This window comes from Loxodonta africana, chromosome 11, assembly GCF_030014295.1.
Source record: "Loxodonta africana isolate mLoxAfr1 chromosome 11, mLoxAfr1.hap2, whole genome shotgun sequence".
NCBI lineage: Eukaryota > Metazoa > Chordata > Mammalia > Proboscidea > Elephantidae > Loxodonta > Loxodonta africana.
In genome coordinates, this window is record NC_087352.1 from 45506319 (window position 1) to 45565090 (window position 58772).

Genomic DNA, 58772 nt, shown 5'->3' on the forward strand with positions numbered 1-58772 from the left:
TTCTGGTTTAGGTGAGAGTTTACAGCTCAAGTTAGTCTCTCATACAAAAATTTATACACACATTGTTATGTGACTCTACTTGCTATCCCTATACTGTGACCACACATTCCTCCTTTCTACCTGGATTTCCTGTGTCCATTGTTTGCAGACAATTTTTTAAAATTACATTTTAAAATTTTACATCTTTGTGTTTTAGAACACCCTTTATATTCAATAATAAAAAAAAATAAATTTTATTTATTTTTTTTATATTCAAAGGAGCCCTGGTGGTACAGTGGTTAAGAGCTCAGCTGTTAACCAAAAGATTAGCAGTTTGATCCACCAGCCACTCCTTGGAAACCCTATTGAGCAGTTCTGCTGTGTCCTATAGAGTCACTATGAGTTGGAATTGACTCAACAGCAATGGGTTTAGGTTTCGGGTTATATTCGAAAGACAGAAATGTTTCCAGTAAACATTGGCTTGAAAGACAGAAATGTTTCTAATACTTATGTTTTCCATTAAATGTTGACAACTCCCTAATTATCAAATGACTCATTCTTTTTAAAATCCTTATCATCAGATCTTGTGTCTGATTGTGTCTTTCAGAATGGAAACTGGAGAACTGGAAGAGGCTCGATGTCAATCAGGTATCCATGTCCAATTTAATCTCATTCAAATTTAATTCTGTCTTCCAAAGGGAAGTTAGAAAAGGTGTCTGTGAAAATAGGTGTAAAAATAATAATAGTGAAGAATACAACATTTCAGTTGCTAAGGGGAATACTTTAACACAAAAATTTAGGCCAAGTAATTTTTCTTGTGGCGTAATAAAATAGCCTCAAGTGAAATTAAAAGCAGAAGACTGGCTCCAAGGAATAGAGAATAATTACAGAACTGTTATGTAAATTTAAATTAGCATGACTATTATATTTCTGTGATTATTTTTGTCTTGGTTGCTTTGTGTGGGTACTTTAAACACAGATCTAATAAAACTCTGTTATGAATTTCTTCCTTGTAGTATGTCAGTTACTTTTGTTCTTTTTATTAATACTTTTTGTACCTTTAATTCCAATCTTGCCTTGTAAGTACAATGGGAAATAAGTGACCAGAGTATAGATTGCTCAGGTAGAAACCTTCTAATACAGAAAAATGCGTTGTCAGCCTAATGAAGTTAGACTGGTAGTATTATCTTAAAATGAAGCACAAAATTGTCATTGTTGAAGATATACTACTTAACCAAAAATAATCTTCACATTTGTAGAAGGCACGGTATCATTGGGATGTGGCCTCCAAAAGTGGCAGGAATATCCTGCCTTCTTCAGGTCATCTCATCAGCTGACATTCCATACTCTGGTGTTTAAACTAAGGTCTAGGGTCTTACCTTCAGGCCTGCAGTTGCAGAAAGCTGATTTTTCTCAGAACAACAAGAACAAATTCTTCTCCCAGGATAGAAGCATATTGGCCAAGAGAAAGAAAATATATAAAAATCAGAATACCAATTCAATTTGTTAATTTAAAATAAATCATTATCAATTTGTTAACTTAAAACAAATCATTATCAAAGGATAGGAATAAATGAAGTCTACATCACAAGAACATCTCTTACTCATCGACAGACTGGATCATAATCAGATAGTTGTTTGTTGTTAGGTACCCGTGAGTTGGTTACCACTCATAGCGACGCAATGTACCACAGAACAAAAGACTGCCTGGTCCTGCGCCATCCTTACAATCATTGTTATACTTGAGCCCATTGTTACAGCCACTGTGTCAATCTATCTCATTGAGGGCCTTCCTCTTTTTCACTGACCCTCTGCTTTACCAATCACGATGCCCTTCTCCAGAGACTGGTCCTTCCTGATAACTTGTCCAAAGTATGTGAGACGAAATCTCTCCATCCTTGCTTCTAATGGGCACCCTGGCTACACTTCCTCCAAGACAAGTTTGTTCATTCCTCTGGCAGTCCATGGTATATTCAGTATTCTTCGCCAACACCATAATTCAAAGGCATCAATTATTCTTTGGTCTTCCTTATTCATTGTCCAGCTTTCACATTCTTATGAGGTGATTGAAAGCACCATGGGTCAGGTGCACGTTAGTCCTTGAAGTGACATCTTTGCTTTTTAACACTTTAAAGAGGTCTTTTGCTGCAGATTTGCCCAGTGCAATACGTCGCTTGATTTCTTGACTGCTCCTTCCGTGGAAGTTGATTGTGGATCCAGGTAAAATGAAATTCTTGACAACTTCAATCTTTTCTCCAGTTATCATAATGTTGTTTATTGGTCCAGTTGTGAAGATTTTTGTTTTCTTTATGTTGAGGTGTAATCCATACTGAAGGCTGTAGTCTTTGATCTTCATCAGTTAAGTGCTTTAAGTCCTTTTCACTTTCAGCAAGAAAGATTGTGTCATATGCATACTGCAGGTTGTTAATGAGTCTTCTTCCGGTCCTCCAATCCAGCTTCTCAGATTAATATGCTCAGCCTATGGACTGAATAAGTGTGGTAAAAGTATACAACCCTGATGCGTACCTTTCTTGACTTCAAATCATGCAATATCACCTTGGTCTGTTCAAACGACTGCCTCTTGGTCTATGTGCAGGTTCCTCATAAGCACAATTAACTGTTCTGGAATTCACATTCTTCACAATGTTAACCATAATTTGTCATGATCCACACAGTTGCATGCCTTTGCATAGTCAGTAAAACATAGGTAAACATCTTTCTGGTGCTCTCTGCTTCCAGCCATGATCCATCTGACATCAGCAATGATATTCCTGGGTCCACATCATTTTCTGAATCTGGCTTGAATTTCTGGCAGTTCCGTGTCGATGTACTGCTGTAACTGCTTTTGAATTATCTTTCAAAATTTTACTTGCCTGTGATATTAATGATATTGCTCAATAATTTTCACATTCTGTTGGATCACCTTTCTTTATAATTGGCACAAATATGGATCTCTTCCAGTTGGTTGGCCAGGCAGCTATACCCCAAATTTCTTGGGATAGATGAGTGAGCACCTCCAGTGATGCATCCATTTGTTGAAACATCTCAATTGGTATTCCATCAATTCCTGGAGCCTTGTTTTTCACCAATGCCTTCAATGAAGCTTGGACCTCTTCTTTCAGTACCATTGGTTCTTGATCATATGGTACCTCCTAAAATGGTTGACCATTGACCAATTCTTTTTGGTACAGTGACTGTATATTACTTCCATCTTCTTTTGGTACTTCCTATGTCATTCAATATTTTGCCCATAGAATCATTCAGAATTGCAACTAGATGCTTGAATTTTTTATTCAGTTCTTTCAGCTTAAGAAATGCCAAGTGTGGTCTTCTGTTTTGGTTTTCTAACTCCAGGTCTTTGAACATTTCATTAAAATACTTTACTTCTCAAGCCGCCCTTTGAGATCTTCTCTTCAGCTCTTTTAAGTCATCATTTTTACCCTTCGCTTTAGATACCCTGTGTTCAAGAGCAAGTTTCAGAGACTCTTACATCCTTTTTGGGCTTTTCTTTTGTTCCTGTCTTTTTAATGACCTCTTACTGTCTTCATGTATGATGTCCTTCCACAATTTGTCTGGTCTTTGGTCATTAGTATTCAGTGCTTCAAATCTATTCTTGAAATGGTCTCTAAATTCAGGAGGGATATACTCAAGGTCATACTTTGACTCTTGTGGACTTATTCTAATTTTCTTCAACTTGAACTTGAACTTGCATATGAGCAGGCCCCAGGCCTTGTTCTGACTGATGATATTGACCTTTTCCGTCAACTCTTTCTGCAGATGTAGTCCATTTGATTCCTGTGTATTCTATCCAGTGAGGTCCACATGTATAGTCGCTGTTCATGCTACTGAAAAAAGGTATTTGCAATGAAGAAGTCATTGGTCTTATGAAAAATCTATCATGTGATCTGTGGTATTGCTTCTATCACCAAGGCAATATTTTCCAACTATCAGTTCTTCTTTTTTGTTTCCAGCTTTCACATTCCAATCACCAGTAATTATCAATGCATCCTGATTGAATGTTCAGTTAATTTCAGGCTGCAGAAATTGTAACAATCTTCAGTTTGTTCATCTTTGGCCTTAGCGATTGGTGTGTAAATTTGAATAGTAGTTGTATTAACTGGTCTTTCTCGTAGGCATATGGATGTTATCTGATCACTGACCGTGTTATACTTCAGGATAGATCTCAAAATGTTCTTTTTGATGATGACTGTGATGCCATTCCTCTTCAAGTTGTCATTCCCGGCGTAGTAGACCATATGATTGTCTGATTCAGAATGACCAATAGCGGTTCATTTCAGCTCAGTAATGCCTAGGCTATCGATGTTTATGCATTCCATTCTATCTCGGATGATTTCCAATTTTCCTAGATTCATACGTCATACATTCCATGTTTCTGTTATTAATGGATATTTGCAGCTGTTTTTTCTCATTTTGAGTTGTGCCACATCAACAAATGAAGGTCCTGAAACTATTACTACATCCACTCCTTTCAGGAGGCAGCTCTTCCCCAGTTATCTTTTGAGTGTCTTCCAACCAGAGGGGCTCATCTTACAGCACTATATCAGACGATGTTCCCCTGTTGTTCATAAGGTTTTCATTGGCTAATTCTTTTCAGAAGTAGACTGCTGCATCCTCCTTCCTAGCCTGTCTTAGTCTGGAAGCTCCTCTGAAATCTGTCTGCCTTTGGTGACCCTGCTGGTATTTAAATACCAGTGACATAGCTTCCAGCATCACAGCAACACACAAGCCCCCATAGGAAGACAAACTGACAGATGTGTGGGTTTTTTTTTTGTTGTTGTTGTTGTTATAGCATCTTTTACATTTAGGACTCTTAATTCTTTCAAAATTATTTTTTTTAAGTTTATATACCTCTAGCATGACACATTTTTAGAGTTCAGTATCTACTGTGTGTTAAATAAATGTTTTGAAGGTAATGGATTATAAGAAATATCATGGTTATGTTCCAAAATACAGTTAGATTAATTATTCAATTTCCTTATTCAAGTCGGTAGACTTCTTAGAATTGAACTTTTTCTGTTTGTAGGTTGACATTGCACCACTGATGACTTCCCTTATTGGAGTTCCCTTTCCCCTTAATTCAGTGGTAAGGATTAAAATTTTATTATCACAAACAGTATTACACAGTAAAAGTTACACTTTAATATGTATTTATTTGTGTAATCTTTTTTACATACAGAACTATATTTTCCCATATATTCGTTTCAATGTGTAAACTTCGTAATTGTAAATGTATCATAATCTAAGACATGGAATGCAAGCCTAATAATATTTCTTGGCAATGTTTTATTTTCTAAAATAGGATATAGATTTATATCTTTGTATTCTAATTTATAAAAAACCATTTTATTCTAATTATAGGTGATAAAAATGTATAATAATTTTTTGACTGCAAGCAGCAGAAACTGAGACCATTTAAGGGGAATTTATTGAAAAGATATTGGTAATTTGCTAAATCAAAGAGGCACTCGAAAAATAGGCTTGGAAATAGGCAGGAACCAAGAGAACCCTGGAGGCTCTGAACCAAAAACCAAACCCACTGCGGTCAAGTCGATTCCAACTTATAGAGACCGTATAGGACCACCTGGTTCAGTTTCTATTTCTTGATTTGCAGGAGTCAAATGCTGGGCTGTGGCCATTTGAGAGGCCTCATCTGGCTCATTTATCTGCTCTTCAATAAGGGAAGGTAGAGTTCCTCATTACAGACCCACCATGCTATATCCAGCGGGGAAGATTTCTCAACAGGAAATGTTAAGAATGGGAACTGTATGCTGAAAAGCCAGAAAAGAAACAAACAAAAAATATCCATCCCAATCAGCCTCTTTTATTAGCTCAATCCAATTTACTAACTCTAATCATCTAATTCAGAAACTCCAAGTAAACATGAGCTGTTATAGTCATGTGCGTGTGTAAAACTGAAGCAAACGTTTCTTAGAACAGTCCTTACTCTTACTATGTGTAGTACACTTTTTCATATTTCGCCTTTTTTTTTTTAAGTACACTGGTTGTAATCCACCTCAGTGATTTCTCCACCCACTGATACGCTGCCTTGTTCTGGTTTAGTGATTCCATGATGACCTCCTGGCTTTGACCATCACTTTGGCTTTTGACTTTTTGAATATTATTTGTTATCTCCATTTCTTGACTATGATTATCCATTTTTTTTTCCTGGACTAATTACTAATTACACTTTAGATTTCTACTTTCTCTTTCTTATCTCATTACTTGCCAGTGTGTTAGCTTCTTTCCTTCATTCTATTAACGTGTTGTATTACATTGACTTTCTTATAGTTGAATTTTTGGGATTAAATCCCTCTTGGTTGTGGCATATAATCCTTTTAATTTGCTAATGGATTTGGTTTGCTACTATTTTTTTGAGGATTTTTGCATCTGTATCTGCAGCAGCAACGTTCATAAGGGATATTGGTCTGTAGTTTTCTTGTGGTATCTTTACCAGGTTTTGGTATTAGGGTAATGCTGGCCTTATAGAATGAGTTAGGAAGTCTTCCTTCCTCTTTTGTTTTTTCAAAGAGTTTGAGAAGGATTGATGTTAATTTTTCTTTAGATGTCACTAAAAGAATTGGACAATAAAGACACTAAAAAAATACAGAGTAGAAAGAATGTCTGTTCATATCCCAGCTCCACTATTTACTACAATGTGGCCTCTGGTAAATTAATGTTTCATGTTTGAGTTCTGTCATCTTAAATGAGAATATAATCGTCTTATTTCATGTGGTTGTGAGAATTAAATGAGGTAACGTGTAAGACACTTAGTTCAGTGCCTACCACATAGTAGTCTTTCAATAATGTTAGTTTTTATTGAACTAAGTTCATCTTTTTTGCTTTATTTACTGTACTACATCTAGTTTGTGAGAAAAATAATAGAACATTTAAAAAGGCTTATGGCTTTAAAGAGGATTTTTCCTTAAATATTCTAGTAATTTATTTTTCTATATTTCTCATCTTTATTGCTTCCTTATGAGTCTATGTTGTTTTCTATGACTAGCCTGAGCTTTTTTAACGGTAAGATTAAGCCAATGTTTATTATTTGCAGGGGACCCTTCCTGTGGATTATCTTAACAACACTGATCTTTTCAAAGCAGAGAGCATGTTTACAAATACAGTCCAGATTCTTGAACAGTTCAAGGTATAAGAAAGTCTCTCACAAATGGAAAACTACTGCAATTTAAAAAAAATCAACTATGTTAAGTGGAAATAATTTATGTTTTAATAAATTATTATTTTTAATGATTTACCTCTCAGTTTTGTCTATAAAGTTTCACATTTCTGAGGTGCAGATTCTATGAGTCAGTTTCTGGGTATAGAATTACCTTTGAGGAGTGTCCCTGATTGTAAGATTACCACATATGTTTATGAAAATTAGCAGCCATATCAGTGTGAAATATGCCCTATAGAAGTAGAATTGGAGATTGCAACATTTCTTGTCATTCCATGTACAGTAGTATATGCATTGAGAACTTAAAGAGGTGGACCTTTAACTGAAAACTCTTGTTATTCTTGAAACTGCTGTTTGGCTTATTTCATTTTTCAAGAGTTATAAGAAGTACAATTTAATCACATTACAGTGTGTTATTTTGCAAGCTTGACATGCTTAATTCTCAGCTTATTGTGATAATAAGATAATGTTAAATTTGTTCTTTAAATATTTATGAAATAATATAGTAACCCAAAATTCAATTTATTTTCAAAGTGCTTAACCATCTCTGAAGAGCCATTTTAACAGATGTTTATATTTTAAAAATAATTTTTTTCTGACTTATAATAAGATATTTTCATACTTGGTTCCCAGGTGAAAATGACTCAGAAAAAAGAAGTTACTTTGCCATTTTTGTTTATACCATTTAAGTAAGTCTCTTATATTTTTAAGAATTTAGCTTTTAAAAAGAATTTCTCACCGAGTTCTATGCTGATAGGTTTGTTTACTTAGAAACTTTGTCTCTCTGTGTACACATTAGTGGCAGCTCCAAACTATTGTTTTTGTTAAATAATGAGCCAGATGCTAGCTAGATACCTTTGAATAGCTGGTTGAGGGGATGGAGAGATTGAGAGGGGTATGAGAGACCTTAAGGAAATGGATTCAACAGGGCTTGATGGCTTGGCTCCGAAGATGTGGGGCAGTATTTTATTTACTTACTGGGTCATCTGTCCCTGTCACAAACTGTAAATTTAAAAAGAGGCTTTAATTCTGTAGGAAGGTGCTGTGGGATTGGGAAGAGAGATAGATGGCCAGCCATACCTAGAAGCAGAATCTTTGATGTGGTGAAAAAAGGTAAAATTGTTTATTACAAATGATCTGGTAAGCAAGGTAAGTACGTGCTTACCTTGCCTGTTCAAGAATCCGCCCCTAGATGCAGTACTCTGGGAAACACAATAAAAGGACTAAAGGATCACACAGTAATAATGATGATTATTATTTTAGTCTTTTCTAAAAAGATTGGAAATAATTGGTGAATGATGAAATAATTTTAAGGATGATGAAATAGTAAATTATTTTAACCTGTAGAAAAAAATACGATCGGTAAATTTCCTCTTTGATATTTTGAAGACCTCTCAAGAAAATAATGATTATCCATTTTGACAAATACTTAAAACTTGTTGCTGCTGAGTCAATAACTACTCATAGTGACCCTATAGGACCGAGTAGAACTGCCTCAGAATTTCCAAGGCTGTAAATCTTCACAGAAGCAGGCTGTGACAAATACTTACGCAAAACTAAAATTGGGTCCAACCTAATGGTGTTCCATGAGAAGACCAGCAGGAGGTGCTGCATGACTAGGCCAAACAAAATATTTGCCTACAAGTAAATAACCTTTAAAAGGAGGAAAACCACTTCATATTGGAAAAAACCTGTACTATAGAGGTCAAAGTGGGGTGATAGAACATTTTTAAGAAAAAAAAAAAGCCATGTAATGGGAGAAAATAAAGTAGGGTTCTTAGGAAGAGGCATATTTTAGGAAAAAAAGAAATGGGAAGGAGATTGCCATTAGAAGCAAAAACATGTATTCAAACTTTGGGTTGCTAAAGCCGAATTAAACTACAAGTTGTTCCTTGGAAGTGTTAAGATAACCAACAACAGTACAATTGAGCTCAAGGTTTGCTTGTTTATTTTAATTTTTAATTATCTTTTCAATTAAAAAAAATGTATAATTGGAATGAAGAAACGTTTTAAGCATGTCTTTTTTCTGTTATAGGTTACTTTCTACTTCTGAACAGCTCAACAATTTAAGGAAAGCAAGATCTTATATAAAGCAAGGAAAGCATGCAGAAGTAGTAAGTACAAAATCATTGTGCATGTAAATTACTGATCATTTCCATAATGGAGAGAGGTGAGGTATGTAGATGAAAAGAAAAGTGGGCAGCCAGGGAGCTTTCCTTAGCTCCCAAGAAAGGGTTGAATTTCTTGACTACAAGTAGCTATGTACCACATACAATAATACAATATGTAAATTTTTGTAGGTTAGCATTGGAATTTAAGTCCATTATGCCATTTTTTGTGATGACAAAATACATTCTATATTAAAGTCACCCTACTTACATATATTCGTTTAGAATAAGATATATTTGTACATTTGGAGTTACTATCAGAAGTTTGGAAACCCTGGAGCCGTAGTGGTAAAGTGCTACAGCTGCGAACCAAGGGGACGGCAGTTCGAATCCACCAGGCGCTCCTTGGAAACTCTATGGGGCAGTTCTACTCTGTCCTATAGGGTCACTATGAGTCGGAATTGACTTGATAGCAGTGGGATTGGTTTTTGGTTTTATCAGAAGTTTAACAATTCATATTGGAGATTTAAGTGTTCCCACTCCCAACCTCAATATGTTTTCTTTATTTTTACTATTAATTGTTTTCTCTTTGTTAAATAGTCTTATAACTCTGTAGGAAAGAATTCTATTTTTAGCTTCCAAAATTGCCTAAATAATACCATGTGTTTTAATGATAAGTTTTATCATTTATCAACTGGTAAGCCACTTTCTCTTCTAAAACATTAAGATATATGTACATACATACATATACTTATCACTGTTGTTTTTAGGTGCCGTTGAGTCAGTTCCGAATCATAGCAACCCTATGTACAACAGAATGAACTTCCCAGTCCTGTGCCATCCTTACAATTGTTGTCATGCTTGAGCCCATTGTTGCAGCCACTATGTCAATCCATCTCATTGAGGATCTTCCTCTTTTTCACTCACCCTCTACTTTACCACTCATAATGTCCTTCAGAGACTGATCCATCCTGATAACATGTTCAAAGTATGTGAGATGAAGTCTTGCCATCCTTGCTTCTAATGAGCATTCTTGTACATCTTCTAAGACAAATTTGTTCATTCTTCTGAATATATTCAATATTCTTCGCCAGCACCATAATTCAAAGACATCAATTCTTTGGTCTTCCTTATTTATTGTCCAGCTTTTGTGTGCATATGAGGTGATTGAAAACATCATGGCTTGAGTCAGACACATCTTAATCCTTAAATATGCATATTTAGTGATAGTTTATAATTGATTTGGGTAATCTGATATGAGAAAGTCAAGAATTATAGAAATGTTGGCCTCTCAGTTGAGACTTTCTTTCTTTTATATGTGATATGGAGATCACTTTCACAAGAGTGAGGAATTCTGAAACACTACATATTTTTAAACCTATCATGGATAGTTTACATTTAAAATGCTCTTTCCTACCAATATTGAAAAATAAGTTCACTTTATTCATTACTTTTTAATTGTACTCTTCAAGAAATCTACAAACAAAATCTACGTAGGTGCATCACCTATAATTACTTGCTATAACTTTAATAAAATGGTTTGGTTATTAGGAACTTAAAAATTTTTCTTTTCTTTGAAATTTATTTTTTATTTCCATGTGACAAGTTATATTTTCTTTCTCCATAGGTCTCCCTTTGCAAGGAGCTGATTCATCTTGCATTGAAAGGATTGTCTTATTATCATACTTATGACAGATTCTTTTTGATAATCAATGTTGTTATTGGTTTTGTGGGATGGACATCTTATGTTTCTTTGTTGCTCATCAAATCTCATTCCAACCTTACAAGAGGTGTTAGTAAAGAAGTTAAGGTAGGTCCAGAGAATATAAAAAACATTCAAGTAGTAGTATGAAATACTAGGACTTAGGAAAGAGATTTAATCAAATTAACTGTAATGTTTCTATAATGTGTAAGGCATTGTATCATACTCTTATTTATCCCTCATCTGGTTTTATTGTGGATCGTCATTTTTTTCCTCAGTTACCTTTATTTCTTCAGCTGGAGAAAAAAAAAAGGACATATTAAAAATATTGGTCCTATGACTTCACAAGGCTATAAAGATTGCTTTATAAATAATCTAATTTTTCTGTGGTATCAACTCTGTTGACTCTTGTTTTTTCTTACAACTGTTTAACATGCTGTAAGTATTCTGTGTCTTTCTGGGACAAGTGGTTTAGAAAATTAATTTTGAACAATACATTTACTTCAACTGAGTTAAAAATTTAGCAGCTGGAAGGGGCTAAAACTCACTTGCTTCTCCTCCTGTTGTTCCTGCTGTGGTAGCTTGTTTTGTTTTGTTTTTTAACTTCACTATTTTTATTATTCTTACTACATTGTAGGTGAGGGCAGAGGAAAACAGAACCAAACTTAGATTGGTTTAGGAGTTGCTGAGTCATAAGAAACATGTAAGCCCTGGTGACACAGTGGCTGAGAGCTTGGCTGTTACCCAAGAATCCACCAGCTGCTCCTTGGAAACCCTATGGGACAGTTCTACTCTGTCTTACAGGGTCATTATGAATTGGAATCAACTCGATGGCAACGAGTTTGGTTTGACTTTGGAAGAAACTTGTATTCTTAACTTTATCACACATTGCCAAATTACTCTTCAATGATGTGTACTAGAGTCTAGGCCAGTTTGTCTCGGTCCTCTTCCTGGATTTGTTGATTGTTTTCTCATTATGAGATTCAAGTTAAACATTTTTTATAAGACCACTACATTGGTGATGATGTGTACTTTCTATTGCATTATGTCAGGGTATCAATTCATCCTACTCTTGGCGATGCTAACTTTGATCACCATGGATAATAAAAGCCACAACTCTCCTTTATAATATTAATTTTCCCCTTTGATTAATAAGTAATCCTTTAGATGATACTTCCAGACCATGAAAATATTCTTTTCCCCAACAACCTGTCACTAGTGACTTTAGCATCAATTATTATTGAAAGTAATAGAATCTTTGATTACTCATCTGGTTGTAGTTCTACTGGAAGAAAGTAATATATTTTCTTCACTTTACAAAATCTCTTAAAAAAACTGTCAATTAGCAAGAGTTTGGAATGGTATCAATGTTTTGTTTGATTTTCAGAAACCAAGCTGTCTTCTGCAATGTAGTTTTGTAGCTGTTGGCATTTTAGTAGCATTTTTCCTGCTGATTCAAGCCTGTCCCTGGACTTACTACATATATTGTTTGTTGCCGGTGCCCATATGGTATGCAGTTCTAAGAGAGTAAGGAACACATCTTGCTTCCTTTTTTCTTGGCATCGTTTAAAATTAAGTGTGTATTTAAAGTAGATTTGTTTTCTGTAACATAGTCATCAAAGACATATTTATAATATTGTTTAATTGTGAAGTCCTCTTAATTCATTTATAGATGTGCAAATATGGTACATAAACATCTTTTTTTCTTTATCTTTCCCCTTTTTGAATACAATTAATATATCAGTGTCACCCTGTGTTGCGTTTAGTAAAGGTTGTTTAGATTGTGGAAGAGCTATAACTAAGATTTCCCCTTCCCAAATTAAATAAATTCTGAATAAATAATGGATCAAAGAAAAAAATCATAAATTAGAAAATATTTTAAGATTAATCAAAATGATAAATTGTGGTATATTCACACAATGGAATACTACGCATCCATAAAGAACAGTGACGAATCTGTGAAACATTTCATAACATGGAGGAACCTGGAAGGCATTATGCTGAGCGAAATGAGTCAGAGGCAAAAGGACAAATATTGTATAAGACCACTATTATAAGATCTTGAGAAATAGTATAAACTGAGAAGACCACATACTTTTGTGGTTATGAGGCAGGGAGGGAGGGAGGGAGGGGAGGGTTTTTTATTGATTAATTAGTAGATAAGAACTGCTTTAGGTGAAGGGAAGGACAACACTCAATACATGGAAGGTCAGCTCAATTGGACTGGACCAAAAGCAAAGAAGTTTCCAGGATAAAATGAATGCTTCAAAGATCAGCAGAGCAAGGGCGGGGGTCTGGGGACCATGGTTTGAGGGGACTTCTAAGTCAATTGGCAAAATAATTCTATTATGAAAACATTCTGCATCCCACTTTGAAATGTGGCGTCTGGGGTCCTAAATGCTAACAAGCGGCCATCTAAGATGCATCAATTGGTCTCAACCCACCTGGAGCAAAGGAAAATGAAGAACACCAAGGTCACACGACAACTAAGAGCCCAAGAGACAGAAAGGGCCACATGAACGAGAGACCTACATCATCCTGAGACCAGAAGAACTAGCTGGTGCCCGGCCACAATTGATGACTGCCCTGACAGGGAGCACAACAGAGAACTCCTGAGGGAGCAGGAGATCAGTGGGATACAGACCCCAAATTCTCATAAAAAGACCATACTTAATGGTCTGACTGAGACTAGAGGAATCCCGGCGGCCATGGTCCCCAGACCTTCTGTTGGCACAGGACAGGAACCATCCCCGAAGACAACTCATCAGACATGAAAGGGACTGGTCAGTGGGTGGGAGAGAGATGCTGATGAAGAGTGAGCTAATTATATCAGGTGGACACTTGAGACTGTGTTGGCATCTCTTGTCTGGAGGGGGGATGGGAGGATAGAGAGAGAGGGAAGCTGGCAAAATTGTCACGAAAGGAGAGACTGAAAGGGCTGACTCATTAGGGGGAGAGCAAGTGGGAGTACGGAGTAAGATGTATGTAAACTTATATGTGACAGACTGATTGGATTTGTAAACGCTCACTTGAAGCTCAATAAAAGTTAATAAAAAAAAAAAAGATTAATCAAAATGAAAACACAGCATACCAAAACTTTTAATACATAGCTGAAGCAGTGCTTAGAGGGAATTTTATAGCTATATATCCTGATTTAGAAAAAAAAGAAAGATCTCACATCAATAACCTTACCTCTTATCTTAGAAAGCTAGAGTAAGAGAGGCAAACTAAACCCAAAACATGAAGCAGAAAGAAGGATATTTTAGAGATTAGAGTGGAAGTAAACAGATAAAAGAGAAAAATCAATTAAACCAACAGTTTGTTGTTTGAAAAGTTCAACAATACTGGCAAACCTTTAGCTAGACTGACGAAAAAAGAAAAGAGAGTTGAATTACTAAAATTAGGAGTGAAAGTGGGACCATTATACAGCATTACAGAAATAAAAAAGGATTACAAAGGAATCCTGTATGCCAACAAATGAGAAAACTTAGATGAAGTGGATGAATTCCTAAAAAGACATAAATTATCAAAACTGATTCAAGAAGAAATAGAAGAACTGAATATACCTAAAGCAGTAAACAGAATAAATTAATAATTTAAAAATAATTTTAAAACATCCCACAAATAAATAAAATTTTGTTTATTATGTTTTATTTCTAGTACTGTCTGTGTACTAATTCCATATAAATGTTTTTAAACTAAGTCCAAGCAAGACTCATTTGTTGTCATTGGTATTTATATTCCCAAAGCCAACCTTCTCTTCCGTTACCAAATTTATTTGTAATTACATTCTTTCTAAACACATCCAAATTTACAAAAAGAGTTGGATGGGACCATTGGAACAACTCTGTTAGATTTTATTCTGCTTTTTTTTTTTTTAAATAATCCATAAGTTGCAAATTACCTGATTTCTGACTTTGTTCAAAAATCGCTATATATGACTTGAGTTTTTTTCTGTATGGAGTTTAAGTAGTCTCTTTCTGTAATCTTTTAAACAGATTTCAAGTTATTCAAGACCTTGTTGCATCACTGTTGACCTTTCCTCTGAGTCATTTTGTTGGCTATCTGTTAGCCTTTATCTTGGGAATTGAAGTATTAGTGAGTAATTTACCAGATTACTACCTTTTCAGATTTCTCTCGTATTTATGTAACTAGTATTAAATGCCATTGTTTTTCATTTCTCCTTTGCAATGCATGACTAGGTTCTCAGTTTTTTCTACCGCTATATGCTTACAGCTGGACTTGTTGCATTTGCGGGTTGGCCATTTTTCACCCGGCTGTGGACTCAAGCAAAGGTATAAGTACTATGTTTTTCATAGGACAGACTAGCAGCTACTTTGTTTGGATGCATGTTTAACTCAAGGAAATGTTCCTTTCTTTACCCAAGGGGGTAGAATGTGTCCTTATGTAAAGAGCCTGGTCCTTTTGACAGGAGGACTGAGGCTGTCTTTAAAGTTTCAACGATTCATAGTCTTTCATATCAGAATGAGCCAGTGATGTGATGATTGAAATACTATAGAAGCAGAGCTGATATTTTGTTCTCTGAAGCAGTTCCTGAATCCCTTGAACTTCAAATATCTAGATGATCAAGCAGCTGAGGAACTGCCCAGAGAAGCCTTGAGAAGTACAGTCACTTAGACAGCCATGCGGTGTACTCGAGGCAGAGGTGGCACCTCCCTCCTGGCCCAGTGCCACTTCCCCATCTCTTTAACAATTCAGCTTTTTTCTTTTTTTCCTCCTGAGAAGTATATATTCATGATAGACTATTTAAAAATATTTTTACTCCTGATTTTCTTCCCTTAGCTGCTAGGGATTTCCAGTATGCTCCCACTAAGAATATTCTCATGTTTCCACTTTTTGATGGAGGTAGCAGGGAGGTAGAAATAGCTTCTTTCTATGTTAGAAGAATTTAAAAAGATCTCTAAATAATGGGATTACTGATCATTTTTAGCCTTGATCTAATTTAAAACGTATTTTTACTTAATTTCCATCTGTGCTCAAGTGTTTGATTACTTTTGCAGACCAGTTTTCTTAGAGATGCAGTCAATGTGCAGCATAACATAAGCTGAATAAAACACTTGCTTTGAAATATCAGACCTAGGTTTAAATCCTGATGTTTCATTTACTAATCATAGGCCCAGTACTCATACTTTAACTTCTCTGAGCTCAGAAATATTGTAAATAATAAACGTATCTCTTAAAGTTGTTGTGAGAATTAAATGAGCTAATGCTGTCATATATCTGATATAAGATATGCAAGTATCCTAGTATATGACCCAAAGAAACCAAACTTGTTGCTATCGAGTCAATTCGACTCACGGCAACCCTATAGAAGAGAGTAGAACTGCCCCATAGGGTTTCCAAGGAGCACCTGGTGGATTTGAACTGCCAGCCTTTTGGTTAGCAGCCATAGCTCTTAACCACTACACTACTAGGGTTTCCAGTATGTGACAGCCATCCATAAATAATAACTATATTACTTTTTCAAGTAAACAGTTATAAAGTTTTGAATTGTCCCTTTGGTTTTACAGCCATGTAGTCAGTGAAACCCTGATATTTTCTGATAGTATGTTTATCTAAAGATGACTTATTTCTGTATTTTAGATCACCTCACTGAGTTGGACATTCTTCTCTTTGCTTCTGGCGGTGTTTCCACTGATGCCTCTTGTGGGACAAAAACCAGATATCTCTCTCGTGTATGAACAGTATTTTAACTTTTTTTTATCTTTAAATACAATTGTTTTTCTTGATGCTATGGCACATGAACCTAATTTTGGTCATAAATATAAGATCACTTGAATCAACGTGAAATTAAAATACTAATATCAAATCAATAATCATGAAAGATCATTTACCCTACTGGTTTTTGACATAAGGTCTGAGTGGCATCAAGGCTACCTACAGATGCTTCCAGGTGTGCACAAACAAGGGAATTATGCAGAAAAGTGATAATATTCCACCCCCCCAAAACTTTTTGTTTCTTATGAAAAAAATTTCTGTTGTGATTAAAAAGGTGTAAAAGCTATTGATGTAGTCTATATCTGCCTTTGAGCATGACCATACTTACATCTTAGAAGAATGAATTTCCCTACTTTCATCTGAAGGTAAAAATCTCCATGGGAGGAAACTCTGCTATTTTCCTGAGAACTTTCCCATGTGTAATCACTCAAACTAAGAATATTATTCTTTATAACTTACTTAATTCCTCTTGCTGCTGTTGTATTTATTTCTCTTCATTCTGACTGAAAAAAATCTGTAAAATAGTTGATTACCTTTCTTTCTGAGGAATTTTACCTTTAAATTATTATCATGTAACTGATAGTTTTTCTTTTTTGCAAGCTAAATGATCATTCTCATTTAACATTTCTTCTCTTGTTTCTAATCATGTTATCACCTTTGTTATTTTCTTCCAAACTTTTTGTAAGCAATGAATTGTTAAACATTTCATCCTAATCTCCCATAAGTGAGAGATTAATTGAAGGAATACTAGCGAAACAATAATTTTTTAAAATATGTGCTAATTTCATAAGATTGTGCACATTTTATCATACTTGCATAATACCAGTATGGAATGGATCAAGAATTATTTCATGAAGTTAGTTTACTAACAGAGGGAAAAAAAATTTTTTTTTAATTTTGAATATTAACTATCAAAACCATACTTTTGCTATATAGTAAATACTTTGCAGGTATTATAAACTATAAATAGTATGTGAATAAACCAAATTCAGATTTTTTCCATTTGTTTTCACCTTGGATTGCTCCGTGAGCTCTTATTAATTGTCCTTTTTCATTGTTTGTACGTGACCACTTTCTTTTGTTTCATCAGTTTCTGTGTCTGTTTGTCCTACTCAAGCAATATTGACATACTTGAATAGGATTTTGTTCTTAGGTGCCGTCGAGCAGGTTCCAACTCATAGCGACCCCATGTACGACACAATGAAAAGTTGCTTGGTCCTGTGCCAGCCTCACAATCGTTGCTCTGTTTGAGCCCATCGTTGCAGCTGCTGTGTCAATCCGTCTTCTTGAGGGTCTTCATCTTTTTTGCTGACCCTCTACTTTACTAAACATGATGTCCTTCTCCAGGGACTGGTCAGGATTTATCATATGCTAAAAGGAAATCCCCCACATGTCTGTCAGTTTGTCATACTGCAGGGTCTTGAGTATTCCTGGAAGCTATGCCACTGGTATTCAAATACCAGCAGGGTCACCCGTGGCTGGCAGGTTTCAGAGGAGCTTCCACGTTAAGACAGACTAGGAAGAAGGATGCAGCAGTCTACTTTTGAGAAGAATTAGCCAATGAAAATCTTATGAATAGCACTGGAACGTTGTCTGATACAGTGCTGGAAAATGAGCCCTCCAGCTTGGAAGGCACTCAGAAGATGACTGGGGAAGAGCTGCCTCCTCAAAGTAGAGTCAACCTTAATGACATGGATAGACTCGAGCTTTCAGAACCTTCATTTGCTAATGTGGCACGACTCAAAATGAGAAGAAACTGCTGCAAATATCCATTAATAGTCAGAACATGGAATATATGAAATATGAATCTTGGAAAATTAGAAATTGTCAAAAATGAAATGGAACACATAAACATCAATATCCTAGGCATTGTGAGCTGAAATGGGCTGGTATTGGCCATTTTGAATTGGGCAATCATATGGTCTACTATGCTGGGAATGATAACTTGAAGAAGAATGGTGTTGCATTTATCATCGAAAAGAATGTTTCAAAATCTATCCTGAAGTACAATGCTGTCAGTCATAGGATAATATCCATATGCCTACAAGGAAGATCAGTTAATACGACTATTATTCAAATTCATGCACCAACCACTGAGGCCAAAGATGAAGAAATTGAAGATTTTTACCAACTTCTGCAGTCTGAAATTGATCAAACATGTAATCAGGATGCATTGATAATTACTGGTGATTGGAATGCAAAAGATGGAAACAAAGAAGAAGAATTGGTAGTTGGATAATATGGCCTTGGTGTTAGAAATGATCCTGGAGATTGCATGATAGAACTTTGCAAGACCAACGGCTTCTTCGTTGCAAATATCTTTTTTCACCAACATAAATGGCAACTATACATGTGGACCTCGCCAGATGGAATACATAGGAATCGAATTGAATACATCTGTCTAAAGAGACGATGGAAAAGCTCAATATCATCAGTTGGAACAAGGCCAGGGGCCGACTGCAGAACAGACCATCAATTGCTTATATGCAAGTTCAAGTTGAAACTAAACAAAATTAAACAAGTCTACCAGAGTCAAAGTACAACCTTGAGTATATCTCACCTGAACTTAGCATCTCAAGAATAGATTTGACATGTTGAACACTAAGGACCAAATACCAGATGAGTTGTGGAATGACATCGTACATGAAGAAAGCAAGAGGTCATTCAAAGACAGGAAAGAAAGAAAAGACCAAAATGGATGTCAGAAGAGACTCTGAAACTTGCTCTTGAACATCGAGTAGCTAAAACAAAAGGAAGAAACAATGAAGTAACAGAGTTGAACAGAAGGTTTCAAATGGCAGCTCGAGAAGACAAAGTATTATAATGACAGGTGAAAAAAGCTAGAGATAGAAAACCAAAAGGGAAGAAAACACTTGGCATTTGTCAAGCTGAAAGAACTGAAGAAAAAATTCAAACCTCAAGTTGCAATAGTGGACTCTATGGGGAAAATATTAAACGATACAGGGAGCGTCAAATGAAGATAGAAAGAATAACAGGATCATTATACCAAAAAGAATTGGTCAGCGTTCAACATTTCAGAAGGTAGCATATGATCAGGAACTGATAATACTGAAGGAAGAAGTCCAGCTGCACTGAAGGCATTGGGGAAAAACAAGGCTCCAGGAATTGATGGAATATCAATTGAGATGCTTCAACAAATGGATGCAGCACTGGAAGTGCTCACGAATCTATGACAAGAAATTTGGAAGATAGCCACCTGGCCAACCAACTGGAAGAGTTCCATATTTATGCCTATTCTCAAGAAAGGTGATCCAACTGAATGCAGAAATTATCAAACAATATCATTAATATCACACACAAGTAAAATTTTGCTGAAGATTATTCAGATGTGGCTGCAGCAGTATATTAACCCAGGAACTGCCAGAAATTCAAGCTGGATTCCGAAGAGGACATGGAACCAGGGATATCATTGCTGATGTCAGATGAATCCTGGCTGAAAGCAGAGACTATCAGAAAGATGTTTACCTGCATTTTAGTGACTATGCAAAGGCATTCAACTGTGTGGATCGTAAGAAATTACAGATAACATTGTAAAGAATGGGAATTCCAGAACACTAAATTGCACTCACGAGGAACCTGTACACAGATCAAGAGGCAGTCGTTTGAACAGAACAAGGGGATACTGCGTGGTTTAAAGTCAGGAAAGGTGTGTGTCAGCATTGTATCCTTTCACTATGCTTATTCAATCTATATGCTGAGCAAATAATCTGAGAAGCTGGACTATATGAAGAAGAACGTAGCATCAAGATTGGAGAAAGATGCATTAACAACCTGCATTATGCAGATGATACAGCCTTGTTTGCTGAAAGTGGAGAGGACTTGAAGCACTTACTGATGAAGATCAAAGACCACAGCTTAGAGTATGGATTGCACCTCAACATAAAGAAAACAAAAATCATCACAATTGGATCAATAAGCAACATCAAGATAAATGGAGAAAGGATTGAAGTTGTCAAGAATTTCATTTTACTTGGATCCACAATCAACACCCATGGGAGCAGCAGTCAAGAAATCATGTGACATATTGCATTGGGCAGATCTGCTGCAAAAGACCTCTTTAAAGTGTTGAAAAGCAAAGATGTCACCTTGAAGACTAAAGTGAGCCTGGCCCAGGCCAGGGTGTTTTCAATTGCCTCATATGCACGTGAAAGCTGGACAATGAATAAGGAAGACTAAAGAATAATTGATGCCTTTGAACCATGGTGTTGGGGAAGAATACTGAGTATATCAAGGACTACCAAAAGAATGAACAAGTCTGTCTTGGTAGATGTACAATCAGAATGCTCCTTAGAAGCAAGGATGGTGAAACTATGCCTCATGCATTTTGGACATGTTAGCAGGAGAGATCAATCCTTGGAGAAGGACATCATAATTGGTAAAAAAAAGAGGAAGACCCTCAATGAGATGGATTGACAGAGTGGCTGCAACAATGGGCTTGAGCATAACAATGATTGTGAGGATGGTGCAGGACCAGGCAGTGTTTCGTTGTGTTGTACGTAGGGTTGCTGTGGGTCAGAGCCAACTTGACGGCACTTAATGGCAACAACAAAAGGGACATAAGTTTTGTTGAGAGTGTCTATAGAAATTTGCCTCTTTTGTACTCTAGGAAATACAAAAATGTGAACCAAATAGACTTGTTAGAACATACCTAATTTGTACTTTAAAAAATTATGTTGTTTTCTTGTGTACTTTTAAATCAAAATTTCTACGCAATTTATATTTATATTGGTTTTATAGTAGCTATACTTGCAAATTTTTAATATTGAGTCCTGATTCCTAGAGGCATTTCCTACCCTACATTTTGATCTCTGATAACCTGTTATTTCTTCAGAAAATTTCAAATACTCATGTGTATAATTTTAAGGATAAAAATAAAGGTAAAAGCAAAATTACATATAACATAGTTGTAACATCCCTGATTTGCCAGTGAGTTAAAGTATTAGTTTATTACAAAGAAAGGAAGGAAGGAAAAAGGAAAGAAAAAATATCAGAGAAAAGAACCTTGATCGTACTTGGTCATTTTTAATGAGTTTTATAATTATGCAATTTGAACATACAGCCACTTTTTTCCCCTTCTGACTCTCAAACAGAGTGTTCGAAGAATCCATAGAAATGAGCTTTTTCAGGGGATTCCTGCTTCACATTCTCCCTAAATATCCAGCTCTGCCTTTTGCTTTCTTTTATTTCTCTTTTCTACATAACCAACTCCTTTCCTCTTAGTTCTATTATATTGTTATGTTTCAGATTCTGTCCTCAGATTTTTATGAGGTGAGAAATAGAGCTCAAACAATAGTACATTGTTTCCTTGAAATGGGTCACCTTTGACTTCAGTAATCATACTCTGCCTGGTATTCTTGAAGTCATATGATTTGTTGTTATATAATTTGTATTACTATACAAATGCCTCACCAGCTGCTGCCCTTATGAGAAGATGCTGGCAGTGAAGCATTGACTGTGTCCTTCTCTTCCTTTAGCCAGGGCACAAGGTCGGTGACAGAAAGGAGCTGTGAGTCCTGCTAGAAAGAATACAGATTATAAATATAGATCCTTTTTGTAAATGTAAATGCTCATAGTCACAAAATTTATATTTTAGAGACTGGTGATACGTTTATATTGTTTTCTAGAAATTTGTCCAAGCCAGGCAAAAAAAAATCAAAGAGTAGAAATAAATTCAAAGATGTTTTTAAATTAACTGCTGTTATATTTATTTCTCCTCAGTCTGACTCAAATAAATCTGTAAAGTAGTTGATTACCTTTCTTTGCAAATAATTTTATCTTTAAATTATTATCTTAAATAATGAATTATCCCATACCAATAATATCTTTATCTTAAGATTGGTTTATTCTTACTATATCTGTATGTCCATTTTGCTACTTCATCTAGGTTAAATCAAATGACTGAGAGGTTCCGCACTAGAGCTAAATATCTCAAATTTTCATATGTTATGTCTTCAATAAATATCTTAAGGAACATTTTAAATAGTGAATTGTGTTTTAAAACAGAATGGATGCAGGTTGGCTGATTCTTCTGCTATCCCTGTTTTTCATAACATCTCTCATAAAAAGAAAACATAGTTTTGTAAATGAAGAGCTGTTGATATGTCCATTACAGGTCAGTTACAGATTTTTAACCCTGTTATTCTAATAATATCTTAATGCTATTCTTAAAATATCATTGTGTTAACATACTTAGTCCCTGACAGCTGAGAAGATAGTTTTCTGTTTAAGATATTATATGTAAATATCTTCTGTAAAACGAACGGAATAGCAGAAAGGTCAACAGGAGAAAACCAAAGATGCCTAGAGAAAGAAGTTAAGGAAACCTAAGAGGCATCTGTTCTCACCAAAAAGTTCCCTTATTTGAGCTAGAAGAATCTCCTCTGGACTGAGACCCTGTATTGACCTCCCATTTGTGTCAGGAAAGCCCCGGTGGCACAGAGCTCAGCCAACTACTAATGAAAAGCTCAGCAGTTTGAATCCACCAGCTACTCCTTGGAAACCCTATGAGACAGTTCTACTCTGTCCTGTAGGGTTGCTTTGAGTCGGAATTGACTTGGTGGCAATGGGCTTGGTTTTTGTGTCAGGAGAAAGTTAAGGTTCTTTGAAGTGAAAGCAGCCTCTGGGTGTGTTTATATGAAGAACGACCAATTTAAGACTTCAGATGATGTCCTAGGAGAAAAGTTTAGGTGGTGGCTTTGGAATAGCACCAAGAACTTTGAACCTGATGTGCAAAATTTGAGCCAACGCCCAGCTATGTCTCTTGAGTCAATTCCCAGATATGCTGCATAGTAGTTGTATGATTTTAAGTAGTTTAGCTTTTTTTTTTTTTTAAACCTGTGGAGATAATATCTCATAGCGTTGGGAGAATTTAAAGAGATAATAAAATACTTCATGAACTGATTTTTTTTTTTAATAGGGTAGGAGCCTGTTGTTTTCCCTCTCAAACAAATAGAAAACAACATATTTAGAACACAGAAAAAAAGAAACACCCATGTGAATTTTCTCCAAAAAGTTTCTTTAGTGTAAAACTAGGAAGATAGAAAGTATTTCTAAGAGGACATTGAAAAAGATGTGACACCCTAAAGGTGGTATCATAAGTTAAATTCATTCATGGGGAACAACTTATAAAAAAGAAGAAATATTTTGTCAAAGATCCCTCAAGCTATTGGAATTTATGTTTCATTTCAAATATTACATTGACTGGTTATAAAGCTACAATATCTTTGATAGAATTCCCTGATAATAATGAATATTTGACAGAAGCGGGTATTTCCAAACCTCACTGTAATGGAGCAAAGATGTTAAAATTATTACATGTCTTGTTAGAAATATCCCTGAGTAAAAGGTAAAGTAGTTAAAAATTCCTTTTTATATTTAATCTACATTTAATTCCTGTCAAGTAATTTTTTTATCTATTAATACTTTCTGAATGTAAGTAAATCCAAGTACACTAAATACTTATGTTTCGCATATTCCAGAATTAAACGATTTACATTCACAATTAATGTTGTTCAAAGTTGTGCAATTTTATATTATTTTTACCAATATTAAATGATGATAAAATTTCAGGGTCTTTGCCCTGGCCACAATAAATACTTATCCTATATTTCTATACTAATTTTAAGCACCATTCATTCTTGCATCGTACCATTATGTAGTCATTCAACAAATATTCACTGCATGCTTTCTATGTGCAAAACGTTAGCTTTAAAGCTACAAAACTTCTCACATATGAACTGCTACAGGTAGACACTACACTTCTAAACTTTTAAAGGTAATTTGTTTGCTTGGTTTCTCTTTTGACTCAATTATTTTCTGTGTAGCATAGGTATTATTTTCTTGTATGTAATCAGGAAAGCATTTTCCTTCATCTATGCTTTTCTGCAAAGTATGCGACTCAAACTCTGTACTGTATTTAATTGACCCCAAGATATACATTTTTTTTGGTCATTTTAATATCTCTGAAATGAGAATGTGTCTTACAGTTAAAGGGGTCTTAGGATTGTTTCGTAGTTATGTTGACTTCTTAATTAAATGAAAATATGAGAGTAAATTAAATATTTGTCTAGGAATAGGGGATGAGACTTCTAATTTGATCTCTAAAAGAGCTTACTTTATTCATAGGCATAGTTTAGCCCATTTCTTGAAAACAGAGGTTCATCCACAAACTAATTTTTAAGTTTCCCCTGAAGAGTGTTTACACTTCTCGTATCCCCAGTACCAGGGACATACTCAGGTCACAAATATTTGCTGAATGAATAAATAGGGTTTACATTGAGGAGCGTCAGAGGCGCTAAACCAATATCAAGGCCCCCTAACTTCTTGAATCCCAAGGTATTTGTAAACACATCTCACCCTCTTTGTTTCCATGATTTAAGAAATGCTCAATGTTGATAATGATTACTTCTAAATAGGAAATGTGTGATAATGCATGCCAGAGTACTCTTGAAACTGTAAAATGCATCGTTTAATGCTTGCAGAGGAGGACATTTGCTTGGTACAAGAGTACTAAGGTGCCTTGGTTACAAGCAGATCAGCTGCCTTTTAAAGGTGGTCCAATTCCAATGGCCTTTAGGCCAGATTCCGTTTGTCCACAGCACTTTTCTAGGCATTCTTTTTCTAGTGTATGTCAGATTAGTGAATGGTTCTCTGGTTTGGTATTTGTTTTCAGATGCTGAGCACAGTGCTTTCCATGCTTGTTGTCTATAGCACTCACAGCAGTCTACTCAGGAAACAAGGACTGCCCCTTCTGAATCAGATTGTCAGCTGGACAATTCTAGGTAAGAGGTCACGCAAACCAAACGAGAGAACTTTATGTCATGCATTTTTAAGGAGGGTGATACTGCCCCTAACGGGGCAAAAATTGGTTCTTGGAGGATGAAAACATTTTCAAATGTAAAGCACAGAGGTCTTGGATATATAAAGAGACAGTCTTGGGCACATGCACAGCCCACTGCTGATGATGTGGCTGTTACAGGGCTGTCATTTCCCCAGTATCTGGTAGATCACATCACTATGCAGATTCTCACACATGAAAAAAATCCGAAGCCTGATCCTCTGAGGTTTTTATAAGTCTAACTTGCATTGTCTTAGATCCTGCAATGACTTGACTCTTGAATGAGATTTTCTTTACATTTAACTTACATTTAAACTTTACATTGAACTAATTTGTTAGATGTAATCTGTTTTTTTAGATATTGATTAGTAATAATGATAAGGAGCCCCGGTGGCACAATGGTTAAGGGCTTAGCTGCTAACCGAAAGGTCATGGTTTTGAACCTACCAGCCACTTTGCGGGAGAAAGACCCAGCGATCTGCTCCCATAAATATTACAGCCTAGGAAACCCTATGGGGACAGTTTTATTCTGTTACATGCAGTCACTATGAGCTGGAATAGTCTCGACAGCACCCAACAACAGTAATAATGAAGGCAGCTGACATTTACTAAGCATCTACTATGTGCTAGGCACTATGATAAGGTAATGCTTTATAGGTGAAATTGTATTTAAACCTTACAATAACTTTTTATGATTATTTCTACTGGACAGATAGAAAAGGTTTTGCTTAGGTAGATTAACAGACTTGCCCGGTTACACATATAATAAGTGATTGAACCAGGATTCTATCCCAAGCCTTCTGTCTCCATATCTGGGCACTTAATGACCATAGGCATTGCTACTGTAACCAGGGGCATTCTGAAGTTATCCATGTGTCCTTTACAAAACAGGGATGGCAGGAGTTTACATTTTGCTGCCCCTTTCATCTTCCCATCTGTAATGGGAAATGCTTTGTTTTGTTTTGTTTAGGGAGAATCAGTTTCTAGAAAGTAAGTTGGCTTTGAACTAAGATATAAATGCCCTACAGAAGAGTTGCTGAATCTTGAGTAATATTTCTTTTTTCACTGGAAAATAATCAATTGTTTATTTACAAATTAGTATTGTTATAGTGAACTATTTAATCCAAAATACAGTTAAAATAATCAATTATAATTTTAATTAAAAATGTGAACTAGGTTTCAGATTTTTTATAAAAATGAGTAGGGCAGCTTATAGCCTCCCATTAAAGGACCATACAAACAATAAATGCCGTAAATGATAATAAACTATTCAGTGGTTCTACAGTAGTATATTTTCTGTCTCTTGTACTGACGTAGGACCTGGTTTGTTTTATTGCAGCGTCCTCCTTGGTTGTGCCACTGCTGAGTCCCACGATTCTCTTTCAGCGATTGTTTAGCATACTGCTTTCCTTGATGTCAACCTACCTACTTCTAAGCATAGGGTATAAATTATGTTTTTTTTTTTTAATTTTAGAGAACATTTAAAATTATACTTTGATATTTTCTCTCCCAGTTTTCAATATTTAGATATGAAAATGCTTATTAAATATTGAGCATGGGTCATGCATGCGTGAATATTTCTCTGCTTTGTAAAAACTTTATATGTCTTGGTCTTTAATCATCTGATTTTCTTTTCTTATCCTTTTCATAGTATTGCTTGTTGCCTTTGTCTTTCTGTTTAGTTTACTGAAGTTGTTGTCATTTTATTTCAGTGTTAGAAAATTGTGAGTGATTATGTAGGAATTTTAACCTTTAAACTTAAAAGATCTTGTATTTCTTTCATATACTTTAAATTGTGACTTTCATTCATATATTCTTCTTTGCATTTAACATTTTATTTGCTTTGCTTTACTCTTACATACATCATAGTGTACGTTTTCCTTTGCTGCAGGAAGCTTTCAGAATGTTTTCCCAAACAGTTAAATAATCCATTTTTATTTAAGATTGAAATTTTCTTATACAAAAACAAACCCCCCAAAACCCGGCACCTTGATTTGGAACTGATCCAGAAACATTCTCTAGAATTCAGCAAAAACAACAGTTCATTTGCTTATGAATTTTCCTTCAGTCCTGTTTATATCCTTATGAAGGTGAGAAATATAAGCATTATAACAAATAATGAATAGAATGAAAAAGTAAATAAACACCACATATACACAGTTCAAATTTTGGCTCAAGTGTAAGATCAAGTGTAAGTGTTAGATTAAACCTAGGGAACTGACCATTGTGCTGTCAACAGAGCAGGTGATCTTCACTTTAGATGATCTTTCAGAGCCATTTTGGGTCCAGGACTTGGCTTTACTCTGTAGGAATGCACCCTCTAGAACTTGTACAGTGCTGAATAGAAGTGCTGAGATTAGACACCCTTGCCTGTTTCTCAGTCTTAGGGGAAAGCATTCAGTCTTTCACTGTTAGTTCGAGCAGGTACATGAGACCAAATGGGTGGCTTCTGCCTGGAGACAGGATGAGAAGGTGGGAAGGGACAGGAACTGGTTGAATCGACACAAGTAACCTGGGGTAGAAAGGGTAAGTGTGCTGTCACATTACAGGGATTGTAACTACTATCACATAACAATATGTGTATAAATTTTTATATGAGAAATTAACTTGTGCTGTAAACTTTCACCTAAAGCGCGTGCACACACAAAGGTGGCCATCAAAATAAATAAATATGGCATTGGCAGAGGGATTTTTACAAGTGCCCTTCTTCAGTTCAGATTGTGGAAGTTCCCTTCTGTCATAGCTGTCTAGTACTGTTATAATAGAAATACCACAAGTGTATGACTTTAACAAAGAGAAATTTATTCTCTCACAGTTTAGGAGGCTAGAAGTGCCGATTCAGCTCCAGGGGGAGACTTTGTTTCTGTTGGCTCTAGAGGAGGGTCCTGTCATCAGTCTTCCCCTGGACTAGGAGCTCCGCAGTGCTGGGACCCCAGGTCTGAAGAACATACTATTCTCCTTGTTCTTTTTTCTTGGTGGTATGAGACCCCATGTCTCTCTGCCCACTTCTCTCTTTTTTTAGCTCAAAAGAGATTGACTTAAAATACAACCTAATCTTGTAGATTGAGTCTTGAAGCATTAACATAACTCGCTCTAATCCTGCCTCATTAACATCATAGAGGTAGGATTTACAACACATAGGGAAATCACATCAGATGACAAAATGCTGGACAATCACACAATACTGAGAATCATGGCCTAGCCAAGTTGACACACATTTTGGGGAAACACAATTCAATCCATACCTTCCAGTCCTAAATTTTTATCCAGAATGTGTGTTGAATTTTGTTGAATGATTTTTTTCTGCATCTATAGACATGGTCATATGATTTTCTTATTCAGTCCTTTAATGTGATGAATTACATTGATTTACTTATGAATATTGAACCAGACCTGCGTATCTCATAATTTTTTGTTGAAAACTGGACATTTTAGGTAATATAGCCATTCTGGATTCTGTTTCCTTCCCTTGACTGGTTGTTAAAGCTCTTTGTGTGTTTGTTTACTGAGGCACATAGACACATTTTATGGAATCTGTTTCTTCCACAGTGTGCACCTGCTGGTATCTCTGCTTTTTTTTTTAATTCTTGTTTTTTTTTAAACCTGACTTCCTAGGAGTTGCCCCTGTGTCAGCATTGTTTAACGGCCAGCCAATGATCGTTAAGAGGTTGTGCTTAGCCACTTGAGGTGGTAAGGCTTCCATCCTTTTGCAGTGGATCTGTGTGTGGCTTCGTGAATGCGTTCAAAGTTCAGGCAGGTTACTAGTCTGCCTTGGCTTTTACTTTCTGCATTCACAAAGCCTCGCATTCACACAGGGGCAAATAGCTGTGCAGTCTTCCAGAACACTAAAGATAAGTAGGATTTTAGGCCCAATTTGGGTATCTTATTCCTTAGACTTTCCTACTAAATTTTCAGCAGTTCTTACTGGTCTGTTGCTTGCCCGAACCAGTACCAAAACTTTGGGCTAGCTGTGATGTTGTCGTCTCTGATCATTTGTCACTGAGATAGCTATTGTTTTTGACAGTACCTCTAGGCATTGAATTTTCCTCCCTCTGCTCAAATAAATTCATCCCCCTCCTCTGCCCTAGTAGAGGAACTGTGCCGTGGAACTGTGAAGTAGGAGGTGTGGGAGCAGCCAGAGGCTAAAATTTCACAGACTCCCACTGTTCTTGCCAAGAGTCAGTAGATTTGCTTGAATAAACACTTCTCAATTTATTGCATATTTTTGTTCAATTTCCAGAGCCTTTAAATGGTTGTTTTTGGCAAATTTGTCCAGTTTTATCATTCCTACCCACTTAGGGAGAGGATTTGCCAAGCTCCCTACTCAAGCCTTGTTTTTATATTCACCGTATCTTCCATCCTGTAGATTTATTGTAATTTAACCATTGGAAACCCTGGTGCTGTAGTGGTTAAGAGCTATGGCTGCTAACCAAAAGGTCAGCAGTTCGAATATACCAGGCGCTCCTTGGAAACTCTATGGGGCAGTTGTACTCTGCCCTATAGGGTTACTATGAGTCAGAATCAACTCAGCAGCAATGAGTATTTAATCATTCTTCTGTTTTGGACATGTAGGTAGTTTCCTCTTTTCCTTTTTGTAAACAATATTATAAGCAACATCTTTACAGGGGAATCATAGTGCATATGTTTGATTATTCCTCAGGATAAATTTTTAGAAGTGGAATTATTGTATTATATATATGTATGTAAGTTTTTTTTTAGATTCTTGGAGATTCTTGATACACTGTTAGGCTGCTTTTTAGATAGTTGTATATTCCTATCTCGGAGCCCTGGTGGCACAGTGGTTAAGAGCTCAGCTGCTAACCAAAAGGTCAGGAGTTGGAATCTACCAGGGTCCCCTTGGAAACCCTATAGGGCAATTCTACTCTGTCCTACAGGGTCGCTGACTCATCAGCAGTGGGTTATCTGGAGAGTATGAATGTGCTTTTTTCACTGTACTCTTACAAAACTGAGTTTTTTTTTTGTTGTTGTTTTGTTTTTTTCTTACAAAACTGAGCGGTGTTGTGTGCTGGTATTGTATTCCCCATTTCTTTTGAACTTTGTCTTAATGGGTTTGTAAATGACTGTCATTTGCTCTATGAATGATTTTTCAATCCCCTTACTATTTTAAGTACAGAATGATCTCAAGATTTAATAGGAAGAAGGTATTGGAGTTGAAATTTAAATGGTAATATCTTCTTCTACTTTTTCCTTCTTGAATGCATAAAGAAAATTTAAGGTCTGTGATTTTGTGACTTAGACATATTTTCAAGATTATTTTAATTTTGAGAAAATCCTCTCAGTGTAAATTTGCATTTTAATTTATTTGATGTGTCTTTTATTTTCATTTTCCCCTCCCTGACCTAGGCATGAAGCTCTCTTTCCAGTAATATTGTCATGCTTGATGTTCATCTGGATATATGTGGAACAAGAAACCCTTCAACAGTCAGGTGTTTCCCGTAAACAGAAGGTAGTTTGTCAAAATCCTTACCTAGTTTGTTTGAGAATATTAAAACGTTTTCTATTATATAAGGAAGTTAGAATGTTATTTCGTCAAAAATTTATTCTGCTTTAATTTTTACAGTGGGCAATCTGCTTCTGTAAAAATTATAGCCAAGAAAACCCTATAGAGCAGTTCTACTCTAACACATAGGGTCATCGTGAGTTGGAATCGACTCAGTGGCAGTGGGCTTAAGGAACTTTTAGTAAAGTTTATTTAACAGATATTGATACTTCAGGTAAATCATTTCTGAGGAAAATCTTGTGCTTATCATAGAAAAGCACATTTTTTTGTTTGTAAACAGTATATCCAAAAACCAAATCAAACTCATTGCTGTCAAGTTGATTGCGACTCATAGTGACCCTATAGGACAGAGTAGAACTGCCCTGTAGGGCTTCCAAGGGGCTTATTTTAGATATCACTAGAGAAAGTAATGTAAAAAATATATAAAAACCTATATATCACTAACTCTTCAGACAGGGATTGGACTGGATTATGGGATAGACAATGATACTGGTGAAGAATGACCTTCTTGGATTGAGTAGACACATGAGACTATGTTGGCATCTCCTGTCTGAAAGGGAGATGAGAGAGTAGAGAGGGCCAGAAGCTGGCAGAATGGACACAAAAAGAGAGAGTGGAGGGAAGGAGTGTATTGTCTCATTAGGGGGAGAGCAATTAGGAGTATATACCAAGGTGTTCATAAATTTTTGTATGAGAGTCCAACTTGATTTGTAAACTTTCACTTAAAGCACAATAAAAATTAAAAAAATCAATATAGGTATCTTAGTGCTGCTATAACAGAAATACCAAAACTGGGTAGCCTTAATGAACAGAAGTTTATTTTCTCACAGTTCAAGAGGCTAGAAACCTGAATTCAGGGTGCTGGCTCCAGGGGAAACAGGGGAAGGCTCTCTCTGTCCACTCTTGGGGGAAATCCTTGTCTCTTTCAGCTCCTCTTCCTGGGTTCCTTGGTGATCTCCATTTGGCATCTTTCTTGCCCCATATGTGCTCCCTTGCTTTTGTGTCTATTATGCTCTTTTTATATCTCAAAAATGATTGGCTTAAGACACACCCTATAATCATAGAGCCTCATTAACGTAACAAAGGAAACCTTTTTCCCAGATGGCACTGCATGCACAAGACAAGTATAACCAAAAACCCACTGCCGTCAAGTCGATTCGACTCATAGCGACCCTATAGGACAGAGTAGAACTTCCCCATAGAGTTTCCAAACAGCGCCTGGCGGATTCGAACTGCTGACCTTTTGGTTAGCAGCCATAGCACTTGACCACTACGCCATCAGGGTTTCCATGCACAAGTATAGGGATTAGAATTTACAGCACATAGTTTTGGAGGACACAATTCAATCCAAAACAACAGGTGAAAGAATAGAGAAGAAATATTCTTTTTCATACTTTCACCACTGTTTTTTGTCGGCATATTGATGTTGTCACAGGTAAGTTTATGAACTGGATCATAAGACGACATATAAGTTTCCGATGTTATATTTATCTTTCTAGTTTTCCTAATCCAAAATACTTATTCTCTCACCTCTGTGATTGTGGCATTGGTCCACACTTTACATTGCTTATTCAACACAGTATTCTTTAAATTGGTTTAAAAAGCCTATGATGTGTTAAGGTTACCTTCATCATGTTGACCAAGATTGATATCTTTTGCCTTTTTCTCAGAAAAAGGAATTGGTGATAGAATATTTACAATTTTACTCAGGTCAGATAAGATAAATATTGCAGAAAAACGCTTTCATAGTTGAATCATCTTTAACTGGTTCCAGTGGAGTGTATTTGATAATTAAGAAAAATTAAAACAAAAAGTAGAAATTTTATTGAAATATATTAATTATTTTTGTTTAACTTTCAGCCTTGAAATATTAAAACCATACAAGAAAAACAATTTTAATCAGATGCGAGTAAATAGTTGGAAACTGTCTGCTATATACATATTTCAGCAGACTGAGGCTCATTTTCTCATTCAATGCTATATTGCACTAATGCATTATATTGTAGCCTAATTTCAAAAATAGCCTTTTATCTTAAAAAAAAAAAAAGTAATTATGTTTTGCAACTGATAGCCAATCTAGCATTTTCTGGAAAAGCTTAGTACAGCCCAAGAATGTCACTGAGTGAGAGGCATGTTTTCCTTTAAATCCACCCACGACTTCTCTTTTTTGGGGTAGGTGAGGTATTTAAGAAAACAATGTGTCTTCAGGTAAGAATAACTGATGATTAAAGAAATAGAAAAATCTTTTATGTTACCATATTTTTAAACACCATTATCATACCTAGGTTTGAGAGAAGAGGACCTTTCCTGAGAAATCGGAGTCTTTTTTAAAAAGAAAGGAAATAGAAAGGCTAAGAAAAAGACCGATTCTCACCTTTATTGCAAATATGGCAGCATTATACAACATCTGTGTTCAATATGTTATTAGCAACGTATTTTACCTTTTGGCAGATTTTATTAAGATATATTTAAGCAATAAATACAAGATTTATTGTCAGTTTGTCAGTACTGGTTTTCTTTTTAGCCATTTTTAACTTGGTCTATAAATTTTCCTTTGAGTGTGGAAGTAAGGCAAATATTATTGTGTATCAATATTCTTCTTATTATCTCACAGCTCACTGGTATGAAATTTTCCTCTGAGACGGATATAGCACAGTTTCGAGGACTCTATCTGGATGACATCCGCAGGGTCTTTTTCTTTGTATCCTTTGTCAGGATTTTTGCTTTAAAGAGCCACAATCTTTCATTTCATGAAGTAAGAAGATGCAGAAGGTGTGTCTGCCTGTCCCTTAATAGTGGTACGACACTGGAAGCCATTTACCATGTCTCTCTAAAACTAGACAGCCATTTCAACCCTCTAGTTTTCTCATGTAATTCACATTTTAAAATAATTTTCTTAATGCCTAGCTCTGTCCCTAAGGGGCCCTGGTGGTGCAGTGGTTAAGCACTCAGCTGCTAACTGAAAGGTCGGCAGTTCGAATCCACCATTTGCTATTTGGGAGAAAAGACCTGGCTATCTACTCCTGTAAAGATTACAGCCTAGGAAACCCTATGGGCAGTTCTACTGTCATATAGGATTGCTGTGAGTCAGGATGAACTCGAGGGCACCAACGGCAACAGGCTCTGTTCCTGACACATACTAGACAATAAGTGTTGGTTGAATGGATGAATTCATAAATGCATTTAAGGCCCAACTCACCAACCCAAATGACACTGAAAGTTTTTCACTGAAAGTTTTTCTGTCTCATATTTCCTCTTCAGTGTTTGCATACTAGTTCTTTTGTGTATATCTATAATAATAAAATACCTAATATTTATTGAGCCCTTTCAATGGGCCAGGCACTATTTTAAGGACTTTACTAGGAAGCAGCAAGTTCTTGGACACCAACAAGCTGCATCTTACTTCTTTGGAATCCTTCCAAAGAGCCTAACAGATGGTTCATATGTAATGGCATGTAGCAAGCATATATGAACTGAGTCTGTCTTTCAGCTGAAAATGTCTATCACATGCAGTAAGGCTACATCCTCCATTTGAAAGAAATCTCTAGCAGCCCACTACAAATACAGTAGTCCAGCTTCCTCATGTTAGAGAAGAGGAAGATGGGATCCATTAAAAGGCTTGCCCACGGTTACCAGTGGGTAAGTGAAAATGATCTCCTAGGGCTCATTGTTCTCAGTGTATTTATTGCTTTTTCAATCATATCATATCTGGTTCTTTCAAAATATAAACCTAAGGAATAGAATGGACTGGTGATTTAAAACAATTTATCATCAAATTAAAGGTTAAGAAGCAAATTACCTTCATAGTACAATTGGCATATCTTTTTTAAATAAAAAAGTAATTTGTTATGAATTCTGATTTGTTATGGGATTTCCTTAACTATATTTAGGTTTTCTTCTTTGTGACAGCATTTTTTGGAATTGGAAATGTAGCTTCTATTAACAGGTAATTTTAAAAGAAAATTGTATATGTATACGACAAAAAATTCACATAATAACGTGGAAACAGTGAACAGTGATTTTTATTCTCACCCTTCCCTTCCCATCTCACAACCCTAAAATAAACATTTTCAATATTGTTTGTGTGTATATATTCTACCAGAGATTTAAAATGCGTATACATACTATAATTAAAAAAAAATACGCACTATTTCTTGTCTTTTATACTGAATAATACATTTCGGAGATCGTTATACATGTCTACTTTATTCTTTTTATCAGCTTCATAATATTTCTTAATATCACTACACCATAAATTAGTACTTTATTGGTAGATATTTACATTGCTTAGAATTTTTGGGTTCTACACATGATTGTGCAGTGAACATTCTCTTACATATATCCTTGCACATTTTTGCCAGGATCTCCAGGATAAATTTGTAGAAATGCAATTGCTCTTCCTGGCAATTTAAAATTGCATTTTAATTTTTGAAGGATATTTCTCTTCAATGAGATTGCATTAAATTGCCCATTACTGTGCATCTAAATTTTTAATCATTTCCAAGCATCTTATTTTAATGTGATTTATTTTTTGATTGAGGTTGATGATCTTAACTTATATTTATAAGCCATATTTATTTATTCTTATATAAACTGTTTTTCCATAGCCTTTGTTTACATTCTGATTCATGATAACTTTTTACATGTTAAGAAAATTAGCCTTTCTGTTGTTAGTACTGCAAACTTGTCCACCTAGTTTGCCATTTTGTTTTGACTTTATTTAGAGTTTTGCCATATGGAATTTTAAAAAAGTAATCATATTTACTTTTTCATCTTTGAATTTTGCCTACCTTGAGGGCTTGAGGAAAACCCTGGTGGCTTAGTGGTTAAGCACTATAGCTGTTAACCAAAAGGTCAGCAGTTCAAATCCACCAGGCACTCCTTGGAAACCCTATAGGGCAGTTCTACTCTGTCCCATAGGGTCGCTATGAGTCAGAATCGACTCAATGGCAGCAGGTTTGGTTTTTTTGGTAGAGGCCTTGATGGCATTCCTCTATCCATGATTATTAAATACACACACACATATACACATACACACCCTAATACTTTGATGGTTTCACTTTTATGTTTCTGTTATGCATTTGGAATTAATTTTGATATAAGAAGTGAAGTGGGGGTCTAGTGTTTATTTTTTACCTGTATCTTGCTAATTGTTCCAGCACTACTTTTTTAATAACTCAAAAAGTAGACTCTTTTGAAATACTACTTTTATCAAATATTAAATGTCAATAGGCATTTGGGCCTATCCTGTTGCATTTTATTTATTAAGGATTTTTTTTTACATCCAATCTAGATGAAACTACTAAATGCTAAGGTTACAGAAAAGATAGTATAATTTGAAAAGTGCAAATTTTGTGTACTCTAGCAAACAAAAAATATATAGCTATTTGTGTGTGTGAATGGGTTCTAAAAAGTTTAAAATTATACTTTACATAGACTTCCCAGCAAAGTATGTATGTTTGTGTTTTAGTAAGCTTAGAATTGGGGAAAATTAGATTAACCATCCTTTTCAGCTCAACAATCTTTTGAAGTTACAGCATGAATTCTAAAATGCTTTTTCTTTGTGTCACGATTTCTTAGCTTTGATCCTTCTTCTTTCCGTTGCTTTCTGACCATGTTTAAGCCGTTTATTATGGGACCCTTGATAATATGGAAGGTTAGTTATCTTATTAATCTGTCAATCATTAAGATTATGAACTCTTGTGACATAACCCAGAGTTATGTAGCAATGGAAGAAAGATACTCCTTCAGACTTGGCATTGATATGACTCCTGGACTGGAGGTGGGATTTTCTTTCTAGTCCTTTATCCCAAAATATGATTAGCCCAGACTCTTAAACCTATTTAATTTCAAAAGAATAAAGATTTTGTGTCAGTCCTGGAAAGTCCTACCAAAGGTGATTAAAGCCTGTAGGGAAGCTGTAAGCAAAACTGCAGTGTTCTTAAAGATTCTTAGACTTCCTGATCCATGTTCCAAATCCACCAGACTGCCAACATGTTATTAGCTCACAATCTTTTCTCATAATCCATGTATTGAGATTTAATTCATTTATTCAAAAAAAAATTTTTTTTTTTTTATTCAACAAATGATGTCCCAGGCACCATGCTGAGCGCTTCAGATACAAAGACGATCATTACACGTGCTGAGCTTTTCAGGGTTTCAGAGCAGTGTGTAATTCATGTTCTTCTCCTTTCCAGGGTCATTATGTCTATCTTATTCCTCCCAACACCTTACCCCACGTGAATATTAGGTCTACCATAGTTCCTGGCACATTTATTGTAGTTGTATATATTTGTTTTAATAAAGTAACTGATACCTATCTAAAATCTGATTATCTTCTGTTCAGTTCAAATAAGTTATTATTGTTAGTGTATCTTCTCTTATAAAGATTAATATCTATTTTTTGTTACTACAGTAAGAAAAATGTAAGTTTAAGAAATGTCAGAAAGATGTCCAACGTTTTCTAATGTTCTGTTCTCTATTGGATTGTTTTAAAACATGTTGTTTTCTTTTGCTCACAGTTGTTTTTGTTTTCTTTTTAGTAGTAGATGCTGGTCTTTTCTGTCTACTAAAGACCACTGGCCTTTTATTAATAACAAAAAAGTGAAAGAAAAGCAAAAGCTTAAATTAGAATTGAAAAACCAAACCCATTGCCACTGAGTCGATTCCGACTCATAGCAACCCTACAGGACAGAGTAGAACTGCCCCACAGCGTTTCCAAGGCTATAATTTTTAGGGAAGCAGACTGCTACATCTTTCTCCCAGCGGGTTTGAACCACTGACCTTTTGGTTAGCAGCCAAGTGCTTAATCACTGGACCACCAAGGCTCTGTTAAATTAGAATGCTAGACCATTAATCTCCATAATTCAGTGAACATCAATGCCATAGTCCATTTGATGGCTTTTGTTTGCTGATGGGGCAGGAAGTGAAGGTTCTCCTGAACTCTTTTCTTGTATCATTACTGAAAAAGATGTTCATGCACTCTTCAATATCAATTCTTTTCCATATCTCACTGCACTAGCCTTAGTCTGAGATATCAACTAAAAAATTTTTTTTAATTTGGTCATTGGTCATAAGCAATACCTCAAAATATGAACATTGCTAGCTGTGGATTATGGATTTTTTAACCAGATTATGTTTCAGTACACCTTTTTTTTTTAAGAAAATGGTTTGCAATACCATATTTTTATGGAAAGAATGGGTGCCTTCTACATTTGTTTTCCAACCGTGCCCTCCCCCCACTGAAGTATTTTCATAAGTGCTGCTATCCCAAATTTTTTTTAACATGTTGCTGTAAAAAAAAAAAAAAAAAATTAGCATAACATGCTTACAAAAATACCTCACAAGGGAAGGGTGAAGTTGGCAAACAGAAGGCATGCATTATTTGTGTAAAAATACAGTAAGTATGAATTTTATAATCAGAAATTATTTAAGAAAATAAAAAATAAGCAATAATAAAGCAGTTGAATCATGTTTGTAGTGTTATAGTATCAAATACTATCACCCATCTGTCGGTTTGTTGTACCGTGGAGGCTTGCATGTTGTTAGGGTGCTGGAAATTGTGCCACCAGTATTTTAAATACCATCAGGGTCACCTATGGTGGACAGGTTTCAGCAGAGCTTCCAAACTAAGATAGACTAGGAAGAAATGCCTGGCAATCTACTTCGGGAAATGAGCCAATGAAAACCTTATAGATCACAACAAAATATTGTCCAATATAGTGCTGGAAGATGATCCCCCTAGGTTGGAAGGCATTACATAGTAGTCACAACAACAGACTCAGACATACCAATCATCACGAAGATGGCCTGGGACTGGGCAACATTTTGTTCTTGGAGCCGACTTGATGGCAACTGACGACACAGTTATGAAATAAATAAACAAACAGAAGGGCTCAGAGATTTGTGAATCAATGTTACTAGAATATTATTCCAGTTAGAGAAGAATAGGGTAACATGTAAATGTTAAATTACTGTGCCTACTATGAGTTTTATAATGCTAATAATTGCTTAGATTCAAGCATTCTGTGCCTTTCACACCTGTTTACTTTTAAAGTTCAATCATGTAGTATATACTGCATATAAAATCTTTTGGAATCTTTAAACATTGTCATTGTTAGAGTGAGTTCTAGAGAACATAGTTTCTTACTAGGATATTATTTAGCATCTATGTTGGTTGGATTTTTTTTTTATCTTTTGTCCTGCATATTTTAATACTATAGATTTTAAAAATCGGTTTCATTGCTGTTTTTATATACCATTGGTATTGCCCTTCTGTTTCAGTATTTGCTCTTCACTAGTAATAATAAAAGTTATTTAAGAACTGAAAAACATTCCTATAAGCAGAAATGGTATTTCTTTCAAAATGTCTTTCAAGCCCCTCAGCTGCTGATGGCATCATTTGTTGTTCTCTTAAACAGACTTTAATCCCTTTTGTTCTGGTGATGTGTGCTTTTGAAGCAGTTAGGTTAACTACCCAGTTATCATCCAAAAGGTAAGATGAGTGTTTAAGAAGCATTTGCTATGCTCATTTTTTTAAAGAAATGAGAGTAAACATTCAAAGGTATTTCATGTGATTGCTGTGAAGTCACCATAACATAGATTGTTTATTACAAAATGAGAACAATGCTGTCATTAGAGGAAATTAGCTCATTAGCAGTTTTAGCAGACTTCTAATCTGTTTTTTTCCAGCAATAATATGTTCCTACAATATTATTCAAGTTAGTGAAGAAGAGGGCAACATATAAATGTTAAATTATTGTAGTTGATACCTTTCTTGTTATAGATATAACTGTGCCTGCTATGAGTTTTATTATAAAAAACAAGGGATAGCAGTTTGTTTTCTTTTGGCTTATTTCTCAAAAATATATTGAAACATCTGAATATTCACATGCAAAAGAATGCAGTTAGTCTCTGTGTAGAAAAGAGTTAACATATCAAGCCTGAGACTACTGTTCTTAGAAAGGTCAACTTGCAAGTTTGGCCATTGGCTGGCATTTAGGAACTTGGATTTTGGGAGGGCTCCCACCATCCCCTGATACAAGTGGTTCATTGTATCTAAACTGTTTGTGCAAACAATATTGTTTATGCTAAACTCCTGCTTTCTTCTGGGAGTCTGGAATTTTTTTTTTTTTTTTTTTGCGTGCTAGACAGAGAGTGTTCGTGTGACCAGCCCTTGATAAAAACCCTGGGCACTGACTCTCCAGTGAGCCTCCTTGATAAACAACATTTCACACATGTTGTCACAACTCCTTGCTGGAGGAGTTCAGTGTGTCCTGTGTGGCTCCACTGGGAGAGGAATCTTGGAAGCTTACAATAATGGTTTCCTCTGAATTCTGATACGTCTGTCAGTTTGTCTTACTGTGGTGGCTTGTTACTAGATTTCAAAGCGCTGCTTGAGAAGACAAAGTATTATAATGACATGTCCAAAGACCTGGAGATAGAAAACCAAAAGGGAATAAAACGCTTGGCATTTCTTAAGCTGAAAGAACTGAAGAAAAGATTCAAGCTTCAAGTTGCAATGTTGAAGTATTCTATGAGGACAATATGGAATGATGCAGGAAGCCTCAAAAGAAGATGGAAAGAATACACAGAGTCACTATGCAAAAAAGAATTGATCGATGTTCAACCATTTCAGGAAGTACCTTATGATTGGGAATGATGGTGCTAAAGGAAGACGTCCAAGCTGCACTGAAGACATTGGCAAAAAACAAGGCTCCAGGAATTGACGAAATACCAATTGAGGTGTTTCAACAAATGGATGCAGTGCTGGAGGTGCTCACTCGTCTGTGCCAAGAAGTTTGGAAGACAGCTCCCTAGCCATCCGACTGGAAGAGATCTATATTTATGTGTATTATCAAGAAAGGTGACCCAACTGAATGTGGAAATTATTGAACAATATCGTGCAAGTAAAATTTTGCTAAAGATCATTCAAAAGTGTTTACAGCAGTACCTGGACAGAAAACCACCAGAAATTCCGTACAGATCCACAAGAGGACATGGAACAAGGGATATCATTGCTGGTGTCAAATGGATCCTGCCTGAAGGCAGAGAATACCAGAAAGATGTATACGTGTGTTTTATTGACTATGCAAAGGCATTTGACTATGTGGATCATAACAAATTACAGATAACATTGAGGAGAATGGGAATTCCAGAACAATTAATTATGCTCATGAGGAATCTGTACACAGATCAAGAGGCAGCCGTTCAAACAGAACACAGGGATACTGCGTGGCTTAAAGTCAGGAAAGGTGTGCATCAAGGTTTTATCCTTTCACCATACCTATTCAATCTGTATGCTGAGCAAATAATCTGAGAAGCTGGACCATATGAAGAACAACGGGGCATCAAGATTGGAGGAAGATGCATTAACAACCTGTATTATGCAGATGATACAACCTTGCTTGCTGCAAGTCAAGAGGACTTGCAGCACTTACTGATGAAGATCAAAGACCACAGCCTTCAGTATGGATTGCACCTAAACATAAAGAAAACAAAAATCCTCACAACTGTCCAATAAGCAATATCATGATAAATGGAGAAGAGATTGATGTTGTCAAGGATTTCATTTTACCTGGGTCCACAATCAACACCCATGGAAGCAGTAGTCAAGAAATTAAAAGACACATTACATTGGGCAAATCTGCTGCAAAAGACCTCTTTAAAGTGTTAAAAAAAAAAAAAAGATGTCACCTTTAAGACTAAGGTGCACCTGACCCATGCCATGGTGTTTTGAATCACCTCATATGCATGTGAAAGCTGGACAACGAATAAGGAAGACCAAAGAAGAATTGATGCCTTTGAATTATGGTATTGGCGAAGAATATTGACTATACCACGGACTGCCAAAAGAATGAACAATTCTGTCTTGGATGAAGAACAGCCAGAATGCTCTTTAGAAGCAAGGATGGCAAGACTTCGTCTCACATACTTTGGTCATGTTATCAGGAGGGATCAGACCTTGGAGAAGGACATCATGCTTGGTAAAGTAGAAGGTCAGCAAAAAAGAGGAAGACCCTCAGTGAGACTGATTGACACAGTGGCTGCAACTGTGGGCTCCAGCATAACAAAGATCATGAGTATGGCACAGGACCAGGCAGTTGTTTCGTTCTGTTGTACATAGGGTTGCTGTGGGTTGGAACCGACTTGATGGCACCTAACAACAATAACATGGGTAAAATATTAAATGATGCAGGAAGCATCACAAGATAATGGAAGGAATACACAGAGTCACTGTACCAAAAAGAATTGGTCAATATTCAGACATTTCAATAGGTAGCATATGATCAAGAACCAATGGTACTTAAGAAGTCCAAGGTACACTGAAGGCCTTGGCAAAAAACAAGGCTCAGGAATTGACGGAATACCAGTTGAGATATTTCAACGAACGGATGTAGCACTGCTGCAAGTGCTCACTTTATGCCAAGAAGTTTGGAAGACAACTACCTGGCCAACAGACCAAAAGAGATCCATATTTGTGCTCATTCCAAAGAAAGGTGATTCAACTGAACATGGAAATTGAACAATATCATTAATATCAAAGGCAAGTAAAATTTTGCTGAAGATAATTAAAAAATGGTTGCAGCAGTACATCAAAAGGGAACTGCCAGGGAAACCCAAGGTAGAGAAGGGAGAGTGTTGACATGTAGTGGGATTGTTAACCAATGTCATAAAATAATATGTTTGCTAACTGTTTAATGAGAAGCTAGTTTGTTCTGTAAACCTTCATCTGAAGTACAAAAAAAAAAAAAAGATTAAAAGGAACTGCCAGAAGTTCAAGCTGGATTCATAAGAGGAAGTGGTATGAGGGGTATCATTGCTTATGTTAGATAGATCCTGGCTGAAAGCAGAGAATACCAGAAGGATGTTTACCTGTGTATTATTGACTATGCAAAGGCATTCAACTGTGTGAATCATAACAAATTATGGATAACATTGCAAAGAATGGGAATTCCAGAACCCTTCATTGTGCTGACACGAAACTTGTACACAGACCAAGAGGCGGTCATTTGAACACAACAAGAGAATACTGCATGGTTTAAACTCAAGAATGGTGTGCATCAGGGTTGTATCTTTTTACCATACTTATTCAATCTGTATGCTGAGGAAATAATCTGAGAAGCTGGACTATATGAAGAAGAACGTGGTATTAGGATTGGTGGAAGATTCATTAACAACCTGTGATATGCAGATGACACAACCTTGCTTTCAGAAAGTGAAGAGTACTTGAAACACTTACTGATGAAGATCGAACAGTACAGCCTTCAGTATGGATTACACCTCAACATGAAGAAAACAAAAAATCATCACAACTGGACCAATAAGGAACGTCATGATAAATGGAGAATATATTGACATTTTCAAGGATTTCATTTTACTTGGACCCACAATCAATGCCCATGGAAGCAGCAGTCAAGAAATCAAATGATGCATTACACTGGGCAAATCTGCTGCAAGAGATCTCTTTAAAGTGTTAAAAAACAAAGATGTCATTTTGAGGACTGAGGTGCACCCGACCCAAGCCATGATATATTCATTCACCTCTCAAGTATGTGAAAGCTGGACAATGAATAAGGAAGACCAAAAAAGAATTGATGCCCCTGAATTATGCTGTTGACAATGAATATTGAATATACCATGGACTGCCAGAAGAATGAATAAATCTGTCTTGGAGGAGGTATAGCCAGAGTGCTCCTTGGATGTGGGGTGGCAAGACTTCATCTCAGGTACTTTGGACGTATTATCAGGAGAGACCAGTCCCAGGAGGACATCATGCTTGGTAAAGTGGAGGGTCAGTGAAAAAGAGGAAGATCCTCAACAAGATGGATTGACACAGTGGCTGCAATTATGGGCTCAAACATAACAACACTTATGAGGATGGCACAGGACCGGGCAGTGTTTCCTTCTGTTGTATGTGGGTTCACTATGAGTCGGAACTGACTGGACGGGACGTAACGACAACGGGACTCTGCTCCCTGCTCCTTTCCCCTTTGCTGATTATGATTTTATCTTTTCATTGTAATAAACTATAACTGTGAGTATGACTATAAACTGAGTCCTGTGGGTCCTTCTAGTGTATCGCCAAACCCAGGGGTGGTCATTGGGACCCTTGACACAGAGCCCTTCCTTTTGATATGCAAAAATTAACTCAAAATGGAGCATAGACCAAAATGTAAGAGCTAAAGCTATGAAACTTTTGGGGGAAAAAAAAGTAAATCTTTGTGATTTTGGCTTAGGTAAAGCCTTTTTAGATATGACTCCAAAAGCACAAATGACAAAAGAAAAACTTCGATAAATTAGACTTTATCAGAATTAGAAAACTTTTGGGGTAAAAACAGTACCATCAAGAAAGTGAAAAGCTACGTACTGGTAGAAAATATTTGCAAATCATCTATCTGATGGAGTCCTGGTGTTGCAATGGTTAAGAGCTTGGCTGCTAACCAAAAGGTTGCTCCTTGGAAATCCCATGGGGCAATTCTACTCTGTCCTATAGGATCGCTATGAGCTAAAATCAACTTGACAGCAATGGGTTTTGTTTGTTTGTTTTTCATATATCTGATACAGGACTTGTATCTAGAATATATAAAGAGCTCTTATAAGTTAACAAAATGATAACCCAATTAAAAAATGAGCAAAGGAATTTGTAGCAGGCTGAATTATTGCCTCCCAAAAGATATGCCTATGTTCTAACCCCTGGAACCTGTGAATATGACCTTATTCGGGGGGAAAAAGGTCTTTTCGGCCATAATTAAGGATCTGGAATTGAGATCATCCTGGGTTTAAGGTGGATCCAAAATCCAGTGGCAGGTGTCCTTAGAAAGGCAGAAGGATATCTGAGAAACACAGTTGCAGAGAAAAGGCCACATGTGACGGAGGCAGAGATGGGAGTTATGCTGCCTCTCTGGAGCATCATCTATGTTGTGCAATGAAATTGTTTTCTTTAGAAAACCTAAAATGACATTTTTCAAAAATCAACCTTTAAAAAATATTTAATATTTAAAGGACTATTATGTTTAAACCATATTTATTCTTTTTCTGTTGTTCCAGAAGAACTGAGTCCATGGGGTACAATTTTCTTGTACTGATTTTTTTTCCCTAAGAAGAAAAATACTTTGTAGCAATGAGAGCTGTTTAAAATGGAGTGGGTTCTGTCATGGGAAGTGCTAGACAATGCCTTTATTGGGGTTGTTAAAGTGGGAATGCACACTTCGGGTAGAAGGTTGTACTGAATGGCACTGTGGTCTCTTCCAACTCTTACCCAAAACCCAGTGCTGTCGAGTCGATTCCGACTCATAGCGACTCTATAGGACAGAGTAGAACTGCCCCATAGAGTTTCCGAGGAGCGCCTGGCGGATTCGAACTGTCGACCCTTTGGTTAGCAGCCGTAGCACTTAACCATTATGCCACCAGGGTTTCCTTCCAACTCTTAGCCAGATTAGTATACTTTATTGTATATCTGTTCTACTAGACTTGATTGAATGATATAATACTTTAGAAATACATGATCAGTCCAGCTTGTAGTATACATCTGCATATGTGGAATATTGAGTTATATTTCTATAATAAACCTGTGATTTTAAAATTACTTGTTTCTTAATAACATGAAAAATCATATCCCTATTATATTACAGAAATAAGTATTCGAAGTTTTCAATAGCATTGTTGAAATTCAGTTCATAAATATGAGACAGTCACCCATGATGATTTGAAAATAGCTGTTAAAAGTAGTATTTTTGGAAGCAAAAATATCAAAATGTTGTGCTATTTGATTATTCTCATTGGATTTTAATGTGCTTGAGAAATACGTATGTTGTATTGTGTCTCATTCTTTTCTTTTTAAATTTTTTTTAGTTTTTTTCTTGTTGTTCTCGTGATATCAGACATTATGGCTCTGGTAAGGCTTTATTGAATATTCATTATACGCAATATTTTAAAAATTAAGGCTGTGTTGATTTAAACAAGAAAAATATAAATGCATTAAAAAAAAACCAAACTGTTGCTGTTGAGTCGATTCTGACTCATAGCGACCCTGTAAGACAGAGAACTGCCCCATAGGGTTTCCAAGGAGCCCCTGGTGGATTCAAACTGCCAACCTTTTGGTTAGTAGCTGTAGCTCTTAACCACCACACTACCAGGGTTTCCATAAATGCATTACTATTCATGAAATCTTTCAATATTGAGTTATAAGTGTTGACATAATTTATACATACAAATTCCTTCCCTTTTTATATCATTCATCATGCAATAAGTGCTAGTCTTTAGGTGTCAAATTTTATTTGATTGTTCTAATCTGCTATTTATAACTAGTATTTCAAGTTGTAAGGGAGGCCTGAAGGTGCAGTGGTTAAGTGCTCAGCTGCTAACCACAAGGTCGACTGTTCAAACTCACCAGCCACTTCTCGGGAGAAAGATGTGGCAGTCTGCTTCTGTAAAGTTTACAACCTTGGAAACCCTATAGGGCAGCTCTGCTCTGTCCTATAGGGTCCCTATGAGTCAGAATTGACTTGATGGCAATGGGTTTGTTAGATTTATTTCCTGTTGAATATTATCTGAAATGAAGATATCATAGAGAATTAATAGAAAAATATAACCTTAGATTTAGGTAATACAAAACAGTTTTCCAACTTAAAATGTTAATCGTAAACCCTTCTCTCGGACTGAAAAAAAGGAAAAGGAAGATGCAACTTTTCAAGTGGGAAGATGTTATCAAGATGATAGCCATGATGAGGTCTGAGTGATAAGCATGTAGTTAGGCCTCTTGTATGCAATGTATTATCTCAGAGGAACCTATGGTGCATCCTATGGTAAAAGTGACTGCAAACACTGTTAAGGTTAACTTCCTAAAACAGATTACTGGTCACATGCTGTGACTTAGATGAGAAAATTTTAACTTGAATCAAACCATATATCTAACGTATTTTCATTTTTATTGAGTTCAGTGTATTTGTTTATTTCCCTTGAGCTTTCCTTTTTGATCCATGGATTGTTTAGTTCAATTTTCAAGTATTTGGAGATTTTCCTGTTACGATTTCTAGTTTGACTTCACTGTGATGAGAGAACAGTTTGGTTTCAGTTCTTTTAAATTTGTTGAGTTTTGTTTACATCAGGATATGGTCTGTCTTGGTGAATGTTCCATGAGTCCTTGCAAAGAATGTGTATTCTGTAGTTGTTGGTTGAAGTGTTCTAAAAATGTCATTTAAATTGTGTTGGTTGATGGTGTTAAGTTCTTCTATATCCTTGCTGGTTTTCTGTTTAGTAGTTCTATTGATAATTGAGAGAGATGTGTTTTAATCTCCAATTATAATTGTAGATTTGTCTATTTCTTCTTTCAGTTCTATCAGTTTTTGCTTAATGTATTTTGAAGGCCTGTTGTTTGGTGCATACACACTTAGGAATGCTTCGTCTTCTTGGTGAACTGACTTTTTTATCATTATATAATGTCTGTCTTCCTCCCCTCTCCCTTTCTTTTTCTCTCTCCTGGCTTCTTCTTCCTGTCTTTTAGAAAGAAAAGCCTTATCCTTCAACCTCTCTTGTCTTTGTAACTATTCAATCTTTGTATTGTATAGTGTTACAGATTCTGCTACTCCACCTCCAACTCTTTCCTTAACCCAGCACAGTCTTCCACCCCAACCAGGCCTCTGAAATTGCCACTCCATTGTTAAATTCAGTGGAGAGAGTTCTTGGTCCTTACCTTATTTGACCTCTACCAACATTTGAGACTGCTAACTGACCACTCTATCAGGGAAATAATCATCACCCTTGGTTTCCACCTGCCACATTCTCCTGGTTCTCTTTCCACCATTCTTGCTAAAAAATTGAGATTCCTTCTCAATCTTCTTTTCATGTTCTTCTTCCTCTTTTATCAGTTAAATGTTAGTGTGTCCAGGTGCTCTTTTCACTCTGTATTCTGTCATAGTGAAACACTAGACTTCAACTTTGCTCGAAATAAAAACGAGTCTTATTGAAGGATAAAAACATTTCTTGAAATGGAAGACATTCAAGCAGGATGTCACAGCATTCCACCATGGAAAAGGATAGTGGGGTTTTTGTGGGGTGAAATGAACAAAGGCTGCGTGATGACAAGCACAAAAAAAAGGTGGGGGGGGGAAGGGGTACATAGCAAAAGTTACAAGAAGGTAGTTAAAATATAATCTTACATAACATTCTTTTTACTTTTAGTGAGTCTATTTGTTAACATCCTGGGGAACAATTGAGTTAACTTTCTGCAACAACTGCATGTTTGCCTCTCCTTCTTATCTTAAAGTACAAAGCTATGCTTAGAGATTTATAAAGAGCAGAAATGGAGCAAAGATCTCAGTGAGTGAATAAAAATGAAATTTGACTAAGACCTGGTTAATTGGGTTTTACCACATCTTGGTTAGAGTCATGAGACAATTGCAGGCCCATTTTCTTTTTTTTTTTCTGGGTGTAAATGCTCTTTTATTCACATCCTTGCTAACACTTGGTTTTAGCATAGTTACATTTTTGCTGTTTGAATGGATATCGTTGTTTTTTTTTTTTAATTAACTTTTATTAAGCTTCAAGTGAACGTTTACAAATCCAATCAGTCTGTCACATATAAGTTTACATACATCTCACTCCCTACTCCCACTTGCTCTCCCCCTCTTGAGTCAGCCCTTTCAGTCTCTCCTTTCGTGACAATTTTGCCAGCTTCCCTCTCTCTCTATCCTCCCATCCCCCCTCCAGACAAGAGTTGCCAACACAATCTCAAGTGTCCACCTGATATAATTAGCTCACTCTTCATCAGCGTCTCTCTCCCACCTGCTGACCAGTCCCTTTCATGTCTGATGAGTTGTCTTCGGGGATGGTTCCTGTCCTGTGCCAACAGAAGGTCTGGGGACCATGGCCGCCGGGATTCCTCTAGTCTCAGTCAGACCATTAAGTATGGTCTTTTCATGAGAATTTGGGGTCTGTATCCCACTGATCTCCTGCTCCCTCAGGGGTCCTCTGCTGTGCTCCCTGCCAGGGCAGTCATCTATTGTGGCCAGGCACCAACTAGTTCTTCTGGTCTCAGGATAATGTAGGTCTCTGGTTCATGTGGCCCTTTCTGTCTCTTGGGCTCTTAGTTGTCGTGTGGCCTTGGTGTTCTTCATTTTCCTTTGCTCCAGGTGGGTTGAGACCAATTGATGCATCTTAGATGGCCGCTTGTTAGCATTTAAGACCCCAGACGCCACATTTCAAAGTGGGATGCAGAATGTTTTCATAATAGAATTATTTTGCCAATTGACTTAGAAGTCCCCACAAACCATGGTCCCCAGACCCCCGCCTTTGCTCCGCTGACCTTTGAAGCATTCATTTTATCCCGGAAACTTCTTTGCTTTTGGTCCACTCCAATTGAGCTGACCTTCCATGTATTGAGTGTTGTCTTTCCCTTCACCTAAAGCAGTTCTTATCTACTGATTAATCAGTAAAAAACCCTCTCCCACCCACCCTCCCTCCCCTCCTCGTAACCACAAAAGTATGTGTTCTTCTCAGGTTTACTATTTCTCAAGATCTTATAATAGTGGTCTTATACAATATTTGTCCTTTTGCCTCTGACTAATTTCGCTCAGCATAATGCCTTCCAGGTTCCTCCATGTTATGAAATGTTTCAGAGATTCTTCACTGTTCTTTATCGATGCGTAGTATTCCATTGTGTGAATATACCACAATTTATTTACCCATTCATCAGTTGGTGGACACCTTGGTTGCTTCCAACTTTTTGCTATTGTAAACAGAGCTGCAATAAACATGGGTGTGCATTTATCTGTTTGTGTGAAGTCTCTTGTATCTCTAGGGTATATTCCAAGGAGTGGGATTTCTGGGTTGTATGGTAGTTCTATTTCTAACTGTTTAAGATAACGCCAGATAGATTTCCAAAGTGGTTGTACCATTTTACATTCCCACCAGTAGTGTATAAGAGTTCCAATCTCTCCGCAGCCTCTCCAACATTTATTATTTTGTGTTTTTTGGATTAATGCCAGCCTTGCTGGTGTGAGATGGAATCTCATCGTAGTTTTAATTTGCATTTCTCTAATGGCTAATGATCGAGAGCATTTTCTCATGTATCTGTTGGCTGTCTGAAGATCTTCTTTAGTGAAATGTGTGTTCATATCCTTTGCCCACTTTTTGATTGGGTTGTTTGTCTTTTTGTGGTTGAGTTTTGACAGAATCATGTAGATTTTAGAGATCAGGCGCTGGTCGGAGATGTCATAGCTGAAAATTCTTTCCCAGTCTGTAGGTGGTCTTTTTACTCTTTTGGTGAAGTCTTTAGATGAGCATAGGTGTTTGATTTTTAGGAGCTCCCAGTTATCGGGTTTCTCTTCATCATTTTTGGTAATGTTTTGTATTCTGTTTATGCCTTGTATTAGGGCTCCTAGGGTTGTCCCAATTTTTTCTTCCATGATCTTTATCGTTTTAGTCTTTATGTTTAGGTCTTTGATCCACTTGGAGTTAGTTTTTGTGCATGGTGTAAGGTATGGGTCCTGTTTCATTTTTTTGCAAATGGATATCCAGTTATGCCAGCACCATTTGTTAAAAAGGCTACCTTTTCCCCAATTAATTGACACTGGTCCTTTGTCAAATATCAGCTGCTCATACGTGGATGGATCTATGCCTGGGTTCTCAATTCTGTTCCATTGGTCTATGTGCCTGTTGTTGTACCAGTACCAGGCTGTTTTGACTACTGTGGCGGTATAATAGGTTCTGAAATCAGGTAGAGTGAGGCCTCCCACTTTCTTCTTCTTTTTCAGTAGTGCTTTGCTTATCCGGGGCTTCTTTCCCTTCCATAGGAAATTGGTGATTTGTTTCTCTATCCCCTTAAAATATGACATTGGAATTTGGATCAGAAGTGCGTTAAATGTATAGATGGCTTTTGGTAGAATAGACATTTTTACTATGTTAAGTCTTCCTATCCATGAGCAAGGTATGTTTTTCCACTTAAGTATGTCCTTTTGATTTTCTTGTAGTAGAGCTTTGTAGTTTTCTTTGTATAGGTCTTTTACATCCTTGGTAAGATTTATTCCTAAGTATCTTATCTTCTTGGGGGCTACTGTGAATGGTATTGATTTGGTTATTTCCTCTTCGGTGTTCTTTTTGTTGATGTAGAGGAATCCAAGTGATTTTTGTATGTTTATTTTATAACCTGAGACTCTGCCAAATTCTTCTATTAGTTTCAGTAGTTTTCTGGAGGATTCCTTAGGGTTTTCTGTGTATATAATCATGTCATCTGCAAATAGTGATAACTTTACTTCCTCCTTGCCAATCCGGATACCTTTTATTTCTTTGTCTAGCCTAATTGCCCTGGCTAGGACTTCCAGTACGATGTTGAATAAGAGCGGTGATAAACGGCATCCTTGCCTGGTTCCCATTCTCAAGGGAAATGCTTTCAGGTTCTCTCCATTTAGAGTGATATTGGCTGTTGGCTTTGCATAGATGCCCTTTATTATGTTGAGGAATTTTCCTTCAATTCCTATTTTGTTAAGAGTTTTTATCATAAATGGGTGTTGGACTTCGTCAAATGCCTTTTCTGCATCAATTGATAAGATCATGTGGTTTTTGTCTTTTGTTTTATTTATGTGATGGATTACATTAATGGTTTTTCTGATATTAAACCAGCCTTGCATACCTGGTATAAATCCCACTTGATCATGGTGAATTATTTTTTTGATGTGTTGTTGGATTCTATTGGCTAGAATTTTGTTGAGGATTTTTGCATCTATGTTCATGAGGGATATAGGTCTATGATTTTCTTTTTTTGTAATGTCTTTACCTGGTTTTGGTATCAGGAAGATGGTGGCTTCATAGAATGAGTTGGGTAGTATTCCTTCATTTTCTGTGCTTTGGAATACCTTCAGAAGTAGTGGTGTTAACTCTTCTCTGAAAGTTTGGTAGAACTCTGCAGTGAAGCCGTCCGGGCCAGGGCTTTTTTTTGTTGGGAGTTTTTTGATTACCGTTTCCATCTCTTTTTTTGTTATGGGTCTATTTAGTTGTTCTACTTCTGAATGTGTTAGTTTAGGTAGGTAGTGTTTTTCCAGGAATTCATCCATTTCTTCTAGGTTTTCAAATTTGTTAGAGTACAATTTTTCATAATAATCTGAAATGATTCTTTTAATTTCGTTTGGTTCTGTTGTGATGTGGTCCTTCTCGTTTCTTATTCGGGTTATTTGTTTCCTTTCCTGTATTTCTTTAGTCAGTCTAGCCAATGGTTTATCAATTTTGTTAATTTTTTCAAAGAACCAGCTTTTGGCTTTGTTAATTCTTTCAATTGTTTTTCTGTTCTCTAATTCATTTAGTTCAGCTCTAATTTTTATTATTTGTTTTCTTCTGGTGCCTGATGGATTCTTTTGTTGCTCACTTTCTATTTGTTCAAGTTGTAGGGACAGTTCTCTGCTTTTGGCTCTTTCTTCTTTTTGTATGTGTGCATTTATCGATATAAATTGGCCTCTGAGCACTGCTTTTGCTGTGTCCCAGAGGTTTTGATAGGAAGTATTTTCATTCTCATTGCTTTCTATGAATTTCCTTATTCCCTCCTTGATGTCTTCTATAACCCAGTCTTTTTTCAGGAGGGTATTGTTCATTTTCCAAGTATTTGATTTCTTTTCCCTAGTTTTTCTGTTATTGCTCTCTAGTTCTATTGCCTTGTGGTCTGAGAAGATGCTTTGTAATATTTTGATGTTTTGGACTCTGCAAAGGTTTGTTTTATGACCTAATATGTGGACTATTCTAGAGAATGTTCCATGTGCACTAGAAAAAAAAGTATATTTTGCAGCAGTTGGGTGGAGAGTTCTGTATAAGTCAATGAGGTCAAGTTGGTTGATAGTTGTAATTAGGTCTTCCGTGTCTCTATTGAGCTTCTTACTGGATGTCCTGTCCTTCTCCGAAAGTGGTGTGTTGAAGTCTCCTACTATAATTGTGGAGGTATCTATCTCACTTTTCAATTCTGTTAAAATTTGATTTATGTATCTTGCAGCCCTGTCATTGGGTGCATAAATATTTAATATGGTTATGTCTTCCTGATCAATTGTCCCTTTTATCATTATATAGTGTCCTTCTTTATCCTTTGTGGTGGATTTAAGTCTAAAGTCTATTTTGTCAGAAATTAATATTGCTACTCCTTTTTTGCTTATTGTTTGCTTGATATATTTTTTTCCATCCTTTGAGTTTTAGTTTGTTTGTGTCTCTAAGTCTAAGGTGTGTCTCTTGTAGGCAGCATATAGATGGATCGTGTTTCTTTATCCAGTCTGTGACTCTCTGTCTCTTTATTGGTGCATTTAGTCCATTTACATTCAGCGTAATTATAGATAAATAAGTTTTTAGTGCTGTCATTTTGATGCCTTTTTATGTGTGTTGTTGGCCATTTCATTTTTCCACATGCTTTTTTGTGCTGAGGCGTTTTTCTTAGTAAATTGTGAGGTCCTCATTTTCATAGTGTTTGACTTTATATTAGTTGAGTCGTTACGTTTTTCTTGGCTTTTATCTTGAGTTATAGAGTTGTTATACCTTTTTGTGGTTACCTTATTATTTACCCCTATTTTTCTAGGTAAAAACCTAACTTGTATTGTTCTATATTGCCTTGTATCACTCTCCATATGGCAGTTCAATGCCTCCTGTATTTAGTCCCTCTTTTTGATTATTGAGATCTTTTACCTATTGACTTCCATGATTCCCTGTTATGTGTATTTTATTTTAATTAATCTTAATTTGTTTGTTTTTGTGATTTCCCTATTTGAGTTGATATCAGGACGTTCTGTTTTGTGACCTTGTGTTGTGCTGGTATCTGATATTATTGGTTCTCTGACCAAACAATATCCTTTAGTATTTCTTATAGCTTTGGTTTGGTTTTTGCAAATTCTCTAAACTTGTGTTTATCTGTGAATATCTTAATTTTGCCTTCATATTTCAGAGAGAGTTTTGCTGGATATATGATCCTTGGCTGGCAGTTTTTCTCCTTCAGTGTTCTGTATATGTCGTCCCATTCCCTTCTTGCCTGCATGGTTTCTGCTGAGTAGTCTGAACTTATTCTTATTGATTCTCCCTTGAAGGAAACCTTTCTTTTCTCCCTGGCTGCTTTTAAAATTTTCTGTTTATCTTTGGTTTTGGTGAGTTTGATGATAATATGTCTTGGTGTTTTTCTTTTTGGATCAATCTTAAATGGGGTTCGATGAGCATCGTGGATAGATATCCTTTCGTCTTTCATGATGTCAGGGAAGTTTTCTGTCAGGAGTTCTTCAACTATTTTCTCTGTGTTTTCTATCCCCCCTCCCTGTTCTGGGACTCCAATCACCCGCAGGTTATCCTTCTTGATAGAGTCCCACATGATTCTTAGGGTTCCTTCATTTTTTTTAATTCTTTTATCTGATTTTTTTTCAGCTATGTTGGTGTTGATTCCCTGGTCCTCCAGATGTCCCAGTCTGCATTCTAATTGCTCGAGTCTGCTCCTCTGACTTCCTATTAAAAAAATTGTCTAATTCTGTGATTTTATTGTTAGTCTTTTGGATTTCTACATGCTGTCTCTCTATGGATTCTTGCAACTTATTAATTTTTCCACTATGTTCTTGAATAATCTTTTTGAGTTCTTCAACAGTTTTATTGGTGTGTTCCTTGGCTTTTTCTGCAGTTTGCCTTATTTCATTTGTGATGTCTTGAAGCATTCTGTAAATTAGTTTTTTATATTCTGTATCTGATAATTCCAGGATTGTATCTTCATTTGGGAAAGATTTTGATTCTTTTGTTTGGGGGGTTGGAGAAGCTGTCATGGTCTGCTTCTTTAAGCGGTTTGATATGGATTGTTGTCTCTGAGCCATCACTGGGAAACTAGTTTTTCCAGAAAATCCGCTAAAAAAAAATGCAGTCAGATCCCTATCAGAATTCTCCCTCTGGCTCAGGCTATTTGGATGTTAATGAAGCCACCTGGGGAGGGTGGGGGAGGGAACAGAGAGATAGGAGAGTAGCACCTCAGAATATAGCCAGAGTTGCTTGTCTTGCTTGGAATGACTATTATATCTGAGATTCCCGCGGGGCGCGTCGCCTATGTGTGCTGGCTGTGTGGAGATTGCCCCCGGGGGGTCTGGCCCGCTGGAGTCATGGTCAGATCCTCCACTTCCAGCCCCACACCCAGCGTCCAGGCTCCCCTGCTGGGACGGTGCACTCTCGACTCCTATATCAGTCGCTGCCTCCCAGGGACTTCTCGTCCCTCCAGCCGCGTTGCCGTGCCGCCTCTGTGAACCGGTTGGGCCCCCTCCCAGGGTTAGTTCAGTTGGGTGGAGCAGCTCCCCGTGCTTGTGCCGTGACCGAGTGTCCCAGCTGGGACGCTGTTCTCCCCGCTCCAATACCAGTCGCTGCCTCCCGGGGACTTCTCCTACCGGCTGCGTCCCACACCGCCTGCGGAACCGGCTGGTCCCCCTCCTGGGGTTAGTTCAGGGGGGTGGAGCAGCTCTCTGTGCTTGTGCCATACCTGACTGGTACGCTGGCTCCAGGCTCTGAAAACAATCGCTGCTTCCCCGTATTAGTTCATTCTCCGTCTCTAAATCTGTGTTTGTTGTTCAGGGTTCATAGATTGTTATGTATGTGATCGATTCACTTGTTTTTCTGTGTCTTTGTTGTAAGAGGGATCCGAGGTAGCGTCTGCCTAGTCCGCCATCTTGGCTCCGCCCCTCCTGCAGGCCCATTTTCATTATCAATTCTATTCCCTAACTTCCTGGGACAATGTTGACTAAAATTATTCTCCCTAGGACAAACTGCGTAGACATTCTTGACAAACATTTTTTAATAAACAATTCCTTGTAGGAACTAAAATCTTGACCCTAGCTCCTTTGTCTTACAGTTAAACACGAAGCTAATGGTATTGTCAGAAGAGCAGGAGCAGAGACTCTAGGCTAAATTGCAACTTGATTCAAAATGGAATTTAATTTAGATCTGGGTCATCTATTTTATTTATCCCAAGCACCTCGGGTTTTTGGGTCTACATACATTTCTGTACTCAATTCTCTCCATGGATATTCTCATTTACTCCTATGGTGTCATTTACCTTTTAAATGCTGATGACTTCCCAGATCTGTATCTTTAACCAAATCTTTGGCCAGAGATTCAAATTCATCTTCATTTTCCTGCTGGCCATCTCCACTTGGACAGCCCATCCCATAACCACTGCCATCGAGTCGATTCCAAATCATAGTGTCTCTCTAGGACAGAGTAGAACTGCCCCATAAGGTTTCCAAGGCTGTAATCTTTTTGGAAGCAGACCGCTACATCTTTCTGCTGCAGAGCGCCTGGTGGGTTCAAACTGCCAACCTTTTGGTTAGCAGCCAAGCGCTTTAGCCACTGAGCCACCAAGGCTCCGGACAGCCCACCCATAACCAAAAACCAAACCCACTGCCGTTTGCCTCCTTTCAAGCCTACTCTTCCTCCTGTGCTCCTTGTCTCAGGAAATGGCTTTACCATTTATCTGTGTTATCTAGTGCTGCTATAGCAGAAATACCACAAGTGGATGGGTTTAACAAAGAGAATTTTATTCTCTCACAGCCTAGGAAGCTAGAAGTTTGAATTCAGGGTACCAGCTCTAGGGGAAGGCTTTCTGTAGGCTCTGGGGAAAATCCTTTTCATCAATCTTCCCCTTGTCTAGGAGCTTCTCAGTGCAAGGACCCTGGGTCCAAAGGATGCACTCCCCTCCTCATTCTTCATTCTTGGTAGTAAGAGGTCCCCATCCTCTCTATTTTATATATTGAAAGAGATTGACTGAAAATACGACCTAATCCTGCAGATTTTGTCCTGCCTCATTAACATAACTGCCTCTAATCCTGCCTTATTAACATCATAGGAGTTAGGATTTAGAACACATAGGATAACCCCATCAGATCGCAAAATGGTGGGCAACCACTCAATACTGGGAATCATGGCCTAACCAAGCTGATACACATTTTTAGGGAACACAATTCAATCCATAACACGATCCACCCTGATTCTGAAGGCAGAAAACCAGGTATTGTTGATGATTCTTCCTTCTCTCTTAAACCCATTCCTGCCCATTTTATCCATTCTCTTGAATCCCTTCAGTTGGCTCAATCCCACTGCCACTGTCTTAATCCAGGCCACCAAAATTTCTCTCCTATATTACTGCAGCAGAATCCTAACTGGTCTCTGCTTTACCTTTTGTATATCTTCAAACCATTTGACACCCTGCAGCTAGAATGATTTTTCTGAAACATTGCTCTATTTGATCATGTCTCTCCTTTGCTTAAAATTATTCAGCAATTCCTCATTACTCTTAGAGTCAGATTTTTTAATATAAGTTAAAAAGTGTTTTGCAGTCTGGTTTCTGCTTACTTGACTGGCATCATTTCTTACCTTTCCCTTCTTTGCTTTTTATATACCAGCCTCACCATGACCCTGCCAAGTTCTATCTGGACTTGATGTTTATATATGTTACTTACTATGTGATACCTATAACATTCTCTTTGCCAGGAACACTAACTCCTTGTATCTCCTCAACATCCCCTTTCACCTGATTCCTACTTTTCATTTAGATTTCACCTTCCTGGGGAAGCCTTCCCTTCTACACTAGTCAGGGGTGCATATCCCTTCCTATTGCCCATAATTACCTGTATTTTCCAATGGTAACATTCATCACACCATGTGGATAATTACCTGATAATCTGACTGAATCATTCACTAGACCATATGCCTCATGAGGAGTTTATCTCCAGGACCTAACACAGTGATTAGCAGACAGTAGACAGTCAGTAAACATTAGTTGAATGGATGGATGATACAGATTCTTTTCACTTAACATCTTTGGTATCATTTAGTGTCTTTTATTAAAGTTGGCTTGTTTTTTTTTTTTATTTCTGGTTATTCACAGCTTTGTTTTTACATTGAACCTAAGTTCCTTTTAATTAATGGAATCATATTTTATGTTATTTCCAGCATTTTTTCTTCTTGATCAAGGATTATGGCAGCTGGCTTGACATTGGAACAAGGTATAGTATATATTCACAAAGAAGTTTTTAAGAGTACAGTGAAAGAGTAACTTGGTATTTGAGTATACCAAGCAGAAACCAAAGGGATTTTGAGGGAAGTATAACGAGAAGCAATCGTTTTAAGCCTCTGAAGGTGAGACTTGTCGTCTCCTCCCTTCTGTTTGGTATTGGCACATTAGCAAGTGTTTTTTTGGGATGATGTGAAGAGGAAGATAGATACTAAGTCTAGAGAGAACTAGAGAACAGCAGGAAGGTATGAGAGGAACTACCTGAATCTGTGGTTTCAGAGTAGATCACTCTGGTGTCTTTGTGTGTCCCACTCCTCCTCTCTTAGTTAGCTTCTGTCCTTATTTTCTTCCCGCCCTCCCTCCTTCTTTCCTTCTCCCTTTCCTTTTTGAAAAATAATGAAGCTACTCATATGGCAGTTTGAATTTTGTGATGGCTTAAATTTTATATAGTTGTTGTCTGACTCTTAGAATCTTTAATATGGGAACATTTTAACATGTGATACCTATAATATTTGTTATTTACATTGTATCTGAATACAATCCGTTTCCTCTTTATTGTGATTTGAATGGCAATGACACCCAAGCAGATAGATTTGATCGTTTTATGTTTTTGATTTCAGAGACAACATACAGTTTGACAGACCTATTTTATTTCATTTAAAAACAAACTAAAAAAAAAAAAAAA

General features: G+C 36.6%; 2 long non-coding RNA genes across 2 annotated transcripts; both read left to right on the forward strand.

Moving 5' to 3' along the window:
• Positions 1–304: 304 nt before the first annotated feature.
• Positions 305–7251, forward strand: LOC135232848 (uncharacterized). Its single transcript, XR_010323443.1, has 3 exons — positions 305–627; positions 5024–5083; positions 7052–7251. It is a non-coding gene; the product is annotated as an uncharacterized LOC135232848 (long non-coding RNA).
• A 23667-nt stretch (positions 7252–30918) lies between these two features.
• LOC135232847 (uncharacterized) lies at positions 30919–35139 on the forward strand. The gene is made up of 3 exons (XR_010323442.1): positions 30919–31047; positions 33716–33802; positions 34992–35139. It is a non-coding gene; the product is annotated as an uncharacterized LOC135232847 (long non-coding RNA).
• The last annotated feature ends 23633 nt before the right edge of the window (positions 35140–58772 follow it).